This window comes from Bidens hawaiensis, unplaced genomic scaffold, assembly GCF_021521415.1.
Source record: "Bidens hawaiensis isolate Kalapana, Puna unplaced genomic scaffold, B.hawaiensis_p1.1 tig00039717_1, whole genome shotgun sequence".
Classification (NCBI taxonomy): domain Eukaryota; kingdom Viridiplantae; phylum Streptophyta; class Magnoliopsida; order Asterales; family Asteraceae; genus Bidens; species Bidens hawaiensis.
The window spans coordinates 50,978-123,066 of record NW_027497003.1 but is presented as its reverse complement, the minus strand read 5'-3'; the positions used below and the strand labels follow the sequence as shown (position 1 = coordinate 123,066).

Genomic DNA, 72,089 nt, shown 5'->3' with positions numbered 1-72,089 from the left:
ATGCTGATATGCCTGCTTTAGAGGAGGAAGGTGCTGAGGAAAGCAAGATGGAAGAAGTGGATTAATTCTAGAGATCAAGGTTGTTAGCTTGTTTGTCTAAAGTGGGTCGGTCTTCGTTTTGTGTTTTCAACTTGTTATATGGAGTGTCTTTATGGTGTGGTGTTTTGGGTCTTAAGACTTGAGTTGTGCATGTTCCTTCTTTGTAATATGTTGGAAATACATATCTAATGTTTTGAATCAAAGTGCCTGCGTTGGTGACATTTATATTTTTGTATAATAACAAATTTATTAAAGTAGGTGATTAGATACAAAAAACCTTCTACGTATAATATTTTGGACAAGCTAGTGATATGCATGTTCACAATAACCATTTGAAACCAGTCAAACCGTCTAAATTAAAATGATTTGGTAAGTCTAGATTTATATGGTTCGTTTTAATTTAACCAGTGCATTTCTGATCAGCAAGAGATCCGGATGAATGATTCAACCACAAAAGGTGTATTCACCAATTGTCAACTAGTTTTCTGTCCTTTCAATTCTTTCCAAACTAGATATGGTATTTGAAAATTTGAATAACCCGAATTAAATAGAAAACAAGTATAAGGGCGAGTAGGTGTTTGGTTAAGCTTAAGCCTATTTGAAGATCATGCTACTTTTTTTTATTTGGGAAAGAAAAATTCAACATCATCATCATCGTACTCAGTAAATCCCACCAATAGCAAAGCTATGGTAGGGTCTGAGGAGGAAAAAATCAACATACTTATTAAATTCATCTTACAGTCAACTCTAATGGCTTATGACATCCGGTGTTGAAACGAGCAATTTGGTACAAGTATCAGGTTTTTAAGAAAACTTAGGATTGGAAAATTTGGAATTGGTATTGATATTTACCGAATTTTAGCCAATGGTATTAATACCAAACCGAGCAATTTTTGGTTCGATACATGTACCAAGTTTTTATGAAAATTGAGATTAGGAAATTTTGAGATCATTTCTAGTTCGTACCGGTATGATACGAAACTCATCCCTAATGAAAATGACAGGGAAATGTGGTGCATGAGATCGGAAAGGCGACTATTGACTGGAAAAACCATCCACAAAATATAAACATTTCTACACCAAATTCCAAAAAACGTATACCTCATCAATCAATCAATCAGTCATCAAATGGCCACCGTAAGCAGCAGCCACTCCAACCCACCCGCCGGCGAGTCACCAATCTTGATCAACGCAGCCACACTCCACTCCCTCCTCCCATACCAATCCCTGATCACCCACCTCCAATCCACCCTCCCCTCCGCCTCCTCCGTCATCCAATCCCCCACCCGCCACTCCCACCCCACCTCCCACTCCTCCACTCTCCTCCTCATGCCCGCCTGGTCCACCAACCCTTCCACCCTCCCTTACACCGGCGTCAAGCTCGTCACCACCCACCCCACCAACTCCGACTTCAACATCCCCGGCGTCCACGCCAGCTACGCCCTCTTTAACTCCCTCACCGGCCAAACCCTAGCCTCCATCGACGGCACCGAACTCACCGTCCGCCGTACCGCCTCCGTCTCCGCCGTCGCCTCGCTTTATTTATCAAAACCCATGTCCCAGATTTTGCTTATGGTCGGCGCCGGAGCGTTGGCTCCGCATTTGATCAAGGCGCATTTGACGGCTCGCCCGAGTATTAATCATGTTATAATTTGGAACCGAAACCCGCTCAAAGCGAAACATCTGGTGGACGAGTTGAGGAATGAGAGTGGGATGGAGCGTGTGCGGTTTGAAGATTGTGAGAATATTGAGTATGCGGTGGCGATGGCGGATATAGTGAGCTGCGCGACGTGTTCGGAGACGCCGTTGGTGTGTGGGAAGTGGTTGAAGGCGGGGGCGCATTTGGATTTGGTGGGGTCGTATAAGCCGACGATGAGGGAGTGTGATGATGAAGCGGTGAGGAGAGGGAGGGTGTTTGTTGATAATGAGGCGGCGGTTGTGGAGGCAGGGGAGTTGGTTGGGGCATTTGAACGAGGCGTGATGACGAAGGAGGAAATTGAAGGGGATTTGGTGGAGTTGATTAAAGGGGACAAGATTGGGAGGAAAGATGACAAGGAGATAACTGTGTTTGTTTCAGTCGGGTCAGCTGTTGTCGATCTGTTGAGTGCTCAATTAGCGTATGAAAGTTTTCATAAACGAACCTGAATCTGAGAGTGAACCGGTCGCCTCACTGGTACTCTTTTTGCATCCCAATATTAGTATTTGCATGTTAAGTATAAGATGATTTAGATTGTTTGATGGTTTAGGTGATGTTTGGGATTAGCCGATTAGGATTTTTTATCCAACTCAAATAAAACAACTTCTGTAGGCAATGCCAAACACAGCCTTGTAATAAATGTTTAAATCAATCGAATGATTTGTTGGCGACAACGTGGTGTATTATACTACTGTTAAGTATTAATCTTATAAGGAGTGATGAAAACGCATAGAAAAATGGCCTGTTCTGCTCAAATTTATTGCTTGCATTTTATTAGAGTTTGGTTTCATGGGCTTCTTTCGGAAACAGTTAGTTGTTCAACCGTCTCTCTGCACTGCACTCCGAAGAGGCCTGCAAAAAAAACATATAAACTTATCATAAACTTACCATAAAAATGGTTAACACCAAATGATAACCCTAATTATCTTGTTTAATTTAAAAAGAAGCAAAAGCATGAGGCATGCAGAATTTAGGAGAGTTACCCTCTTTTTAAGGCGACATGATTTTGGGAGCCGAATATGCAATAACACCAGGTTTAACCATCCTGATTTGTATCTTCATCATTAGGCAGTCTGCCAGATCATTTGATACAACTGACGAAGAGAAAAAATTTTACCCAAAACAACAAATGTTGTTAAAGATGCATGAATATCAAAGTAAACAGCCTACATTAGTGGAAAGGAAAAAATGGCCAACAAGTCAAGAATCATAATGGGTTCGGTTCAAAACAGACAATTTTGGTGCGGGTCGGGTTGGTTTGGTTTGACTTTTAACGCCTTTTGACCTCTTTTTCATAAAACGATTTACTTTAAAATGTAATTACAAATCAGACATCATTATCATCATCAGTTGTATCCAAGTTTATTATGATCTGGTACTCTGCTATGTCCCACATCAGTTGTGAATCTAGAATTATTAGCAAGTTAGTTGTCTTTTGTGGGCTTGTGGCCATTTGTAGCCTGTAAGACTCGTACCAGTGACCTAGTCACATGACAACAACCTTACCTTGCTCCAAAGTTTTCATTTAAAAAACTATACCATGTCATACGATTATATATGCAATTGTTTCAATGAATGTTATGACTCGGTTTACTAGCTTTTGATAATATAATAAGTTTTTGCATCAAAGATCTACCTACGATGGAACACATTTGCTTTCAAACGAAGTTGCTTATAATTTCAAAGGTCTTAGAGCATTCTCAGCCCATTTTCTATATTTTTGTGAGGAGGATTTGTAAATTATATGGTATGGTTATGAGTGGTTGTGAGTAGAGGAGAGAGAAAATGTTATAGGGAAAAGTTAAATTTGAGGATTCACTGTTCATACCGTATAATTTTTTAATATTTTTTAAAAGTGGTTGTGAGTGGAGGAAAGAGATAAGATAATGATAAAGGTATAAAAAGTATTATTTAATTAAACAGGAGAGAGAAAAAACAGTGATTTTTAGTGTAATTATATGATATATATATATGGATATAGGTAGGGAATGGGTTGGGAATGCTCTTATTTGTCTTGACAAGTCAGATGCTTGTGTTAATTTATTTTATTGATAATGATAATCGACCTAAACACGTCTAAAACTGGGCCCACTTATTAGCTAGTCCGGCCTCTAGCATCTATCTTGCTAGTTCTGTCGTCTTTAATGGCAGTCGCCGTTAATAAAAGAAAATGTTCAGCTGATTCAAATAAAATACCCCTAAACTTTTGGGCCTCCGGTTAAAGAAAACTGTATATTATTATTGGGCCCTTTACTTTCCAGTCCCACACTACAAAGTACAAACAAAGCAGAAGACGAAGCACTGCTGAACAGGTTTGATCTCTTGTATTCTAATATTGATTATTTAACCAAACAAGTTAGCAGCGGAAGTGACGTAGTGAACGGAAGTTGCAGTGTTCTTTTGAATCAAGGGAAAATTCTTTAGATGTCACCTTTTTAGTTATGTCCTCCAATAAAAAGGCATTCTAGTTATGTCGTCTTCAAACTCGTCGCTGGCGATGTGTCTTTTAGGAGTGGCGCCTTTTGTCCAACTAGAAGGCGGCATGTCACCAAAGAAGCTGGCCCGACGTGTTTGCTAAGTATTTGGTTGGGCCACATAAATTTTTGTTCCCATAAATTCAGGTGATTGCTCCATAGTGGCATATTTTGCCTGGCCGCATAAAATTTTTAGATATATGGTTGAGCCGCCCTATTTTGGTGATAAGTATCAACTTCTTGTTGGATGAAGAAACTCGTTGTGCTGACTAAAAGGCACGTGCCTGGCGACGAGATTGTATGGACAATTCTGGAATTCGTTGTTTGTGGGGATAAATCTCAAATCTCTCTCTTAAAAAGAGAGATTTTGAGAATTTTCTCTTGAATTAACCATATAAGGTCTAATAAGAAAGATGATTACTATTCACATAAAACTTTCTCTATGATGATTTTAGACTACAACATATGCAACTCAAATAGATGTAGTGGCCAAGTATCTTGAACTCAAAGTAGAATTTAACTCAAAAGATTCAAATAACTATATTTAAGATGCATTAATGTAAAACTCATTTAAAGTGATATCATAATAAAATATATAATGGATATGTAACTTTGTGTATACGTTTATATCATTTTGAATTACATGCTAATGTTTGCAATTAATTTGCATAAGCACCTTTTATATTATGCTTTAATGAAAAGGATTTGATGTTTACACATGTTGTAGTTTATTATTTATTTAAATATTTGAATAAAAATATCTTATAACTGTTTTATGCACCCCTCTCTTAGAGACTAGTACCGAACTAACTGACATCAAATAGTTGGTTAATTTTCAACTTTTGGTTCACGTAATTAAGATCTAGTTTAGTTATGTACGATTACATAAACCTAGAAAAGCAAGACCGAAGTCCACAATTACAATAAAAACAAGGAAAAAAACAAAAGTGAACATGTAGATGTAACAATCATAGTACAGTTGATATCTTCTGTGGCTCTGTCTCGTCACTTTGTCCTGTTATTGTTGTTATTCTTTAGATTCATTATTCCTGGTAAAGGTTAAAGCAATCATCCTTCCTCTGCCACCACCTTCCTTATACTATACGTACAACTCCTCCTGGATATACCAACTCCTATTTCTTTATTCTGTTTTTTCTTTTTACATTTATATATTATGGTAAATATAACGAACACAAATACAAATTTTGATTTCACGATTCTCCTTGTATTTTATGTGTTATATATACCATACCCATCATTCATCACTTATTTCCATCTCAGTGTCAAGTTATCGCATGTATCCTTTCACCATTCAGCCAATCTTAAACCATCACCCATCGGTTATTCAAAATCCCTTAATTGCAATTAATTTTAATAACTAAAAATAATATTAATAAAAATAAGATATTTAAGATTAAAATTTAATATGATGTAGTATTATTAGCTAATATTAATAAATAAAAACACACATAAGTTTAACTAGAATTTAAAACACCAAATAAAATCATATCTTCACCGTCGGCACAACGTCATGTTTATCTATGTTGTATAATGCTAGATGCTAAGACTCTTTTTGTGGGATGAGAGGGGACGTGGTTCTTACCATGTCACCAGTCATCACACACGCCATCTCATCTCCTGCACTTCAACGCAGATATAACATGGTAAATGTTTAAAAAAAGAATTCAAAAGAGAAATATATAAACTTTCATGGTAGTGACTTAATGATAAAAGCATTTGAGTATTTTTCTTACGGAGATCTTAGATTCTAAACTTCTCTTTGCTTGTTGCATTTACCTTCATATGTTTATTTTTCTTTTCTTTGTTTATTACATTTTTATAGTCCATCTAGTTACACTAAACACTTACATGAGAATTCTTAAGAGATGTATTGATTAACGCATATGAAGGCAAATCTTTAATTTGTAAAGTGTCGAAATAAGTGGGTTAGACGAGACGACTATAAGAGTAAAACTTTTCGTAAGCCCAATTTTAATTGGTTGATAAACAAATAATTTATGAATGGTTTTTAAGATTTTATAAAGAATCTATTAGGCTCTTTTTCTCTAAATATTATCTTTTGAAAATGAAAATAGATGTGTGGCTTTATTATACGGTGGTGTAATTGAGGCGTATGTCTACATCTTTCGTGTGACCATACTTGTATGGGTGAACAGGAGGTCAGCAGACAAAAAGAGTAAAAGGTAAGTCTCAATCAGAGGCAGTAAAAGCACAAATATTCAACGATGCTTTCATAAATATTTTGGCAACAATTTCTATCGTATTATGATTTTGGAGTTTGAGGCCCTGTGACAAACAGAATCTACACTGTCATTTGTTTTCCTTTTTTTTCTTTTCACTGTGGTGATTTCTTGTGCTTTATAAAATATATACATACATTTTATTTTATTTAGGTTGTTGAATATCTAATCAAGAGTATGAATGAAAAGAAGAAAACAAAATGAAGATGAGGCGTGTTAATGAAATCACATACAAGCCCTTGATAAAAATATAAAGTATAGTTTTTGCAGTACCTAGAAATGGGGGCAGAGCTCCGGCCGATACCGCCTTACCTCCTAAACCATGTTGAGCTTCATGTTGCTATAGGTCGAGATTCAATTGCTAACGATAAACAAAGAAAAGACGGAATTGCCTCTAACTTAACGATGAAAGTAGACAAGGTAATCGATTTGAACAACATTGACAACAATTGGGAAATCTAAAAAGTCCAATTGCAATAAAAAAACTTTTTAAACTAAAGTCATGAAAGTGATCAAACCAGAAGAACTCTTTTGACAATTTACTCTTATTGTTTGTTAATAATCAAAAACTAACGATTCATCAAATACTCAACACCAAACAATCCAAATATACCTGGTATTAAACTTAACCAACCCTAAACAACTCGTAGCTCTACTACTCATTAAATCAAATAAATAAAACCCAAACCTATAATAACTCTAATAAATCACCTATACAATTCAAATTCAAACTCCTTAGCCATTTTAACTTCGTCTCAATTTCACCCGTCTCACATATTTGTTTTAACAAGGCTTATATATAAAAAAACAAAAACATTTAAAAAAAGGTACATCTTTACAAAATCTCAGCAAGAAGGTGAGGAACAAGCCCAATAAAGACAGAAATAACTAAACCAAAACATCTAATACATCATTTCATCCAGGTTAAAACCAAACCATAATCTCCACTCCCTTATAGAAGTCTTGGACCGTATAGAGAGCCACAAGAAATCCAATTCTTTTATGTTACCCAATACTTTTTTAAACAAAATAGTCTTGCCGTAAAAAATCTTCTCTTTACAATTATACCATAAACTCCACAATGTCGCGAAGAAGATAGTAATAAGCAATTTCCTTTTTACCTTTATTGGAATTCCAATCTTTCCCAAAACACAAAGTTAACTTGACGTCCAAAAAATTACCCGGGCTAGGAATTTTGACCCACCTACAAAATTACCCGTTTCACATGTAACTATCAGAATTATTCCAACAATTTAAACCTTAGAAAATGGGTTCCACCCTCAAGTTGGCAAATCGGTTTGCAATACCCGATTGTGTAGTGTGAGGGTATGAAAGAAGATGGATGATCCGCTTCATCAACTTCCACACCGCATCATTCGGGTAGTTTTGAAAGTGAAGATGGATGACTAGGTGGCATGTGAATTCGATCGGCATTGCAGCATGCGATTCGAGTACCCCAACTGTTCTTGAACTTACCGTTTGTAACAGTTAAACTAGTTTATCAATAACTAGTTATTTAACTGGCCAGGTTCTATTCCTAACCGTTTATGATTAGGCAACTTAACAATTTTCTTTTTAACACCTCTGGTGTAGACCCTTAGGGGCAGACCTAGCCCTTTATGAGGGCGACCAACCACTTTAAAAAATTTTCTAGTGTTATACTGTATATGTAAAAATCCCGATCACTTTTCTTAAAATTAGTGTCAAATCCCCTAATCATCGCTATGAATAAATTTTCTGGATCTGTTATTGACTGACTACTCCTATCGATGAATTAGTTTGGATTGAGACACTATTTGAAAATAAAAAAAAAAAGAAAAAATCATCAAATTTGGCCAAACTAGTTTCCCACCACAAATTAGCTTGACCTCTAGCATCATGACCACATGCCATTAAATTATTGGTTCACCTTTTAATTTATTTTTTCTTTTCTTTTCATACTAATTAATTTTAACACTAAAAATTTTTTCCTTAATAACTTTTAATAAATAAGTTTTTTAAAAAAATCTAAAAATACAGTATTGTTTAATTTTTTTTTTAAACACACGGGTATAAATTTTATTAAAAAACATAAGATTGCAAAAAATATATATTTTTATAATAAACTAAATATTAATCATTATTGATATACATTATCCGACACTTGTCAACTCCGTATTGGTTCACAAAATTTTTTGGATAAAACTTATTATCTAAACAATCTAACATTATCTGATTATATAATTCATCATCCGACACTTGTCAACTTCGTATTGATTATTTTTAAATAAAGAATTATTTTTTATATTTATAAACACTTTTAATAAAAAAAACAACAATTATTTAATAAAAAATATTGAAGTTTGGGTTGCTAATGAGTGTGAAATGTTTGGGTTTGATTGGGTTGGGTATGTAGAAGAGAAAGAAATTAATTTTATAATAAAGTTTGGGTTGAGGTGGTTTGTGAACGGGAATGGTCAAAGATAGGCGATCTAATATCTTGAATAAAATACTGAATCCAAGTAACAAAATATAGTGGAGAGCTAGGGATGGCAATGAAACCCGAACCCGATGGGAAAACCCGAAACCTGACATAAATGGGGCGGGTAATACCCGACCCGTTAGGGTTTGGGACGGGTTTAGGAATAGTTTTGAAATTTTTCGCGAGTTTGGGATGGGTTTGGGATTTCTAATATACCCGATTACCCGATAACGTAGACCCATTTACCCGATTATATGTCCGATGTACCCGATATAGCTTATTATATTATACATATACTATATTCCAAATATATTATATGTCGAAACTTGTTTATGGTCAATTATTTGAGATATTTTACCTTTATGGTAACCATCTTTGTAATTGATTAGTTATATTTTGTCAAAACCCCGGTAAAACCCGACGGGTTTTGAGCCGGATATACTCGACGAGTATTTTGTCAAAACCCAATAGGAAACCCGATGGGAAAACCTGAAACCCGACGGGTAATTACCCGATTAAAACCCGACGTGTTTGGGACGGGTTTGGGATGGACTTTTATAACCGGGTATGAGTTTGGGAATACCTAAACCTGACCCATTGCCATCCCTAAGGAGAGCATACAAAAACAAAAAGATTTTGTCGTCATTAGGTTTTAATCACATAATTTTGTTGATGTAATCATCACCTTTCACTTTACAAAATACCACCTCATACTTGACTGATTTCCACTTTACTACCCCATACTACTACTATGTGTCTAAACTTTAACACAAATAATATACTATCATCAGCACTAAAACTAAATACATGAATATACTCATTCCCGCCATTTCTTCTTTCCTCAGATACTGCTTCTCTTCAGTTCTTCAATACATATCCAAGACTCTTGATATGGAGCGCTTCCAGATCTTGACAGCACATCACACCCTGAGGGTGAACCGTACGATTTCTTGCAGTGCAGGATGGCGCTTTGGATTCCGTCTTGTTGCAAATCTGAATCCGAACTCCTTGCCGCCGGCGACGGTGTCACTTTTCCGGCGGAAGACGACGACGAGCGGCTTTTCCCCAACCGCTCAAACACTGTTGGTTTACCATCTTTCCTTGGACATAATTTTGATGATTTGGTGGCTGGAGAGTCGTCCGGAAATCTAGCCTTCTCGTTAGACTTCCCGGACACCTTAACATACAATGGCTTAATAAGACTCAAGTACTTATTCACCACGTCCTTAGAGAACCGCTTCGACGGCTCTGATTTTAAAAGAGAGCTAATCGTAACGTGTTCTTGTTCTTGTTCAAGTTCACGTTTGATTTTCTTGTCCGATCTTGATTTATTATTTTGAAAGCCTAGCTTCAACGCTCGAAACGGAGACCTGGTATTGGACGAGTCCAGAGGCGAAGCTTTCCGCTTATTGTTTATAAAAACGGAGGCGTCATCGGTGTTTGTAAATACCAAGTCGAAGAATGAGTTATCGTCGAACTCAAGTTGCTGGGTGTTGATGGGGTGGCCAACGCCGGCATTGCGCCAGAAGTTGAGGAGGCTGAAGACGTCCATGGTGGGGAAAGCCAGAGTGAGTGAGGGTGGTAAGAGTGAATGAAGAGAAAGGGGGTGGGTGGGTGTTGATAAATAAGTAAAGGGAGGAAGCTTTCCCTTCGTTTAATGGCTGCAAAAGTTGCAGGCTGAGGTAAGCTTTTTGCAGGGTCAATAGTGTGTGAGAGAGAGAGAGAGAGAGAGAGAGAGAGGGTGTGTTGGTGTGAAGATGATGGATGGTGTGGTACAGCATTGGCGTCATATTGCAATTTCCAATGATAATTATTATTTTCCTTTAATCATCTCTTGAGTTTAAGTTTAAATAATATAGATTGTTTTTCGTAAAGGGTGTATGGGTTGAGATTCTTTAACCTAAACTCACCCAGATTTTATTTGTGTTATGTCGTGTCGACTAACTTAAATTCATGTTGTGTTTGGTTGAGTATCTAGTCAACTCATTTATATGCTTGTGTTTGTCTTCTCCGGTCTTATTTCCAACGCTTTCATCTTTGGTTTGCTTCACTACACGAATTCATAAATCATATGAGGTAGGTAGATGCCGAACTTTTTAGAACAACTTTTATATTACAGTAATGAAAACAGAAAATAAATATTGAATAGTTTTTTCTTCCAAGTGCGTTATATCGATCTATATGTTTGTTAATGCTAAGACAAAATGTACCTCTAGGCCCAAATAAGTGAAGTTAGTATTGTGTAATTGCTTCCATCTCACACTTTACTTAAATTCGCATTAACGTGCGCTTAAAACCATATCTTGTAAAAATTTGTACCAGCTAAAAATTGTCACTGGTAAATGCTTCTGCATTAAGTTATTTTATCATAAGTACATATAAATGACGGATTAAGTACAAGTTGATTGTTGTCTAAGTAGTGTACGAAGCAATTTAACCCAATAATCAACTCATTTTAGTGATTAAGATTAGTCTAGCCAGACTCAAGATATGAAGCTTAAAGTTAGGTATATTTTTAGACTCGAACTCAAACTCAAGTTTATTTAAGTAGACTGTATTCTAAGTTCTTAATCATAGCATTTGAAGTGGGCGTTTGACTAAAAACTTAATTACTAAAAAGAAAAGAGTCAAAAAGACCTATTAGACATGAGAAAAAGGAAAAGAAATGAGAAATGAGAGGCGTTCTAAAAGATATAAAGGGTGAGAAATAAAGGTGTGTCAAAGTGAAGGGGGTTTTGAGGTGACTTTTGCTTTCCTTTGTTCTCTCTTTGGACACGCTTCTTCTTTCTTTTCTTTTCTTTTCTTTTTTTTTTTCTTTTTTGGTAATATAAAAAACACACTTCTATTTCAAGATTTATCACCGAAAAACAAATAGATATATAATAACTATAAATAAATCAAAAGACACATATTTATGAAAATATTTTGTTTCAATACCTTAGTTCAATCTGTTTGTATACAATTTTAAAACCTTTAATATTTTGAATACAAGTATATTTTAATTTATATTAATGTCTATACAACTTTCAAATGAAATTAAACAAATATGTTCAACCCTAAATACGTCAGGGGGTATTTTTGTCAATTTCAATTAAAAAATTAACCCCTGCCTAAATTTCATATAAGATCAATTAAAAAAATAATCCCGGCTCATTAGAAATTTAGGCTGGGTTAATTTTTTAATTGAAATTGACGAAATACCTCCTGAGGTATTTGGTGTTTAACAGACCTACTTAATACCGTTTAGAAGTTGTATACATGTTGATATAATTAAAATATATTTGTATTCAAAGCTTTAAAAGTTTTGAAATTCTATACAACTAGATGGAACGATCAAACACAGGTATTCAAACAAAAACTTTTTCCATATTTATTATACATAACTTTAACATACAAGAATGTCGCCATTCCGAAAAAATTATGCATAACTTTAACAACTTGAGAATTGTTATCTATACGGGTGTGAAAAAACAAATTAACCCACTCATAACTAAATTAATCGATAAAATTGAAGCGATATAATCAGGCTGTAGCAAAAGCCGGTGTGTAGCTTAATAATTTTCTAAAAACCAGCAATAGTGGGCTAGTTATGGTTTACAAGGTTTCAATAGTGGCCAAAACCGAACTGATTATAGTTTTTTTTAATATTATAGATTATATTTATGTTTATTAATATTATACATTATATATGTGTGTGTGTATATATATATATTGTGTTATATAATCTACCTATACTAATAAACAAAAATAATGATAATGATGTATCATAACCATATTCAATCTTAACTTTAATTTTTCTCTTATTTTTTAATCTCCATTCTCCACGCTCATTAATACATGCTATCCATTGGTCACGAGTTTATTTGGTATGACCCATTAGTTGTAACCCATATGAAAAAGAGTATTTAATGTAATTTAAATAACAATAACTTTTACTAACCCATCGCATCTAATTTTACTATTATATATAGAACATTTGACCATAATTTTTTAAAAAAACATATAAACCATTGAATATTTATAATAAGTTTAAAATCAAACAATGAATTATTAAATTAGTTAAACAATGATTTACGAATCATTATCGTATAATAATTAGTGACCAATGTTTTTAATAGATATTTAGTTATGTGTCTACTTCAAATTTCGTTGAATAAATACAATATTTAAAGTCTTATAATTTGTAAAACACTATTTAACTTACATCCGTGTTTACCATATAAAACATTTTTAATATGTTTAGATACCAATAATTTTTTTAATGTCATCTTAAAGCATTATTTCAACCTTAAGAAAATATAAAATTTAAATATGTAACATTTGAAGTGTGTGTGATTATATTAAAATTAATCTATAAATTCAAAAGAAAATCCTAAATTACATATGATTAAATACCTAAATTTCGATCATTTGACAAATCCCATGTAATACGGGTTCAAAAGCTAGTTTACTGATATAACAATTTATTCTATGTAAAAAAAAATATTCAAGCCCAAACTTTCAGGCCCATATAATGTACACGTATATTGTTTTGAGCTATTTTAGCTAGAGCTAAATTCACGATCAACCAACCCATAACAGATCCGCTATAATCTTTAAAACTGATTAAACGAAGCTACAATAATTGATCGGTCATTGCTATAGTTATCCATTAACTGACTTTACGGTCATGATTATAGTTTTGGGCCAAAACAACCCATTCGGACCCCTAGTTACCTACGAAGCTATTTCATTAAACTAATATAAAAGGCTGACTGTATATTTGATATTTATATTATACGTGGAATGGAATAATACTTTTGAGAAGACGAAAAAATAAAAATAAAATTTAGAAAGAAAAAAAAATCTTTGTTAGAAAAGAATTCAAAAGTTGAGGGTTGTGTTTAAAAGTTTAGTAAAGACAAAAGAGAGGGAGCGGGGTGGGCACGCTTAGTCGTAGTCTTTATGAACCCCAAAACCCAAAGCTTTGTTTGCATTAAAGAGTAAAGAGTAAAGAGCAAAGAGTGTGGGTGTATGGACTAAAAGGTTTGACCTTCTTTTTCAAAGACACTACTATCACTATGGTGGTTCACTTGTTTGGTATGAGGATAACACAATCCTTATATTTGATAACGATAAGATTTTATTGACATGCTTTAATTGCCCTGTATATTCGAGCATTGAAATACTTTGTTCAATGAAAGATGATTTACACCGTTTGTAACTAATAGAAGCTCGTTCTTTGTGGATAGCTTGTTTGTTTTTGTAGAAGTTTAGTACATATGCAGTACTGATGTATTCATGAATTTTGGTTAGAGGGGACACGGATTAAGGTAAAAACAAAGTGGCCAAACATATCGGCTTAAATGAGTCAATCAAAATACTTATTTACTTAATGAACAAAACCGCATGACATAGATTAAATTTATGCAATTATTTACCCTAAGTCCCTAATCAGAAAATAGTTTATTAAACATAATAAATAAAATGTTACAAAAAAACATTCGTAAAATTCAAACCAAGCTATAAGGTTTTATTTGTTACTTTAAATGAAAAAAAGGGTCTCGTGTGAAATTTGGTATCATAATACTCGCCACCATTATCTCCACGATCCACTAATATTACCTTTAGAAATAGTAAGCCTTCCATGGGCACTTGGGCCAATACAAGAAGAAATATAATTACACGTAATATGGACCATTGAGTTGGTTCATTTCGTCTTCTATATATGCAATCATCTGTCTTTGTTCGTGATCATATTGGGTGAAAGTTGTGGAGGAGCAGCCATGGAAGGGCTCTCCCCCCCTTTCCATTGAAGTAGAGAGGGCTTCCTTCCCATCATTCAGGCTTATTATAGGGATTTTACCCATGCTAAAGGTAGCTTGTTTATTAAGAGATTCAGCTGCTAGTGAGGTTATGAGCTTCTTGAGAAGAGTAAGTTGAATGTTGTAAATAGCGTGAATTCTCAACTGAAGACTGTTTAAACAATGAAAGAGCGTTATTGGAATATATATGAGAAGGAAGAAAGTTGAATCAACAAAAATGGCATGATTCAACAACTGATGAATTGTTTGTTGAATCATCCTCGTCTTTTAACATGGATCCCGATAGAAAATTTGATTTTGTATTCATATGTTAGCGTTTTCTAACAATCGAATGTAGAATTAAGAGAACGACTTTCCTAATTCTACTTTAACTAATATTTAGACAATCTAATGAATAACATATTGTTCTATTTCTACGCAATAGATTAAAAAATAAAAAATAAATCAGATACTAGATAAATGATTAAACAAATCAAATAAAAGACGAACAAAACAAAGGAGCCAGATTTTATATTCAGTTAAATAAGATAATTATGAAAACTAAAAAATATATATAAATAATATTATTAAAGGTTGATTTGGATATTTCTTTTGGAGGCTTTCTTTCACAAAAAAAAAAAAAAAGCAAATGCTATATTGGGCTTTGGTTTTAACTTTTAACTATTAATAACGAATATGTTACTTTTGTACGGGCTTAGCCAAGGCCCAAATACCAAGTGGGCCTGTAAATACAAAACAAACCTGAAACCCCACTATAGGGTTGTTCATGAGTCGAGTTGAACCGAGCGAAGGCTTGCTCGTTGCTTGGCTCGTTTACAACCGAAACGGCTGAAATTCGAACAGATCGAAAAAACGAAACGAGACAAAATCGAACCGAGCATTTTACGATTGAACATCCAGCGATTTCGAGCATTTTTTATTTCTTTTTCACTTTAAAAATTCAATAAGAAATAAGTTTGAAGGCTGTCAATAATATATTTTGTAAACAAATTAGTAGTTTTAAGACAAACCTAAAATAGGTTGTAAACTTTTAAAAGAAAGAAGTTTGAAGTGAGATATAATGAACATGCAAACAAACTTTTAACATTATGAAAACTTGAATCAAACTAATAAAAATATAAAATTGACGAAAAAGGAAAAATTTAAAGGGCTTAAAAAATTGTATACTTATATTTTTTGTGTGTTGTCTATATATTTATATATTTGTTCATATATAATTATATATAAAATAAATTAAAAATATTCGAGCCGAACTGAACCGAGTAGACCTTTGCTCGTTGCTTGGCCGTCTACAAACCGAACCGAGCAGAGCGGCTCGTTTATAATCGAGCGAAAGAATGAGCGAGCATTTTCCGAGCAATTTTCGACCGAGCGACGAGCGAGTTCGAGTGTCGAGCGATTTGGACGGCCATGCCCCACTAGATCAGCAAGACCGCACTAACGAAAGGGGATGTGTTTCAGTGTTTCACTAATTCACCATAATATTTATGATTCAACCCATATCCATTTATGAAGGTGAGTTATGTAACAACTTACTAATGACAATGATGTTGTTTAAGAAATTAGGGGTGACACCACGCATTGATATTATCAGAATTTACCAAACCAGACCAAATGGTCCACATAGCGTCACTCAGTTAGGTAGGCATAATCGTACGAAACATGCACTTTAATGAAAGTACTTTAGTGTAAATAGCAAAGCATGATTAATAGTATATTCACCATTTCATTTAAAATATTATTAAAAAAAAATCATCTTACCTGTATGTGGTGTTTTATCAAGGAATATCAGTCTATTTGCAAAAGATGATGTATAGAATAATACAACTAATAATCAACTAAGTCTTGTAATTAAATTGCTCCCGGTTATTTAATCATTTGATAACCAGAGTCATTCTTTGATAAATGATCACTAGGAGTCAGACTTAATAAAGTTTAAGCAATCCTATTATCTGTGGTTAATGTGGAGAACTGAGACAAGAATCTCTTTTTACAACATCAATCGAATCACTATTTGTATCCCATGATTCTATTTTCTCATCAATTTCAGTCCCCGCTATTTTTTATCTGAATTGGGCAAAAATACATAAATTCTCCCATTCTTTGATTGTTTCCGATTAGAAAGATTATAGACGCAATTGGCATTCTGTTCTAATGGCATGGGGTGATGGTTAATACTATTTAGGTCTAAGGTTCAAAACCTGATTTAATGGGGTTTTCCCACATTGGTGGGTTTCCTCCTTGATGACGTTCTTGGATGAGTCAATCCCAAAGCGACAAAATCAATATGAACGGTTGACATTTTATCTCAGGAAGGCTCATTTGGCTAACAAGGGTAGTACGAAATGCTATTTGAAAAAGAAAGGAAGGATTTATAGACCATTTGTAAGTACATATTATTTTACGACAAAATAGTTATCATTTGATTTATTCAATTTTCTGTTTATATAGTCTTTGATTTTTAATATTGATGAAGAAAAGGTATAGAAATAAGGTAATAGTAAAATGGAAGAACGACTCAGCAGCAATTTAGTCCTTTTAAATTTAATCCACCATTGAATCCAAGTGACCTATATTAGGTATTATTAGGTCTCATCAGTCATCACCACTAAAACTTTCATAATCCTATGATCACTAAAACTTTCATCATCCTATAATACCTCATTGGACACTATCTCATTAGAATCTTGAGTGGACTGATATTAATATTAACTAAACATTTAAGGTTTAAAGTTTAAACAATGGTGAGGCTTCTTTAAAATCAGCCCCCCCCCCCCCCCCCCCCCCCGGGTTAGTTTTTTTCGCTAAGTAGTGTAAATTTAACCGTTTTCGTCTGAGAATTTGAGCTCGCCTCCTAGTTTATGAATTTTTATTCGTATTGATTCCTCCTCTCCCCGCGTTTTCATTGAAGCTTCGTCACTATTTTTTACTACAATAACAAAGAAATAAAGGAAAAAACTATGCACAAATAAACTATTTACAAAGTACAAACAAGGTGCTAAGTTAACTTAAAGTTAAGGAAACGTGTAAACCCTATAAACCTGAATTTTGATTAACTAAAAGGTAATTTAGGTGGGTTTATTTTGGTAGCCACAAATAAACCATCAATCAAAATCAAACTCACCACGTAGCATTGTCGAAAGAGAAGGGTCAATTCCACCTTACAATGATCACATTTATGGTACGGTTTTCTCATATAGTCATATTCGGTTATCGTACATAAATACATATTTATCCATTAAGCATCTTATAAATATGATAACATAGACTCGGTTTTATGAATCAAAAGAGCTTGAAATCGCGTACAAATATGTTTATCAACAAGCTATTTATTAGACAGAATTAGGGGTGTGGAAAAAAAATCAAAACCGAAATATTTGAAAATTCAAAAATATTCAGATTTCGGATAACCGAATATTCGGATGTTTAAATTCACTATCCTAAATATTTAGATATTCGAAATTCATATATTTAAGACTCGGATATACGGATTTGAACACCCCTAAGGCCTAGACAGAAGTGCTTAGTATTAGAGAACATAACCATTTACGGTTTCCTTCCAAAGAGTTCATACAAATCTAATATTTAAAATATGTAACTCTCGTTTATATTTAGATAGTTTGAATAAGTTTGATTAGTTTTTATTCTGTCTTTATTATTTCATATTTGTAGCTTGTAACTGATTTCATTTTCTTGTATTTATACCTCACTATTATCAATAACAAAATAAAGTTGGTTTGATAAACTTATTACTTAGATGGCCTAGTTCTCAGTGTTGTTGAAGTGGAAATTGTTGGTGATTGTGTCTGGATTTAGAAAATGCATGATTTTTAGTGTAAATATATTCAGGCAAGTTGGAAATACATAATCTTACCTTTTGTGTGTTGACCGATAATAATCTTACTTTTAAAAATTACTATCAATTGTCAAACCTTTCAACTATTTTTGTCTCAATTGACCTCTGTTAAAAAACACTTAGCGTTGTTAAGTTTTTTTTCGAGTTTCAAACCAATATTTTAGAGCTTTTGATCGGAAGAAAGGAATGACGTGACCGATGTAAAATTTATCTCGACATTGTGATCCAAACAATGAAGCAGTGTTTCAATTCAGGTGTTTGAATTTTCAATTAATAAAAATCAAGTCATTTTAATCATCATTTCGAGATAAGTTTTACATCAGTCGACCCATCCCTTTTTTGATCAAAAGTCCTAAAACATTGGTTTTAGTTGAAATTTAAAACCAAGTAGTTGAAATGTTAGACCGTTGGTGGTGATTTTTAAAGATGAAATTATTATCGATCAATACACAAAAGGTTAAATTATTTATTTCTTATTTTCCATATTTTTGTGACAAATGTTGTCCCTTTACAAACAAATTGAACTATATTGGAAGAAAAAACACATTTTTGTGTCCTAGTATGTGTTCTGTTGATCGATGTGAGCTTCCTTGCTTGCTTCGTATGGGATTTGTATCTCTCGTCCCACATATCATACACCTTTTTGTTCTTAAGAAAAATAATTTGATGCACCGAATAATGCCTCTCATGTGCCTTTGTTTTTATTCATAATATTTTGTTTTAAAGTGAACACATCTGGACTACAGATGGGTTTTGCCTTTTTAATTATTTCTAACAAATACAAATCATAACATATATAAAACATTTTTCTTTTTATGATGATTGATGAAGAGTAAACTAAGATTTCTGTAAATAATGTCTTGTATACGATTTAAATGATCGTTAATAAAACCTTTATATAAAACCACTGATAATTTGTAAATCAGATTAGCTATTGAGTTAACATGGGTTCAATCTTCATTCTTCAATGTGTGTAGTTTTCCTTCTGAACGACCAACAAACATAGAATGCCTAGATACTACGTACGGGGTGACCCAATGACAAAAAGTCACCGCCAGCTGAAAAATGCGTAGTTGATATTTATCAGAATTATGTTCTAACTATATTTTCATGGAAAATGTGCAGTTGATATTTATGAAACAAATTAAGAAAGGTCTAGTGTCCTCCATTCTTTATGTACTTAAAAGGAGGAGGAATAAAAGGATACCACTGAGTCATTGTCAAGTAAAGGTGGTGTTTTTTGGAGTTATTAGACCTCAAAATGAATACTGCCGTTAAAGTCAAAATCTATATGTTGAATTAAACACCGTACTTTAAAGGAAATATGTACACAACCTATTCAACAACAAAAATCAATACTAACCAATTTTCTACTTTCAATTCTTACTTCAACAGTCAACAGTAACTTGTAAGTACAACTAAATTTTCCATACAATATCTCTACTTCACAGTTCAATACCAAGCTAGAACAAAGTATTAAAAAATCTTTTATAAAAAAACATGTAACATATTGTTCATTAATGGATAAAGAAATCACGAACAATATACAACCTTTCATTTCCTATTGTCTTTTGATAACTTTAGCGCATTGGTTGAAATAATCTAGAATGATCGATTCAGATTAGATCCTTTTAGCTAAGAACATTTGATTTTTTTTATCCCTAAAAGCTTTTTATCTCAGTTTCACTTTTTTTTTTATAGAAATAATCAAAATCCAAAAATTCAACTGTAGGTTGATAACTGTGCTCATTAGGCAGATAAGGCTATGTATAGCCAACACAGCACAAAAAATCATGGCCCTAACCAACAACTTAGGCTGAGGGGTGTGGGGCGCTAACCTGGGCGCGTGAGCCCCTCCGCTCGCGCCCCCAGGCGCTAACCCCACACCACCGGGGCGCGAACCGGGGCGCGAACGGGGCGGTGAGCGCGAGCCCCCAGGCAGGCGTGAGTGTGGTCGCGGGAGAAGAGAGAGAAAGAGCCGTTGTGGAGGCATGAAAGAGCCGTTGAGCTACAATATTTAAAAAAAAAAACCTTAAAAACCTCTATATAATACCCCAAATTACTCCCATTTCAACCATATCAAAACACAATTTCACCTTACAAACTCCTATATAATATCCCAAACTCCTATATAATACCCAAAAATGTCTGGAAATTGGTACCCAAACCTAGATTCAGATTATATTGACGACGATTTATGGTCGTCACCAGACCAACCGATGTTTTATTCGGGGCCGCAAGAAACATCCGGCTTTCAACCATCCAACATACAACCGTCTCCTAACTTTGTTGTTCCAGAGACACAAGAATCACACGGTGATGCTACGGGAGCAAGAAGACGCGTCCACCGGAAAAAACAACTTGCAACGGACGGGCCGGGACCGGCTTCGACTCCGAGGACGAAACGGAAAACCACTCCGTGATCATCGGATGAGAAGGAAGCCTTGTGTCGGGCTTGGATAGTCATTTCTGAGGATCGGCGTTGCGGTAATTGTTTTAACGTTTTTAAAAATGATTTTTAATAAAAAAGTTAAATAAAAAAGTTAACTGGAAATCTAATTTAATTATTCATTTTGCAGCCGACTACCAAAAAAGCAAGGTTTTTTTGGACAAAGGTTAGGGAGACGTTCTATACGCTCGTTGGGAGTACAGAGCGAAACGCCGATATGATTTCGGGTCGGTGGTCCGAAATCAGAAAATTTGTCGGCTTGTTTACTAATCTTTTCAACAGGAACGCCGGTCGTATGAGACCAAGTGGCAGTGATGATTTGGCGGTTTACAATTTCACGGTCGAAGAGTGGAGGCAGGAGTGTTTGCGGAGGTATGGGACGGTGAAGACGTGGGACGATTTAAAGTTGTGGGAGAGGTTGAAAAGGTGTTCCAAGTGGGTTGAGCTTGTGGAGCCGGACCATGATGCAGAAGTAGGGCCGAAACGGACTAAAACTAGTTCGTCTGGAGCGTATAGCACTTCAGCCGGGTCGGATTGCCGCGTTGGATTCGACCTAAACATTGCGGGGGAGGAAACGTCTTCACCGCCGAGGAGGCGGCCATTGGGACGGGACGCCAAGGGGAAAAAATCGGCTGAGGGGGGAGCCGTAAACATCGTCGATCTTGTTGAATCCCTCAATAAATTCAACAAAACCATGGAGGTGGTCTCTAATGACAAAAAGGAAAAAAGTCGAATGAGAGATTTGGACTTCCTTACTAGAGACTTCAGTAACCTAAATCCGGTCGATCAAATGCTGATGGAAAAGCAAAAGGAACGTATCCGAAAGAGGTTGATCGAAGAAGACAAAGCCGAAGAATAATAATAATGTTTTTTTTAGTACTTTTATTTTTATTTTATTTTTAGATATTAATGTATTTTTTTTAATGTGTGTTTTTTTTAATAATTTATGAGATTTTTTAATAATACGTTTTTTGAATATATTTATAAAAAAATAAAAAAAAAATCCGCTGGAGCCCCTCCACACCAGGGCCAGGGGCTCCAACGGGGGCTCCAACACCCCCTTATCCAGTTTCTCTCTCTGCCACACGTCACAATATTATTGGCTGGAGCCCCCACTCGCGCCCCCATTAGAGCCCCCCACACCCCTCAGCCTTACATGCTGCTGGAGAGCCAAAAAAATACATTGCCCTACGTGACTCTAATGTAGCCTAAAAGTCGATAAATCGTCGCTCACTTAGTCGTGGCTGAATCGGCTCCTTTGTAGTCTAAAAGCTGGTAATTTGGCTCTCTCTCCTAGTCGTGACGGAGCTTGCTCCTCTGTATCAGATTACGGTGTTTGTCGGCTCTCATGTAGCCGATTTGTCTACGCGTAAGATGTTGGTTAGATATTGTGTGAACTTAGTGCTTTGCAGTGTTACCATATGTCAGCTACATGGGTTACGTCCCTACCGGTTAAGTTTACTTGTTAACCTTCTATTGAGTCTTTTTGAATTTGATAATTTTTGAAAAGCAAAAAGCCATAACCTATTTTGAATATTAAGGGTAAATTTGCTCAACCTAACTATTTTAAATAGTTTCCAAATTTTATTAATAAGAGAGATCAAATTTCATAGTTAATTGCAAATTTGCTCAACTTAAAAACTTTCGCTATTAATATAGTTAAAGTTATGATATCCACGCGCGTATTATAAAACGGTTCTAATACATAAAGCAAACAATTATATCCAGTTTTAGGTAAATCTCTTATTATTTTATTTTCTTCTATACACAAAACACATCTTTTATTCTTGGGTCATAAGAAATTCCCACCTCAAATATCAACAACGTTTTTTGTACCTTTATATTGTGTCAAGGAGAATACCATCTTGTAAAGTTTTCACTAGGCAACTAAAAACAAAACTTGAGCTACTCATGGGCAAAACAAGCAATATTGTTTTGATATGAGAAGTTTGATGTTAGATATGGTATTATGGGCACTCATGTCTTTCTGCTTAGGATGGTTGAACAAATCTCTTTTAGGGATATTGATTCCCATGGTGAGTGTTTGACATCTTAGGTGAATGCCGGATAGTTTTGCTATGCAATTTCCATATAAGGATAATAGGCCATAAGAACCTTGTCACATCAAATTTCACTAATGCGGTTTTAAACGCATTGGTTGTGGAAAAAGAGAACTCTGCGGTTAAGCTTGTTTGAGTGGGACAAGCCATGATGAGTGGTATCGTAGAAAAATTTCACTCATACAACAAAAAAAATATATGTGGGTTTCTCATGAGCAAAGCGAAAACTATCGTTGGTATGCGAGACTAGATGTTACATTAGACAAAAAGTGGATATGATAAAATAAATAAGGAAAGGAGGACCAAGTATTGCGACCTTTAGTTGAATCTATCTAATGACGAAAATTACAACAACTACCATACCCAGTGAAATTCCAACAATAGCAAAACTATAAGTAAGGTATGGGGATGGTGAGATGTACGCAAAACGTACCTCTATCCCAAAGAATAGAAAAAAAGAACATACAAGTTAGGAAGTGCGTAGTGCAAGTTCGTTCAAAACTATATAGATTCCCCGCAGTAAGAAACACGATAGTTCAAGGTGGCAATGCCCCTATCAAGGTCTAAAAGATTAATAGCCTTGGTGGGGGATCTCATTGAAACAACGAGCAAAAGTTTGATTTCCGTAGTTGAAAGCCTTTGGTACTCAAGATATTCATGGTTGAAAGAAAATTGCACAAGAACTAATATGTTAATATGAACTGGTCTAACAACAACTGCCTTGTCAACATTAATTATGTTGTCAACACCAACTTGCGATCAACACTCTGCGGCTAGAAGTAACATGGCAATTAACACTAAATAGGCAATCATTAGTAATTAAACAAAAAGCAGTCATATGTAGTAACCAAGTTTCCGATGACAAGGATTCCGGTAATGATAACTGAATGGAGTGCCAATTGTTTAATCTCCAATTGATACAATTTTTCATGAAACATTATGTCATTTCAACTAATCCTTGTATTTTTTCTTCAACTATAAAACAAAAATGTTTGGTCAATTTCAGCACAAGTGTCACGGCAAAACATACATATTTGTTACTGCCTTTTTTTTACCTTACTTATATTCTATTAAGAATCGAAATTAGCATGAAATACTGTAATTTGAAAACGATTAGAAAGACTTAAAGAGAGATTAATTATTCATACTGTTACAAACTACTCTCTAAAGTAGATATATGCTAAAATAAATAAATAAAAGTAGACCAAACACTATGGTTTCGAATGACGAAAATAAAGTGAATAATACTTAAAAAGTTATTCACGTATTTCATAGTGTTTTTCACTTTCATTTAAAATAACAAGTGCTTAATCATATTCTTTTTGGATATAGAAAAAATAATCTGGAAATAAAGTGACAAGAGTGAGTGCTATATATAGCAGAGCTTCACATTTCAAGAGTGTATAAGCTGTTCTCTCTTGCTCTGTCTCATGCACAGAGCGTTCCTTCTTATTTCTCAAGGTACAGCTCATTTATGCATATTTTACTCATTTATGTTCCTTCTTACATTGCTATAGGATCAAAAACATTGCCTATGCATGAAGATTGTTACATCATAAAAGTTAAACTTTTTATTGATTTCGTTTTAGTAGTAGCTCATCATTTTAATATTTATATATATATATATATTTATTTGCAGAAATAAATCGAGTATAAAAATGGAGAACGGCAAGGATTCCCCTAGAGTAGTTCTATCACCGATCAGATCTGTGGATTCAGACCAAATTCTGGGTTTTGAAGATGGTGTTATGAAGCCAAGTGGCAGCTCAAGCTTTCCGATTATGGTATGCTTGTTTTACTATATATGAGCAACTTGTTTGGTAACTAGTAAACTAATACCAGAGTTGGTAAATATTTTAGGACTGGTCAAAACGGCTTGGTCGGTTTCAAATCTCAAGGACAGATTCAGGTTTTTAAGTTAGGAAAAACATTAAAATAATACGTATTTTTCAGAGGATGCTTCAAAATAATTATTTTTCTTTCTTTTTTTCTTTATAATTTCTTTTACGGTTTGACACCTTGTTACAACATTTTGTTAAGGAGTTGTGGTTTCATACTCTTCTATGAAAAATACATTTATGTGTGTATAATAAAGACATTTTTTTTGGTCTTTTTTTCTCATGTGGGGTGTATGATAACCATGTCTCTTTTTATAATAATATCAAATTATAAAATAGTTCATAGTTCATATTTGCGTTAGATAATTATATATATATTTTTTTAAATTTAAGTTAAATAAAATATTATTCGATTGACAAAGGTCTAACCAGTAAGCTAACTGTATAACAGTTTCAATCATGAAACCATTGGTTTTACAAAATAAAAACTACAGTACAAAATTTCAAAGGACGTCGGGCACGCGGTGTAGACTGTCTAGTTTTTTTTTGTACTTAAATTTCATCTTTACTTTGAACTCGCAAGGACTTGTCCTCATAACCTTACATTTGTGAGGGGAGACAAGCACCATATCCCTAGACCAATAGGCCGTGAGTGTAAACCATCTAATCTAGCAAGCATTTCATACTTTTCAATTTTCATACTTTTGCTTTTATAATTAGAAAATATATACGATTAAAATAATAACCAACTTTTTGAAAAAATAATAATTTACAAGTTAGTTGATAGTGCTTGAGTGGACTTTAGTTTATATGATGTAATTCTTTAGTTTATACCATAAGAAAATTTAATGGACAAACTTTAGATTTAATATAAATCGATTGAAAATGATAGTAATCCAATAGAATATGATTGGACTTTGTCACATTTTGGTTTTTAGAACTTGTTTGAATTTGCCAGGGGCCCAACGGAAACGACCTCGTAAGCCCGATTGATCCTTCCTACCAACAAACAACACAATTTGTTTCAATTAGCATTCCACCATCACCATTGGATGACAAAAGAGTTTTGTTTAAACACAACAATGAAGCAGTTGGAAATGATAGCCGGGCCCGAACCATGAAGCTTGGAGTGTCGGGCTGCGAAATTAATGAAACGGGCCCAGAGAAAAGCCCGGAACGTCTTGTGCTACCTGTGAAAAACCCAAGGATGGATGGGTTGAAGGATAACAGATTCAACTCGTTTAAGACATGGTCGGGTCGACTTGAGAGACAACTATCAGTTTTACGTGGAAAGTCGTTTCAACATAATGATCCTGAGATAAACTCTCCCCAAAATATTCAAGGAGAGAGTTTACCCGCGGATAGATACTTCGATGCTTTAGAAGGACCCGAGTTGGAAACTCTTAGGGTATGTCCATATCCTTTTCTTTTAAAGTTATATTGTTTATAGTTTAGGATCGTAATGTGACGGATATTGATAGTCTCAATCACATACTCGATTATAAAATAAAGTCTCATATCCGGTCCAATACCTATACAATATTTATTTGTCAAGTATCAGTTATACAAGTTAGTTTGTTAAAAATTGCCTGTTGGATTTCCAAATATTTGTTTTACAAGTTATTTTTTTTATATGTATTTTTTTTAATAATTTTATCACCTAAGGAAATTAGATGTATAAGAGTTAAAAGTTATAAGGAGAAGAGTATTCTATTACACAAGAACAAAAGGAAAGAAAACATTATGTGTATAATTTGGGTAAACTAGTGTGTGTATGTGTGTATGCATGTATGTATGAGATAATTGGGCCGACTATCACCTAATACCATATACGTCTCATACCTATGAAAGTTTTTAAAACTGATCCCGTGCATGGTCCCATACTTAAATACTCGTCCCATTACCCTTCTTGATTTTGCAAATTGAGTTTAGGTTCGTTTGCTCCCTATTTGAAGTGATCATTTATTTGGAAATAAAGTAAAATGAAAAGATTTTAAGCTAAAGTTTGTAACATCAAGTGTCTTAATTTATTTTTCATTGTTCTGTTTAACAGCCTTCCGAAGAAATAATGCTTCCTGAAGATAAAAAATGGCCTTTTCTTCTTCGTTTTCCGATCTCATCATTCGGTATATGTCTCGGAGTTAGCAGCCAAGCGATTTTGTGGAAAAATGCCTCAACAGCTTGGACCCATTTTATTCATATAAGCCTTAGAGTGAACTACATATTATGGTGCACGTCAATCCTTCTGTTTGCCATTGTGGCCTCAACATACCTTCTAAAAGTAATCTTTTACTATGAAGCAGTCCGTAGAGAATACTACCACCCGATTCGGGTCAACTTCTTTTTCGCCCCATGGATCGCGCTACTCTTTTTGGCCATTGGGGTTCCGGATGACGTCACAACAAGTTTGCCACATTGGCTATGGTATGTGTTAATGACACCGATATTTATCCTCGAGCTCAAGATTTACGGGCAATGGATGTCGGGTGGGCAGAGGAGGTTGTCAAAGGTGGCAAACCCGTCTAACCATTTATCGGTGGTTGGGAATTTTGTCGGCGCGTTATTAGGGGCGTCAATGGGGTTGAAAGAAGGTCCGATTTTCTTTTTTGCAGTTGGGATGGCACATTATACGGTCTTGTTTGTGACATTGTATCAACGGCTACCGACAAATGATACTCTGCCGAAAGAGCTTCATCCGGTTTTCTTTTTATTTGTTGCGGCGCCTAGCGTTGCTTCGATGGCGTGGGCCAAAATTAATGGATCGTTCGATTATGGGTCACGAATCGCGTATTTCATCGCCATGTTTCTCTATTTTTCATTGGTTAGTTCGGTTCTTTGGATTCAGTTCATTATGCATATACTAAAACGAAAAATCATCAAAATGGCCATTTTGCCAACGAGACAAAATAGCATTGGTTTTAAAATTTCCAATCAACCAGTGTTTGACACGTTTGACACTGTTACTTAGCGCAACATATTTTCATCTGGTGCAACAGATCCATTCTCATGCGTCGAATGAAAATTTGTTACGCCAAATAGAAATCTGTTACACCAAGTCAAAATACGTTGTGATGGTGCAACAGGATGTGCCATGTGAAAGGTTCTGATTGGCCTGAAACTATTTCTTAACTAAGAAAAAGAAAAGTCAAAACAACATTTTTGTAAAAGAAAAATGTCAAAGTTATTTTTCAAACTTATAAGTCAAAATGGTCATTTTTGTGATTTTCTATAGTTAATATTGTGTCTTTTGAGTTTTGATATAGAAATATTAAATATGGTACCCTATTGTTACGTATGCAGGCGGTTCGTGTAAATTTCTTTAGAGGATTCAAATTCTCGTTAGCGTGGTGGGCTTACACTTTCCCAATGACCGGAGCTGCAATAGCGACAATAAGATACTCGAGTGAGGTCCCAAATATAGTAACTAGAGCGTTGTCACTAACCCTTGCAATTGTTGCCACGGTAACAGTGACCGGGTTACTGGTCACGACTATTGTTCATGCTTTCGTGTTACGAGACCTTTTCCCAAATGATATAGGGATTGCTATTAGCGGTCAGAAACCAAAAACACAAAGGAAATGGTATCATCGAAACACATGTGGGTCCGCCAAAGATATCGAACATCATGTAAAGTCCAGCGAGAAAATAGTTGAAGTTCCGGTGATATCTCCGGGATTAGGCGTAAAACCATTATCAGTGCGAGTACTGTAACAAGTGATGAGGGTCTAATGATTAAACAAATGAAGAGCTTGGCTACGGTAGTTCTAGTTAACTTGGTGTATATATTAATTATTAAGGTTGACCTTTATAAGAAAATAACAATGTTGTTATTCTAAACTCTATTTGTTTTACTATTTTTGTCTACTAATTGAAGTTATAATCACATCTTTAATTGATAAAATCGGCTGATGAACAGAAAATAGACATATAAGAAACTGATAATATATTATTGGGAAACCGAAATAATTAAAGACAAATTAGAAATAAATAATGTCACCTTTTGTGTATTGACCGATAATAATCTCACCTTTAAAAATCAATACCAACGATCCAACCTTTCAACTATTTTTGTCTCAGTGGTCCTCCGTTAAAAACACTTAATGGCTGTATGTTTATTTCCGAGTTTCAAACCGATATTTTACGGTTTTTGATCGGAAGAATGATACAAGTCAACTGATGTAAAGATGTATCAAATGAATTGATTTTTGTTAATTGAAATTCAAACACCCGAATTGAAACACTGTTTCGTCGTTTGAATCACCATTTCGAGATAAGTTTTACATCAGTTGACCCGTATCCTTCTTCTGATCAAAAGCCCTAAAGCATCGGTTTGAAACTAGAAAAAAATGTAACGGCGTTAAGGGTTTTTAACGGAGAACCATTGAAACAAAAATAGTTGAAATGTTAGATCGTTGGTAGTGATTTTTAAAGATAGAACTATTATCGGCCAATTAACAAAATATGGAATTATTTATTTCCAATTTACCATAATTAAATGAGTATAATAGTTTGCTTAATATAACAATACTTTAGCTAATGATTAATTAATCAGTATACAATGTGTATTCAATAACCACAAACCATAATAAATTCGGACAATGTTTTTGAAGGATAGGTAAAGAAATACAAAATAAAATGGTTGTATGAGCAAGGTTAAAATAAAAAGTTAGGATTTTCTAAAAAGTGTAGGAAGTGATTAGAATCATAAGATTAAATATAAGACATGGGAAAATATTTCTCTCTCTCTTTTATATCATCACATCCACAGATCTTAAAACTATCCATTAGGGGTGAGCAGAAAACCGAATTAACTAAACCGAATGAAGATTTGAACTAAACTTTCAATGTTTTTTAATTAAGAACTTTATTGAATTTTAAACTCTAATACCCTTGCAAGTTTGTTGTGTTTTGAATATAATGTGCATTTTTATTTTTTTGCAATGTCTACACACACAAAAAAACCGATTATAACCAAACCAAAACCGATCGGTTTGTGAATTTGAAAAGCCTACTTTTCGATTTCGGTTTCACCTAAAAACCGAACCGAACCATAACCATGCTCAGCCCTACTATCCATCATTCTTTTCAAATCCAAATAAAAACCCCACTCCCAACTCTATTTCAATATTCTTTCAATCAACCAGCCACCGTCGCCATCGCCGTTCAACCAGCCACCGCCACCAATCTGGTCTACCATCGCCAACCCACTAACAACCCGATCTGGTACCACCAACAGCCCCCTTGTCGACAATGTCAGGGTTTGAGAAATGAGAGGATAAGGGAGTGGTTGTAGATACGATCCTTGGTTGCCGGAAATGTAGGGTTTGAGGGTGGCGGCGAACGAGCTTGGAGGCAGGGGATTGATGTGTGTGTGTGTAGTTAATGGGTTGGGGGGGATGGTTAGATGCCTTTGTAAGGCTGTTCTTGAAATACTGGTGTTTTTTTTGTTAATAAAAGTGTGTTTTTATTCTTGATGTTGTTGGCGTTTTTGATGTTGTTCTTTAAATTTTGATTAAAATCTGATGTTTTTTTTTAAATTTTGATTATTTCGATTTAAAACACATTGTTATATATCTTGTTTCTATATATAATATAACACACTTGACGATTATACCAATAAAGTGTTATAAAACAGGTATTAAAATAAAACACACCGTCTAAAAAACACACTTTCCATCTAGACCATCAGATCGCTAAATTTAACGCACCATATTACTTATTACACTTTTTAGACACACTTCACTTCTTATTATAACTCCACCCAAGGTTATATATTATTTTAAATAGAGGGTCCATTGTTAAATATAGTTTTATTTGGAATTTTGAGTCTTTGACCATAATTGTTCTCTTGAGATTTTAACATATATAAATTATAATAATTGAGTGTTTAAAATATAATGATTTACAAAGAAAAAAGGTTTATTCACTAGTTAAGTCCAGATTTGTGGAGAGTTTACAAGAATTCTCCAACATGTTCTTGAACCTTTATTTTGAACGTTATATGCATTTGTGACTTGTGGTCTGTGAACAGGCGCACAGCCACAGCCCACAGGCCCACAATCCGTTTCGATTGGACTGAAACTTTCACCAATATAGAGTAACCAAAGCCCAAACTATAAAAAAGCCCATTAATTACTTTGTTGTGTTATAACCCATTAAAGAATACCACCTCATTAACATTATCTACATATAGTGAAGGAGAAAGTTGGTGCCACAAAACTGATATGGGTTTTAAACTTTTTATATTTATATATAAAATACTTGTGCAACTATATCAATTAAGTTACTTCTAGTCCATTGGCTTTGGTGACCTTGTTAAGGCGGTGTTTCCCTGATTTTCCCTGGGTTCGATTCTTGTTGAAGAAGATAAATTTTTGAATTTTTTTTCCCATTTGTATCATTATTGGGCCATCAAACTTTAAAAACATGTTTTGATTATTTTTCAATTTTCTTTTCCCATTTGTATCATTATTGGGCCATCAATCTTTAAAAACATGTTTTGATTAACATAAATTTAAAATATTTATAAAACATATTTTAAAGCATTTTACCAACCAAATTTTCATTTTTTTCTAGATTCTTAACGAATGTCTTGTTTTTTGTTTAACCAAATTCGTGTCGTCTCACCACCACAACGACTGCGCCTGACAATGCTTGGGTTTTACCGACTCACCGCGCAATGTCCAGTATAGACAACGCTCGGGTTTTACCCACGCCCAGGTTTTACCGAACTTCATTTTAGTTCCGGAGCCGTAACAAATGTAAACAAAATTTGCGTTGACCCACCGCCGAGAAGCTCAAATTTTTACTAGCGCCTTGGTTTTACTGACTCACCACCACAACTCCCGAATATGAGTCAACTCGCCGCTGCATTGATCGAGTTTACCAACGAACTGATTTACCGACCGAATAAACATTGTTTTAAATATGTTAACAAGAAAATTATAATATGTCATACGAGTGTCGTTGAGTCACTGCCTCAGCGTCTGGGCCTGACCGACATCACCCCAGTGGCTCATCTTAATTTTTATTTATTTATTTTTTTCATTTTGTTTTAGTTCCAGTACCATAACGAACGTAGTCATTACAGACTAAATTTGTGTTGACTCGCTGTTGTCGTCCGGGACCAACCGACGCTACCCCATTGGTCTACCTCAATTTTTATTTTTTGTTTCCAATTTGTTTTAGTTCCAATATCGTAACGAGCATACCCAATACTGACTAAATTCGCGTTGATTCACCATTGGATACCCGAGTTTATCGATCAATTTTACCGCGCAACGCGCGTGTAATTCACTAGATTAATAGTAAAAAAGAATCTATAGCATTGTCGTTTTTGGTTTTTGAGATAGTTAACCAAGTTTTGTCTACAAGTATATCATAGACTTATTCTCTTCTCTCTTAAAAGTATCTAACTACGCTTCTTTGTTTTCTATTTTGATGAGTGATCCCATAGCTAGAAAACAACTCTAAAGAACGCATTTTATTCATTAATCAACCATAGCACGTTACGATGTGATTTCTGTCCTTGGTTGTTCCTTGTGATCTCACTTTGTCATTGTCGAATTCAATTTTGTGCTTCCTCAAATGGTTTCTCTCGAAATGGGAAGTGTTTCTTATTATACAATTCCACGTGATGTGCTTGGGGCCCTATCCAACCCTGGCTTAGTTGTTTGTTTTGGTGGGACAAGAAAATTATACAATACTAAAAGTAACGCCCCAAACTCAAAGTAATGGTTTGATTCAATAATATATATATGAACCACTTATGACCAGGTCTTAAAGAGACTAGCTACTATGGTTAATACTTACTAAGAATGGTGTGTACTTGGGTGAAAAGGTTTTATAATTGGGAATATTTTCAAAATGGTTATATACATTTGTATTTGTGGTAGAATCTTAACAATTGCATACAAGATATTTTTTTTCTTTTCTATTTTTCCTTTTCCTTTTTTTTGGTTGGATAAAATCATTGTCCAACATAAGAACAAGATAAAACATTTGACGGGTTTATAAGTACTAACTGGCAATCTTCTTTGGTTGTTACTTTCGTAATCAATGGACGAGCAACTAGTGTAAAATGTGTGAATACATGGGTCAATATACATAACGTGGCGTTTTGATGAAACATTTTCGATAATTTAAAAGGAACTTTTCATGATGTTTGTCGGACTAATTATAAGGTCTTGCCGGTTCGGTCCAAGAAACTGTTGGCATATGGTTGATGTTGAGATGATGGCTGCTTGTGATGGTTTAAAGGGTCGTGACTGTTCACGAACCGTAACTAGCATTTAGCGATGTAATAGTTAACACGGACCTGCCATTCAGGGCCGGCTTAAGGGTGGCGCCGGTTGGACCGTCGGCCGGGTCACGTAATTTTTAGGGGCCAAAATTTTTCGTATCTATATTTTTTATATATACAATTAAAAATTTAAAACTTATAAAATATGAATTGCTCTTTATCATCTTATAATTATTGGGCACGAAATTATTTTTTTATCTATAATCCATTTAATTAAGTTTAAATTATTGGGCCCAAACTAAAACTAAAAACTAAAAAAAATTAAAAAAAAAACTCGATACAAAATAAAAGAAATAGCGGTCGATTGAAATTTCTCTTTGGTTCCTTCCTTCTTTGCGAATGCTGAACAACGACCAACCCAGCCGACCACCACTGTTGGTTCGTTGTTAACCACCAGGCTCCTCCACGGTTGACCAAGCTAGCCACCAAGGACCAAGCTATTCTTTTTTCCAATGTTAGGACTTAGGACAGTTTCACGAATCACTGGTTAATCGTTAATTATTACGGTATTTGATTTTAATAATATATTTTTCTATGTTTATTATTATAACATTAAGCCTCGTGTAAAAAATTTAGCTTATATATTTTGTTACTCGTTAAGGCTATGGGCCCTTTTCTTTTCGGCTCGGCCGAGGTATTTAAATCCTCAGAGACGGCTCTGCTGCCATTAATTAATTTGTCAACAACAAATTAAATTTTCACTGTAAGACTGGTTGCTATGTATGTCGCGTGAAAATCATTTGATAAAGGCTTCTTTATATACTAACTGATAAGAGCCAAATATGATTTTTGGCTATTGAAAGTTTTTGATAGCTTAGCACTTAGCAGTTTAGCTGGTTTATCACTATGGGTGAAGAAACACTAAGTGACCCGGTACAGATTATAGATAATCTGGGGGTTAAGTAATGTTTCCCACGAGAATGAGGTCCAACAGAGACAGTTGTTCTTCAGGGGACCTGCAAAACAAACACCGTAAGCTCGTCACTGAGAAGGGGGGGGTTCCTCCTTGTGACCACCCTCCGGCGTGAGAATCAGACTAGATTGCTCTGAATATAAGTGTATATTAAGAGATTGCTAGATAACAGGATAGCAGATGATCTTACCATTCCAAGATGTTGGAGTATTTATAGCCGAAGGTAGGTTTCCTAGAAGGTACAGCCGGCTGAATAGTATTCCTGTTCTACCAACAGTGGACTATGCACAGGCCATACTGGTTGGTGGGTAGGTTACGGCCAACAGTAACAAAGTCGGCTGCACTATTCCACCAACTGTAGATTATGCACGTCCCACCTACTGTGGATTGTACGCAGGCCATGCTGGTTGGTGAATAGGTTACGGCCAACAGTAACACTATTCCACCAACTGTAGGCTGCGCATGCCCCACAGTAAGGGTTGGTGAGTAGGCAGCGGCTAATAGTGACAAACAGTACTAGAGGGTGCTCCTCCTCGCACTGTTGTCGGTGAGCTGTCACCCTGTGATTGGCTCATGGGCTGTTCTGGTCAGATCGTCTGTCCTATCCATACCTTGGTAGGTATAGTACAAAAGATCTTTCAGAATCATACAGACTGGCTCATTTAGGCGGGATTGTTCCCGCCTTGCTCATTCCTTCATGTGACTACTGAAGTAGCTAGTGTCTTGTGCGTGTAGCCCTGCTGTCTGCGGGTAGCCTTCCCTGATGGCTTGTATCCGCAACTGCGGGAACAGGCGGGGTACTTCACCATTGGGAGGCTTTCCCTGCGTGTACAGCTTGCGTACTGCGCGTAAGGTTCTCTGAGCATGGTGGGTCCTGCGGGAGCAGATGGCCTTTGCGCAGACGTCCCTGTTCAAGGTGAGTTCTGCGGGACCAACTGGGCTCTGCTGGGACCTACCTCTTCAAGTCCCCCCAGTCCAATGTTCTTCTCATGAATGTTTAATAAAGTGAGGTGAACATTTGGACTTTAAGCAAGGGGTTTTGAAAAGGGGTTTTTAGTTTTAAGGTTCTCCGTGGGGATTCTTTCCGCGGGTTTCCTAATGTCACTTGCAAAAATTCCCGATTTTTTTGCTTGATCTTTGGGTATGATGCGGGTAGGTATGTAACCTTCTCGCAAGTCAGGAGCGTTGAGTTTCACTTGTATATATTCCCCATGGGGTTCTGGTGGTTTTCAACATAGTGATCAATTATGTTAAGACCACCAATTCCATCACGGAGTTTCAAACAATATAATTCTCGACGTTCCCGTTATGCGGGGATGTTATTCCTCTATCCGCAAGCATTGCTCAGAAGATCCTTCTTGGTTTCAATTCTCTGCGGGGCGCAAGGTATGTGAAGGGTTTTGCCTTAACACTACCCGCGCTCGTCTTACGGTTATTTTACTTCCAAGGTACTGGGGTCCATTCCCTGCGGGTGCTAGGTATGTGAAGGCTTTTGCCTTAACACTGTACCCGCACCTGTCTTATAGTTACTTGGTTGCCCAGGTATTCTTGACTTCAATTCCCTGCGGGTGCTAGGTATGTGAAGGGTTTTGCCTTAACACTGTACCCGCACCCGGCTTATGGTTACTTGTTTGCCAAGGTAAGGGGTATTTTCCCGCTTACTTTTTTGAATCTTTTTGAATTTTTTGAAATTCGAAAGGTTGGTGGAAAGATAAGAACAGTCCAAACCTCTGAAACGTCGTGCGACGGTTTCTTCTGACTGTGTCAGGATGTGCAGGAAGTTATGGTGACGTGACAGTACATGGTCATTCCAGACGCTTTTTCAGGCGCGTGGGCGCGATTTTTCGGGCGCGTGGCCGCCAAATTACTGGCACGCGTCCTTTTGACAGCTGTTGTCAGCTTGCTTTTTGCCACGCGTCATAGTTTCATTGCACCTTCGATTTCTCTCTCCTCCGCATTAAATTCACCGCATTAATTGCGATTAGTATATAAAGGGGGTGGAGGATCCTTTCTAATTCACACTTTCACATTTTCTCTTCATCTTTACAGCGATTTCCGGTGAATACTCTATTCAGTCGAGCATTCCCTTGAAATCGTTTTCTTCTTCCTTCTGCAAGATGTCTTCACATGATTTCGAGTCTACGACCGATGATAGGAGTACTGCTGGCGAGTGCCAGTGTGCTCTGCCCGGCGATCAGTACCGGTATGTTGTTAGGAAGTTCATGCTCGATCCTCTCGAGCCTGAGTTTCCTGAACCCCATCAGACCGTGTACGATGCCCCCAGAGGCAAGATCGGGGTTTATGCAGCATTCTTTGTCTATGGGAATCTTAGGTTCCCATTGACAAAGTTTGTTTACCGTGTCATTGAGAGGCACGGTGTTCATTTGACCGAGCTGCACCCTATGGCGGTCGCCAAGATTCGCCACTTCGAGTGGGTGTGCCGGATTTTGGGCATCGAGCCCCATGTGGACCGCCTGATGACCTTCTATACTTGGAGGTGCATCCAGGGGTGGTACACCCTGACAACCCGTATTAAGGGTTTAAAGATTTGCGCGACCGAGCGTAGTCTCCGATCGTGGAAGCGGGAGTTCTTCTACATATCCGCCCGCGCCGTCCCCCTTGCCATGAAGTTTAAAAATGGCCAAGCAATTCCGAGCCTTCACGCCCCCAACTACCAGGAGGCGGAATGGTTCTCGAAGATATCCCTGGTCCAATCTCCGGTTTACCGGTTTGCGGAGTCCGGGATGGTGATGTTGGGGATGAGCCGGGTGTGGAAGGAGGCGTCTCAGGTTCCCATCCTTCTCGAATACGGTTTGAACTCTATTCCTTATGGTATGTCTTGTCTTTTTTACTGATACGAGTTTGTCTTCTAACTGTTTCTTTTCTTTCAGAGGGGAACGATTTGGAGTCGCTCCTGTACCCGCGGGAAGCTGACGGTCCCGCGCGGATGGGTACTCGTGCTCTAGACGAGGGCGAGTTGCCCATCCTGGAACAAACGGCGGATCGGTTTGTGGAGGTCTATCCGCTGGGCCACGAGATCCTGAGCCACCGGCGGCCAGGTAAGGCGATATTCTACCCTCAATCCCTCAATGCTGTACCCGCTGCCGGAATTCATGACATCCCTTCTTCTGAGAAATCCGCAGATGGTCCTTCGCTGGTGCGGAAGAGGAAAGCTGCCGGCGGAAAGGGGAAGGAGAAGGTGGCCTCCACAGCCGATCCAGTGCTCCTATCTGACACTGAGTCAGATAGTGAAGAGGTGGCGGGGAACCCCGGTGGTGAGAGGACCACTGCTCCGGAGGCTACGACTGTTGCCTCCGGAGAACCAACGACGACAACGGTGACCGGCATCAAGAGACCGGCTCCATCGGGCTCGTCCCCGCCCGTCCGTACGTTCAGGCTCAAGAAAACCCGTAAGTACAAACATCCTTTGTAGATTTATCACTATAAATTTATTGAAACTTATCTTCTTGTGCAGGCGTGGATGTTGACGCATTCCAGGGTGGAGCGCAGGGGAGTACCTCTCCGCCAATGACGGTAGGCTCGGTCAGCCTACCTGAGGCGTCGACCCAGGCGCCTGCGCCTGCATCCGCTGGTCCAGTTGCTCACTCCTTTGAGCAGACTGTTCCAGCCGAGATGACGTCACCGCCGGCCGTGAGTGCGATTTTTACAGCATCCTTCACGGAGCCGGCGGTTACTGTAGCTACTGCCTCCACGGCGGCGACCGCGGCGGATACCATGCCTCCGCCATCTACTGCGGCGGAAACCGTGCCGCCTCCGCCATCGGCCTCAACGGCCGAACCTTCAGGTACGCGCGAGGCTTCTCGCCAATCTTTGTTACCTTCCCATCTGCCTGACCTTTTGGATGGATTTCCCTTAGGTTCAGGTGATGGGTTCGGTGGCTATCGGCCTGTGATCGACCCTACAGGTGCGTAGGGTTCTTTTGGCCTTTATACATTTTTTTTTTTTTTTTTTACTAACTGCTTTGTTTCTTTTGCAGTGTCGGATTCCAATGAAGTGTATGTTCCAAGATGGAACATTCGCCGAGGAACAACCCTTCGCACACCTGTGGAGTGCGTGGACTGGGCTCGCCACGCTGCTCCCCATGGTGCGTTGGGGGAAGCCATGGTTAGCTACCAGGAGGGTAGGCTAACCAACGAGCTTCGGGTTCTCCTGGCCCGGATGCAGCCACGCGTCGAGCTGCTTTGTCGTGAAAACGACAAGTTGAAAGCAGCTCGCGTTAAAGAAGTATCTCAGGCGCGTGCTCTCCGGGAGGAGAACCAAAAACTAACCGCAGTGGCTGCGGAGAAGGATAAGGCCTTCAAGGCCCTCGAGGTTGAGGTTCAAGCGCGACTCGAGGCCCGCTCCAAGGCTGCCCAAGCTGTTAACGAACAGCTTCGGCTAGCTAAGGAGACTGCGAAGAACGCGACCGAGAGGGCCACCAAGGCTGAAGCTGTTGCTGAGCCTCTCCGCCTGGAGAATGAAGAACTTAAAGCCAAATTAGAGGCTCTTCAACAGGCTCATGATGCCTTGGCTATGGAGGATGCAAATAAGCTTCAAGAGATCTTGGACCAGAGGGGCGTGCTTGCGCACACCGAGCGGAAGCTTAAGGGCGTTGAAGAGGCCGCTGCAAAGGATGTGCTTCTTGCCAATCTTAATAAGAGCGAAGCCGAACGCGCCTGCACCCAAGCTCAAGCCGCCCTTCAAGAAGCTCTGGTTGCCAAGGAATGGCTTCTTCGAGAAGCGTTGCCTCAGGTATTTTAGCTTTGTCTTCACGCTTTCCTTTGCGACAGAAGTTTCTTACACTTGTACATTTTCTTTGTAGGTTGTGCATCGGGTCTTTTCAGAGACATCTTACGACGATGCTATGAGCGCAGCCCTCAACGCTTCTCATGAGGATGGGGAGCGGACCGGCTTCCTGCTTGGTCTAGGGTTTGCTGAGAAAGGCGTCCCGCCTTCCAACTTCCCTTTGTATAATGGGGATACTGAAACTATTTACGACCAAGCAGTGAACCAGTATGCTGCCTTCCCGCATCCGGTGGTGGAGAAGGTGAATGAAATTGCTGCTGCTGATGATGGGCTTGCTGTCCTTAGAGCTTTCCTTGAACCGTCACACTCTGCTGATGGTGCGGGTCCAAGTGGAAGTGGTCCTGAAGCATGATCCAGAAGATCCCTTTCCACCACTAGCGTAGATATTTGCTTTTGTATTTCTTTTGTATGCGGGTATATACCCAGCAATGTTTGTAATATTCGAGTTTCGATGGAATAAAGAATGTGTTTGTCCTTTTCTTTGTTTATTTTACGCATGTTTACACTTAGCAATTTCTTTAGTACTTAGATAAGTTAACTTTTTGACGTGGTAAATTATAAGTTTATTTTGCTTCCTCTTTCATGATTGTGCGGGTAGGACCGTCACTTGCACTTAGTAGGATGGCTAAACTTACATTTAACCTGCGTGGAAGTTTACCTCATCTTTTCCTTTGAAATTTTCTAAGTGTTCAGAATAAGTTAACCTTTGAACGTGGTAGATGATAGGTTGAAGTTTTGCTTCTTTGTTCGTGATTGTGCGGGTAAGACCGTCACTTGCACTTACAAGGATGGCTAAACTTTACTTACATCTGACCTGCGTGTAGGTTTTCCTTAGAACTTTTTAACATTTTTAGCGTTGTGTTTATGCGGGTTTTGCCGCCTTCCACACGCAACTACTTACTTCTTCACACATTGATGCGGTGAATACCGGCACATGGGAAGTTCATAAGTTAAGGTAAGGCTATCAACACATTGTGAAAGGAGAATCATTTCCATTAGAAGTGGCTCTTAGGCCTTTTCTTTACAAGTTTGGAATTGATCTACATATAACATTTGCGTAATTGAGCTCCATTCCATGTTCTTTGGATGGGAGTGCCATCGAGCCTTTCGAGCCGGTATGCGCCCTTTCCCAGAACTTGTTTGATAACGTATGGCCCTTCCCAGACCGGGGCCAGCTTTCCTGGGCCCTCTTGGTTCGAAGCCTCGTTGTTACGCAGTATGTAGTCTCCTTCATTGAAGTTGCAGAGTTTTACCCGCGTGTTGTAGTACTTTTGCATTTGTCGTTTGTAATTCTCTTCACGCACTGCGGCTAAGTCTCTGCGTTCCTCGGTTAGCATAAGGTCTAACCGTCTTTCCGCATCATTGTCTTCTGGCTGGATCAAGACCCTTGGTGAGGGTAAACCAATTTCGACTGGGACCATGGCTTCAGTGCCATAAGTGAGACTGAACGGGGTTTCTCCCGTACTGGCCTTCTTCAGCGTTCTGTTTGCCCAAAGGACGTGCGGAAGCTCATCCACCCAGCCGGATCTGTGTTTCAAGAGTCTTTTCTTTATGCCTTCGACGATGCTTTTATTTGCTCTTTCCACCTCACCATTACCTTGCGGGTGTGCCACCGAGGTAAAGGTGTGGGTGATTTGAAGTTCTTTCAGCCACTGTTGTAGCTTCTTGTCAGCAAAGTTGGTGCCATTATCGCTCACCAAATTCTGTGGAAGTCCAAAACGACAAATAATAAATTCCCAAATAAATTTTTTGATATGTTTTGCGGTTGTTTGGGCTAAAGGTTTTGCTTCTATCCACTTGGTGAAGTAGTCGATGGCTACCACTAGGAACTGAACATTTCCTGCTGCTGTGGGAAATGGGCCTGTCACATCGATGGCCCACTTCTGAAATGGCCACGAAGAAGTGACTGGAACCAGTTCGTTCTTCGGGCGATGCGTGTTGGGTGCGTAGAGCTGGCAAGACCTGCATTTCTGATGTATGCCAGCGCATCCGTATGCATCCCCGGCCAAAAGTATCCCGCGTTGTTTAGCTTAGCTACAACAGCGCGTGGACCTGCGTGTACTCCACAGATGCCTTCGTGTACCTCCCTTAGGAGGTAGTCAGCATCCTGGTTGTCCACGCATCTTAAGAGTGGGCCAAGAAAGTTACGTCTGTAAAGGGTGTCATCGATGAGTTGATAATTCAGTGCTTTACAGCGTAGTTTTCTTGCCTGTGTTTTTGACTCTGGTAGTGTTCCTGCTGCAAGGTAATTTATTATTGGTGTCATCCACGTTTCTGTACCGGTTTGGATGACACAAATTTCCTTGTGCGGGACTGATGGTGCTTCGAGGAGTTCAATGCGGATGTCCTTTCCCAAGTGGGTGAAGGCTAGTGATGCAAGCTTGCTTAACGCATCCGCAGATTTGTTTTCGCTGCGCTTGACGTGTATGACTTTACAATCGTTAAAATCACGCATAAGGGTTTTTGCCTGGGCGAGGTACAGGGCCATTGTGTCGTTTACAGTCGTGTACGTCCCATTTATTTGGTTGGCCACCAGCATGGAATCCACGTGGGCTTCCAAGTTTTTTACTCCCATCTTACGCGCAATTCTCAATCCGGCCAAGAATGCTTCATATTCGGCTTCGTTATTCGTACTTGGAAAATCCAACCGAATAGCGTAAGTATATTCTTGGCCTGCTGGGTTGGATAATTTTAACCCTGCGCCTGAACCCTCGCTACTAGCTGCTCCATCAGTGTAGAGTCGCCAGACATCATTGATGTCCTGTGCTGGGGAGGGTTGAGCCTCCTCCTGGCACTCTTTCTCCCGCGAAGCGGGGACTTCTGCAATAAAATCGGCCAGGACCTGGCCTTTTATGGCTGGTCTTGGCTTGTACTTAATTGCATATTCTCCCAATTCAATTGCCCATTTGGCTAGACGTCCCGATAATTCGGGTTTGCCTAGAACGTTTGAGAGTTTGAAGTTGGTGAGAATGGTGATTGGGTGGCCATGGAAATATCGTCTTAACCTGCGTGAAGCGTGTATAAGTGCTAAGACTAATTTTTCGAGGGTAGAGTACCGGGTTTCTACGTCTGTTAGTACACGGCTAACATAATAGATTGGCATCTGGATGCCTTTTCGTTCTACTAGCAGGACTGCCCCGGTTGCTCTATCTGTTGCGGAAAGGTATAGGATTAACTCCTCTCCCGCTTGTGGTGCTGTAAGTGTTGGGAGTTCGATCAGGCGTGACCGAATCTCCTGAAAAGCTGCTTCCGCTTCTGGTGTCCAGCGGAAGTGCGTTTTCTTTAAGCAGTTTCTCAATGTTGACACGAAAGGAAACGACTTATCCGCATGGTTTGCCAAAAAGCGATTAAGTGCGACTAGTCGTCCATTCAGTGTCTGAGCCTGTTTGATGGTGGTAGGTGATTCCATTTTAACAATGGCTTCGACCTTTTCAGGGTTCGCTCTGAAGCCATCTTTGGTAACAATGACTCCCAAGAACTTCCCTTCTTCCATCCCAAATGAACACTTGCTCGGGTTGAGCTTCATGTTTATCTTTCGGAGCGTGTTAAAAGTTTCTTCAATGTCTTTCAACATCGCTTCTGGCTCGGGGCTTTTGATGACCAAATCATCCATATAGACTTCCAAGTTTCTCCCGATTTGGGCATGAAACTCTTTGTCCATCAGTCGTTGGTACGTGGACCCTGCATTCTTAAGTCCGAATGGCATCATTTTATAACAAAATGTACCATCGGGCGTCCGAAATGCGGTTTTGTCCTGGTCATCTACGGCCATGTGGATTTGATGGTACCCCTTATACGCATCCAAGAAGCATTTAAGGCGAAATGGTGCCAACGAATCCACCTTAAGATCAATTTCTGGTAACGGATAACAATCTTTGGGGCATGCTTTGTTCAAATCTTTGAAATCTATGCACATGCGCCATTGTTTGTCATTCTTCGGTACCATTACGGGATTTGCAACCCATGTTTGATATCTACTAACGCGTACGATGCCTGCGTCAAGGAGTTCCTTGACTTGGGTTCTACACGCGTTAGTTTGTTCAGGCCCCATTACTCTGCGCTTTTGTACGACTGGCGTAACAGCCGGATCGCACTTGAGCTTATGCTCCGCCTTACTTCGGGGTACACCAGTCATGTGAGCTGGTGCCCACGCAAAGATGTCAGCGTTTTTCTGCAGTAAGCGTTTGAGTAAGGTGCGGGTGGGATCAACGATTGTTGGTCCAATGGTAACGGCCTGGTCGGGGTATTTGCCATTGAAGGCCCATTTTTCCGGTTCGGTGATGGTTGGTTTAGCCATTTTCGATTTGGGTTTAGATGAGACAGATGCGATGCATACCTGGGGAATGCCAGTGATCATCGCTACACCCTCAGCTGTTGGCCATCCCATCATGCCGTGGACTGAAGATACCACGGCGTTGAATCTTGCCATCCCGTCTCTTCCGAATAGGATGTCGTACGTGTGGTGTGGCTTTCTCATCACGACAAAATCCACGTCTTCTGTGCGTGAATGATTCCCATCGGTAAGAGTAACGGGGAAAGATAGGATACCCAGGGGGGTTTCTGTACTGCCATCAAACCCTTCCATTGAAGCGTAGACCGTTTCCAAGCGTTCTTTGTCTTCATCATCCAGCTTGTCGAAGAACTGCCTGTACATCACTGTAGACGAAGCGCCGTTGTCAGCAAGAGTGCGGGAAGTGATGTAATGCCCCAGCTGGCTTTTGATGACGATGGGGCCTTCTTTGCTGGGGCCTCCTGGCACTCGCGGGAAGCGCACCTCAGCTTCCTTCCACGCGCATGGTTCTGTCACTCGTCTTTTTCTTCCTCTGACCTTGCCATGAACCATGTTGATGCTGATGTCGACGGGCTTTCGTCCGTTACCTCTGTACCGGTTGTCATTCCTTCCTCCCTTCTTGATTGATGCCACGAGATGTGCAAGTCTTCCATCCTTGACAAATGTCTCAACAATATCCTTCAGGGTTGTGCACTCTTCAGTACCATGACCCTTTGTCCCGTGGAAATCACAGGATTTGCTTTGATCCGCATTAGGTTTCTGCCGGATCAATGGGGCTTTTGGCCATGGCAATTTTTCCGTGGCAAATATCTCCGTGACGCTCTTGGTGAGTGGCGTCCACCGGTGTTTTCGGTTTGAAGGGTGTGTATTGTCCCTTCCGCCAACAAGAGGGCGGGAGCTGGATGAGGTGTCAAAGTTTACCCTTGACTGCCAAATACCTAGCCGCCTCTTTTTATTCTGCCGGGCGATCCTTACGTTGTTCTCCCTTGTCCTCTGCGTGTAGAGGTGTGTGCTCTGAGGAAGATCTCTTCCCAGCTGCTTCTCCGTCTCGGCAAAGCGCTTGGCTGCCGTCATGATGGCATCCCATGTGGATGGCATGCCGTCCTTACCCGTCAATGTGCGGATAAGCTCTGGGTACTCGGCGCCCTGGATGAAAGCGGCGCGAACAAGATCTTCACTTATGTTGCCCAGACTCAGCTTCTTGGAGTTGAAGCGGGTGATGAAGTCTAGTAAAGATTCATCCTCCTCTCTAACGCAGTTTAGGATCGTCCACTGCTCTTCCGTATACTTCCTCTGGTGGCTGAAGTGCTGGCTGAAGTTGTTCTGAAAGTCCGCCCAGTCATATATGTGGTGGACCGGTAAACGATCGAACCATGCCCTGGCTGCTCCGACCAGAGTCATCTGGAACATGTAACACCACGTGGGTTCCGTCCAGTTGCTGACGGTAGCCCCCGCAATGAACCTGTTCAAATGGTCGTCTGGGTCGGATAGACCATCATAAGTGCCAATGTTGGACAGTTGTTTGGCACTTCTCGGGGCGATTGCTTCCGCAATATCCCTTGCAAATTTTGACTTTCCTGCATTCGTAGCAGTTGGTCTAAAGGTTTTGGAGAAGTCACGCGGGTTTCTCTCCGCATTTGTTGGCTTAAAGGCTTCCCCAAAATTCCTTTTTGGCTGGGAGTCCGTTTCTTTACGCTTCCCTTTCGCCTTATGGCGAGGGTTTGCGTCGGTATCGGACTCCTCCCTCTCGTCGTCTGAGTACTCGCCCTCGCTGTTCATAATGAGGTGTTGGCGAGTACTGCCGAATTCGTCAGCCTGTTGAACCGAACGCAAGCGTTCGTCCAATTCAGCTTGGAACTCTTTCTGACGTGCTTCGGCCCACGCCTTCACTTGATCTAGTGTTTGGCGAGGGACCCTCGTTCGTTTTTCCAGCTGGGTATCGGTGAACCCCAGTGGAATATTTACTGCACTTGCCCCGGCTTGGGTAGTCGGGGTAGTGTTCGTAAGGACTGTATAACCGCCGGTGTTCCCCCCAGTTGCTGGGGTTGTTACCGGGGTTTCTTGGTCGGTTACTGGCCTTTGGACCGGAGTAACGTTAACCATTTCTTCAGAAAATTTGAAAAAACTAAATTAGTTCTAGCTTTTATGCACGGATGGCGCCAATGAAGAAACACTAAGTGACCCGGTACAGATTATAGATAATCTGGGGGTTAAGTAATGTTTCCCACGAGAATGAGGTCCAACAGAGACAGTTGTTCTTCAGGGGACCTGCAAAACAAACACCGTAAGCTCGTCACTGAGAAGGGGGGGGGGGGTTCCTCCTTGTGACCACCCTCCGGCGTGAGAATCAGACTAGATTGCTCTGAATATAAGTGTATATTAAGAGATTGCTAGATAACAGGATAGCAGATGATCTTACCATTCCAAGATGTTGGAGTATTTATAGCCGAAGGTAGGTTTCCTAGAAGGTACAGCCGGCTGAATAGTATTCCTGTTCTACCAACAGTGGACTATGCACAGGCCATACTGGTTGGTGGGTAGGTTACGGCCAACAGTAACAAAGTCGGCTGCACTATTCCACCAACTGTAGATTATGCACGTCCCACCTACTGTGGATTGTACGCAGGCCATGCTGGTTGGTGAATAGGTTACGGCCAACAGTAACACTATTCCACCAACTGTAGGCTGCGCATGCCCCACAGTAAGGGTTGGTGAGTAGGCAGCGGCTAATAGTGACAAACAGTACTAGAGGGTGCTCCTCCTCGCACTGTTGTCGGTGAGCTGTCACCCTGTGATTGGCTCATGGGCTGTTCTGGTCAGATCGTCTGTCCTATCCATACCTTGGTAGGTATAGTACAAAAGATCTTTCAGAATCATACAGACTGGCTCATTTATGCGGGATTGTTCCCGCCTTGCTCATTCCTTCATGTGACTACTGAAGTAGCTAGTGTCTTGTGCGTGTAGCCCTGCTGTCTGCGGGTAGCCTTCCCTGATGGCTTGTATCCGCAACTGCGGGAACAGGCGGGGTACTTCACCATTGGGAGGCTTTCCCTGCGTGTACAGCTTGCGTACTGCGCGTAAGGTTCTCTGAGCATGGTGGGTACTGCGGGAGCAGATGGCCTTTGCGCAGACGTCCCTGTTCAAGGTGAGTTCTGCGGGACCAACTGGGCTCTGCTGGGACCTACCTCTTCAATGGGGTATCGTGACGATAAATGATTCTAAGCACGTTGATTCACTATATCTTGTTAATTAATTCTGTTAAAATACTCAACTTGATTTACGCAAAATTTTTTTGTTTGCTTGTTTTTTTTAAACTACTAGGCTCCAAAAGATTTGAATGATGGGATCTTTATGCTCACGGGTTGTTGCTGTGTAATAAATAATTATTGAAGGGCTAAGAAGCGGTTGGACAAAGTAGAAGGGCTTCTGGAGATCAGTGTTGGGCTTTAGGGACTAGTAGTGAAACTTTGCTTTAATCCAAGTATAATGGGGATGGAACCCAAATCACCATTCAAAGGTTAATGCATTTACATCTCTTTCCTGTTTTTAAACATAAAAGCCAAATTGAAAATAAATAATTTTATCCTTCGTGTATTGGCTGATAATAATCTTAATTTTAAAAATCGATGCCAACGATCCAACTTTTTTACTATTTTTCTCTCAATAGACCCCCGTTAAAAAACACTTATCGACGTTAAATGTTTTTCCGAATTTCAAACCGATGTTTTAAGGCTTTTGATCGGAATGATGCTACTCGACTAATGTAAAACTTTAAATCTCGAAAATGTGATCTAAACGACCAAAAGTGTTTCAATTCGGGTGAATGAATTTTAGATTAACAAAAATCAAGCCATTTTAATCACCGTTTCGAGATAAGTTTTAAATCATTCGACTCACGTTTTTCTTTTGATCAAAATCCCTAAAACATCGATTTGAAATTCAGAAATACACTTAACGAAGTTAAGTGTTTTTTAACGCATGTCCATTGAGAGAAAAATAGTAGAAATGTTGGATCGTTGGCATGGATTTTTAAATATGAGATTATTATCGGTCAATACACAAAAGACGTGATTATTTATTTCCAATTTGTCAACATAAAATTACACTAAAAATTATTATATTCTCTCTCTTTTTTTTCAACTAAATAACATTTTTTTATACTTCTATCAATGCATTTTCTTTTTTTCTTCATTTACAACAACTTTCAAAATATACAAAAATTATAAAGAGTGAATAGTAGCTTTTAAAATATTCAGAAAAATCACTACATTTTCTTTCTTCTTTATTCACAGCATCCTAAACCGCTTCTTACATTACAAAAACTGACTCGCAAAATTTGATGAAAGGAGTGTGAATGCTCTCAATAATTTTTTGTTTTGGGGATTATTTTGGTATCATAGGCTATATCACTTTGACCAAACACCATCAGTGGATATAAAGCAAGATTTCATTTTTGTGTTACACGACTATATATTTTGGGTTACATTAGATAACTTGACAACTTTTGTGTATTGAGACCATTGCAAATAAACTTTTTTTTTCGTAAATTATACCAACAACCAGTAGAGTAGTGAACAAGGTTCTGTTCATAATAATGTATTATATATTCTGTGTCGTACTATACCAATTGTCGATACTGTAACGTAATGAAAGGAACTTAACTGAATGGATATCGACATAACAACGTCAGTACTTGTATCCGTATTATCGAAACCAGCGTCAATACTGGTATTTTATGGTTTTCGATTGATGTGAAATAATTTGTTTCTATTAAAATATAATGTTACATAAATTTCCGGATATACAGTCATAACACACTTATTTTTATCTATGTTTCAATATAAATTTTATTCGAAATTGAGCTACCGCATCGTACGGGCAACACCCACTCGTTAATATTAAAGCTCTCAACCAATAAAATACATGTAACCAAATATGTTTTGCAACCATACATGAGGCATGGATTCTTTTTTGGAATAAACCCGGATTATGAAAACAACTTGATAACATGAATGGCAAGGAACTGGTCAAAGAGTTTACAAACTCTTGTTTGGATCAGGTGGTAAAGGAGAAAGATAATGGAAAAGACCAAACTTCAAATGAATATAGCTTGGTCTACAAGTGGAGTTCGTCTAAGTTGTTTACGTTTTCGCTTTGCGTCAATTTAAATACGAATTTGTAGTCTTTGGTCTCGTTGTTGATTCTCGCAAACCGCCCAAACTTGCATCAAGTATAAAAATCAAACCAACATCTAATAATATATGATGTGATTGCATAGTACAAGGAACATGGCTCTTTTTTTTTTTTTAACTTGAAGGTTGATGAAGTGGTTGATTATTGATGTATTTTAAGCCTCCTCACTGAAATACCCTCCTCCTCATCTCCTTCTAGCTAGCACACGTTTACTACTAACTCAAAAGCATAAAACAAGTAAGTAAAAACAGACTCCACTAGCACTGGCACTTACAGCCAGAATAGTTATAAGAAGGCTAATTATAATTTCATATTTTATGCAACCCACGGTTGCACTGATTATATATATGTATCAAGAAGTTTACAAAATATATATGTAACTAGTAACTACGTACACAGAGAACCATTTCAACAAAGTCTATCTAATCCATGCCAATGGTTTTCTTGCAACGTACAACTGCCTCGTGAATTGACCTCTCAGAATCACAACATCTTGCACCCCAACACACTCCACTTGTCCTAGAACCTGGACCCCGGTTCTCTACGCCTTGTACTCTACTACTACTGGACCTTCCGCGTCTAATTCTGTACCAAAGTGGTCTAACCAAATCCATATACTTTTGAATAATTGTTTTCTGTAGCTTATTACATTTACTTAATGACACGGACCGGCTTTTACGAAAACGCCCCTCCTCTCGACTGGAAGAAGAGAGAGGTGGAACTGGAATACTCAAGTTGGAATATGACTTCAAAGGTACCAGGATACCGTTTGATATGAGCTTATCGGCATGGACAAGGGTCACATGGGGTTGGGATTTTGGCACGTTGAAATCGAAATCTTTATTAACGAGGAACCTTTTGGAGGGTGTAAGGTTAGGATCCATCTCGATGAACGAAGCACCATCAAACGAGAGTCGAAAGGAGCGGTTTGGGCCATCGAGAGGCGGGTGGTTTTGGTTCACTAACCAAGTGTATGAAAAGCTTTCAACGGAGAGTGGTTGTGAATCTTCCATGGAGGATTCAAATATTAGAGTCTGCGTGTTATGTTTATCAGATATCCTAGACTATAGGTGTATATATATAACAATAAAGACAATTATTAGGTGGTCCTTGTTACAATAGACTAAAGGAATATTAATGACATATGTGAACCCTACACATGATGTAATGTCTCATGTTATGATTTTTAGTATTAGGAATTGGTCCCATACCTTTAATATACTTATTCAACCCTGGTACAAGGAAATTCTTGAAATTATGAAGTTGAACTAAATTAAGAAAATTTCTAAAATTTTAATCTCAACCTAACCTAAAGAAACAAAAACACCAGACACTGGTCCCCTTTGCTGTCGGAGAAAGAAAGGGACATCAAGTATGGTAGGAAGAAGCAGAAAGAGACTTGAAACCAAATTGTCTTTTGAGGACAAAAGGGAATTTATAACTAGATTCAATTTCCGGACAAATGTTATGTCTAGATTCGTTTAGGACAAATGTTCGTAGCTAGATTCATATTCCAGACAAATGTTCCTTAATGTACAGAAAATGACTGCCTTAACTCTATGCCGAATTTGTGTGGTCAAGGTCTTGCAAATTGTCCTCTAGTTGTAAAGTAGCGTGGATTTATTTCTAACGTACAAATGAATTATCTACAACAGTCTTGCTAGCTTAGTTGGGACCAAACCACAGATGCAAATGAATGTCCTAGCTCGAGCATTTGTTGAAAGATAAGAATAACAAGTCAGGTTCAAGCTTAAAAAAACTGTAGGTAATATCAAATTAATTACGGATATGACTTATCCATGGAATGTGATGAAACAAATGAGATAACAAGTAATAGGAAGGTTAAACGATGGTAATTAGTATCGAATAACTTAGTGGTTGATTACACTAGGAATGAAGTTTATAAATACAAGTACAGAAGAAACATTGGTTTAACCAGAGTCTAAACGGGTATTTCCACAGAGCGTGGTCAACCGAGAATCCTGAATTCAAGTATGAGTATGCTGTGATTTGCAAAACTAAGTTGTGAGTATAATGAGAGAGTTGAGAGAGTGAGATCGGAATGCCTTTATCGTGTGATGGAGTGTTTTATTTATAGCTATGTGTATGGAATGTTTATTGAGCCACGTGTCATAGGAATATCCAATTTGTCCCTTATACAGCAGTCATAGTGAAGATCGTGGACGACATTTTGTGCGGAGCTCATTGCTTAGTACTGTTGTCTTCTTTGTGTGGCTGTCGCATTGGCGTCGCGCGTACATGTTGTACGAGTAGCGCTTCCTGTTGGGTTCGTAGGCCTTGTTTGGCCCGATTTATTATTTTAAGTCAAAAGAGGAGACGTGTGCAGGCGGCCGGGCCCAAGCCTAGCCCAGTTTAGATTTCTTATTTAATAAGATACAAACCCTAGATTTTCTTTCAACCCGGTAATTCTTTACTGGAGGTTTGATTGCGTGACTAAGCACGCCTTTCTGAATCATCTCTTCGCGTTAATTGCAGTCTATAAAAGCGATAATTTCTTACTTTTATGCTTTTTACTCCTTTCTCATCATATCTTGCTGTTAAGTTTTTGCATGCCTTTTCTTTCATCACCAGGTGTTTCTTGACTAGAATACAAGAAACTACTCTAAAATTGGATTCAAGTAAATTAAAAATGCTCTATAATGAAAAGATAATTCTGGTAACTCTATTACTAATAGCATATATTTTGAATCACAATACTCTTCACAGTTCACAATAGTCGAGTCTGTATCTAAGGTGTTCAATGAAATGCTTAAAAGGTTTTGTGACGAGTAAATAACCACCTCATAATCTTGAATCATTTTTCTTTCTATATAACCTTGATTTTTAGAAGAAATCATTTGTCTAACTTTGATTTGTGTGGGCCGAATCTTCTTACGGCCACCACCGTGGTGATCAGTGTTGGTGATCGTGAAATGGGGACGATGACAGCGGGAGAAGGCGACGATGGTGCGAAGAGAGAAACGCTAGGGACACAAAATGTTGAGTGAGTAAAAGTATGTGGATACAAATGATAAATTAAGCAGTATAAAAGTAAAAAGTTGATCTTGCCCATAAAACTAACACAGTTAACCATTAAGTAACGGTTCATTCTGGTCATTAACTTTCATTTTTTTTTCTCCTTACTTAGGTGGTGTTTGGGATTTCTTATTTAACTCTTTGTAACTTTTCATTAAGTTAATAAGTTACAATATTGTAACTTATGAAACTTTTTATCTCAAAATATAAGCAATTTCAAACACGTTGTTCCTTTTTAAAAGGCTAATAAGTTATAATATGCAATCCGAAACACCCCCTTAGTTTTGCTCTCCCCCCTGCGTTATTGTTCCGACGACCATCTGCTCTTCCGGTTCCTCCAAAATCAATGGATTACGATTTCAGAAACAGGTTGAATCATCCACCACCTTACAATTCACAATCACAATCTTCCTCTATGTACAACAGGCCACAACCGCCATCTTCATCTCCGGTTTACGGACAGTCCTCACTCTACCCTAATGTCGGCATCCCTCAATAACCCCACCTCCTCTTCCTGTAAACCCTATAGCCGTCAATTTAATTATCCTTCTCTCCCTTAGATCGGATCAATTGCTTTTATTATTATTGTTATTTTCTGAATTTATTTATCATCTGTTGCACTGATTAATTTATTTGGACAATTTTATTAGCAGGAATGGGGATTAGGGTTACTTTAAAGCCCGAATTTCGGATTACACCACCGGTATCATTCTCTACTTTATGCCTTTCACTATTCTTTCTATCCATCAGTATAGTTTAACATGAAATATTCAATTCATACTATAGCATTATCTATTTTCGGTTTTACATTCATGTAACTACCAGTATATTTTTTGCATTCTTATGGCTATTAGCCTTATTATTTCAAAATTTCCAAGTTATGATTTATGGTTCGTTTATTGTGAGGGGATAAGGACGTCTAAAGTTACGCTAAAGGTGGCTTGTCAGTTCATTTGTCTCTCATTGAGGCTTGTTTTGCAACTCTGCGACTAACATAGTAATAGTATCACTTCTTGTTTGTGATTGAGTTAGATGTTGTGGTTCTGAAATTGAATTGATTTCGTTCTTTATCAGTGTTTTGTTGTTATGAACTCACTCGAGAACTAAGCTGATGGTGCTTCGGTGCATTGTCTTGTCACTGCATCGTGCTTTGCTTCGATATTCTGCTTTTTCTAAAACTTGTTAAGGTGAAGGCTTTCGTGTGTCAACCCTTCACACTTTTAATCTTTTGATTTATAGAGTTTAAACTCGGTAAAAAGGTTGCGATATGAGTTCAAAGCTTGTAAAAGACTATAAATCAAAACATTAACAAAGAATGGACCTAGTTCAACTTTCGAATCAAAACATCTAACTCAATTACAAACTACAAGCTTTATTGTGCAAGTTGCGGAGAGTAAACCGAGCCTGAACGAGAGGTTGGAGGGGTGGCGATCATCTATAGAGAGCAAATGTTTAAAGATGCATTGCTTTGATACGGAGTATTTGCACGATAACTTCAGTGATGTAAAAGATATTGAAGGCCAAGTTGATACGTCGCATTAATGCCTAGTATTTGTACTATAACTTTAGTGATGCAAAAGATGCTGAAGACACCTACATCGCTATTGAAGGTGAAGTTGCTTCGCAAAAAACCAGATTCACGTATTTATGGTCGTTTGTTCAAAGTAAGGGGGCATTCACTGCGATGTAGCTGACCACATTTAGGGGGTTGTTGCTAGTGGAAAGCAGCCACCAGAACATTATGTGACATGAGGTTTCCAATAAGACTGGAGGGGATATTTCACAAGGTTGCAGTTTGACGGCTATCTTTACTTGGAAGTCAGAACTGGTAGCTGGTCTTCTAAAAGACAGAAGGGCGAAAGGTGGAGGGAGCAAAGAGTAGGCTGCTGTGGTGGATGTGTGGACACACACGGCTGGATCATATAAAAGTTGATGTTTTTCGAGACTTTTGGCAGACCCAAGCTAACATGGGATGAACGGGTTAGGCAGGATTTGCTAGACTTGTACCTCTCTGAGGACCTGATCAGGAATAGGAGTTTTTGAATACGTGGGTTAAAAGTTCTGAAGAGTGTATAGGTTTGAGTGTAGATTTGTATTGTGCTTTGATTCTTTTAGGGAGTTTAGTTTATCTTTAGCCTTAGTTTTGCCTTTGTGCTTTGATTCTTTTAGGGAGCACGTATGTATTTAATGGGGGGCTTGAATGAAAAAAGCGCACCTCAGCTGCGAGGCGACTTCACGTGCAGTGACTATTTTTTTACTTACCTAAGGCTAGAGCTGTACAAAAGGTACTCGCTTGACGTGAGATGACCTTAGGTGCAAATTGTATACTTGTGTACCTAATGCGAGAGCTGTAATGTTATATTAGTTCATTAATTGTTAGGGCACAAGGACATCAACTTCTGGGTCAGAAAATGTTAGTAACTAATGGATTATCTAACAACCTAACCAACATAGCGATACTGTCTAGCAATTTGTGAGTTTGAGGCTTTGAGCAATCACTGATGGTAGATTTTTCATCTATTGCCTCATTAAGTGTTGGATGAATTTTTCATGATTACACAATGACTTCTCCATAAACTGATTGTGTAGATTAGAAAAGTATTCACGTTTTTCCTATCGTTCCTTGATGTCCTTTTCTTCGTTGCTTACTGGTTTGTGAATAGCTGCGTGTCCTGCTTTGATATTCTATTAATGACTATTCCAGACCTAATTATACGATCTTGCATCTTTGTATGTGGTTTAAAGCATTGCATTACATGAGCCTCTTTATCGTATTGCTACTAAATTTCAGCATTTTTTTGGTATTATCTTATGTTTTGATTTAAATACTCATATTGTAGCCTCAAATGTCTCCACACATTGGAGAGATTCCTCGCAGCACGTTTCAGTTTGACTTTGACCTGGAGAGGAAGATACTTGCTGAAGCAGAGAAGGAAAACCCAAATTGGAGCGCACTTGGGCTGGAAAACCTTCCCCAAAAAACTGCAAAACCAATATTTCGTGCGGTATGTCATATTTCCGACTCATAATTGTTATATCCAGATTCTTGAATCATCATTTATCTTTGCAGAACTCTGGTGTTAGTATAGATCCAGTGGTGGGCAAATACATAGCAACAGGTCTTAACAGAGATGCGGTGGTTGTTGCAGTTGCCAAATATGGAGATGATCCGATTAAGGTTACTGTTTTTTCAGCATTCATACTAGGAAATTCGTTTTTTTACGTGAGTTGAGGAGGAAACATTTGTTTTGATTTTGCAGGTGAGGGAATTTGTGAATGGGTACATGGTGTTGAGAGAAATGGGGTTTGAAGCTAATAGAGTGGCTGAAGCATTATTCACTCATGATAATGATAAGGAGGCCGCAGCACATTTTCTCAGCGCTTCATCCTGAGACTGATATTGTAAGCTGTTTAAAACCTGTTTTAAGAGACTGATCTTGTAAACTGTTTAAATCCTTCATTGTTCCTGTTTAAAACCTGTAAAATATTAAGAGATTGATCTTGTTATTATAATAATACTAATAACTCAAACTAAAATATCGTTTCAAATTAAGTAGTGTTATTTAGAGAAGAATTCAAATAAACATTGTTACCTTGTATTTGTTCCGATTCCAACTATGTTGTGACTACTAACATGAGGACAAAAAGGAAATATAAAATGTAATTTATAGACAAATATTTTTATAGAATGGAGGCAATCAGGTGCTACAAGTAATGAAATAATTGAATCATGATAATAATTACGTAACTTAGTTTTAATAATGTAGGTGCATGTTACAGTTTGTCCACTCAAGAATATTTTATCTTACGTATACCATCACTGGGATTCGGTAGGCGCATTATGTCACTCCAATAATTTTTATCATTGACAATACATATATTCATTTTTTTTTCAATTAGATAAATTGTTATTTCATCTGTTGGTCTCATATCTCTAGTGGTTATTTATGGTCTTGTAATAGAGGGTTTGTTATAATGTTTGGGTTGCTTGAAGTTCCATCTAAAACTACAAGATAACACTTGTCTTTTTAAACCGACTCCGAGAATGTCTAAAGAGAGTATTAGAGGGGTGTTTGGGATTGTTTATTTTCATCAACTTATAACTTATTAACTTTTTGAAAAGTAATAAGGTGTTAGGATTACTTATATTTTGAGGGGAAAAGTTTCATAAGTAACACTTTTGTAACTTATTAACTTATTGATAAGTTATAAGGAGGTAAAATAAGGAATCCGAAACACCCCCAAGGTATATTTACTATTACTAGAGCAATGAAATAGAAGTTTAGACTACACTTAAGGTTGCTTTTGAGAGTTGACTATCAGGCGCGGCATGCTTGAATTCCTTCTTTTCATCTTTTAGAATTTTGTGCTATCTAAGTGCCATCTTAATAAGTAGTAACTACCACTCTCCGGCTTTCGCCCCATTTTTCAACCTATGACTTACTCATGTAACTCATCTTCATTTTCATCCGTTTTTAAATTTTTATAATATAAAATAAAATGATATTGTAGAATGAAAGTGGGATTCTCACACGTCGTCACAATGGGGTTGGGAAGTCACGATTCTACATGGTGCAATGCTGTGTTCTTGCTCGGCCCCTTCGTGCGACATCAACACCCCCACATGGTGCTGGACGACAAGTATAAGACTATCTGCAATGCTATGGACGCCCTTAAAAGCCCTTAGGTACCACATCATCTACCACATCATATTTTTACAAATCCTTAAAAACACTCATTTCATCTCCAACCTTACAAATACCCTTACCATTCTTATTATTCACCTCATCACCTACACATTACACACAACATTTAAATAAAACATTTTCTTTTACTTAGCTAGACCCACTCATATGCAAAAAGCAACAAAAACCAAGGTCTTTGTGAACGGGCTTGGTTGCTTCAAACACCCTAAGGACATAATTCTCCAATGGTAAGGGCATGTGACTTAAGCAAGCATTAGAGATAGGGGCTGTTTGTTTACATCTGAATAGAACCATTCAGATGGAAACATCTGTTTCATTCAGACTTCAGACTGTTTGGTTCCAGACAAAAAGACATCTGAAAAGTTAAAATTGGGTCTGAATCATTCAGACTCATGTTGTTGCTGGATGGGATAGAGGTTTATTCAGATCTGGCTCATTCAGATCTGAATGAACCAAACAGCCCCATAGTCTAACACCGATCCAGTTGAAATGCAATTGATGATATTGAAGAGATGGTTTATAGTTTCTTTATAAGTTCGGGCCAACAATGGTTTGAATGAGAGCAAACGTACAAAAATAATTATTATCACTGAAATAATATTATATGCTAACAGAGTATTATTATTGTTGTTGTTATTAATATTATTTTAATAGTGTTTTGTGTAATGTACCTTTTTACGTGCTGTCGAAATTCAAAAAGTTAGTTTATTCTAGTAATATTCCAAAATTGCTATGTACTTATCGATGGCCTCTATTTGGTCATTAATAAGAAATTGATATTCGTATTGTGTTGATATAATTTAAGTGTAGAGTTAATGAACTAAAAGATCAATAAGCATTATAAATAAACTAACTAATATGACTTAATATGCATGCCATCAATGGAAAGTGAATTACCTTTTTTGGTTCATTTATCATACCACTTCGCGAGTAGGAGGTCCTTGGTTTTAGCCCAGGCAATGGATGTAAATGTATAGGAGTAGTGGGGGATGTTAGCAGTTCAAAGAAAATAAAAAAATTATCATACTCATGAAAACTGAAAATAAATAATTGTTTACATGTGGGTTTAAGGTCATGCAAGAAACTTGAACAAGCATACTTTGCTTACGGGCTGCGGCAAGTCATTTTACTTGTAGTCTTATCGTAGCCTTATGATGGTTGTCATGGATTTTCACCTATCCTAAGATGGTCAGTTGATCATACAACGAAAATACGTTAAAAGAGACATTGTAGATGGATGTAGACAAAGTGTACATCTATCACTTGTTGCTCGCTTGCCTTCTGTTTCGATGTAATCCAAAAGACGTTGTTAATTGATAATAAAGATAAATACATTGAAATGAAAAAAAAAAATCTATCACATGTTATTAAGTCATCAAAGTATGAAACACACAAGTGCATTAAAAAATATATATATATTATCTAAAATAGAACCTAGAAAAACCAATACTATTGGTACCATCTCGTTACCAACATTGATATAAATACAAAACTCACGAGAGGAAGGTTACATGTGTCGGTGATTACCTCTTCCTGAAATGACGGATTCAAGCTAGGCTGAACCACCGTTACAATTTATACAAGTAAACAAACTAAACTAGTGTGTTACTAACTTGTTCATGTTCACCAGTCCACCACGTGCATGTCCCGATTATCTCTCCAATCTCATTGATTGCTCATACCGTACCCCATCACATTTATTATTCTCCCACCACCTAGCTTACCTCCATTAATTACGACCCCTACCCATTTCTCTCTTTCATTTCATCCTGGCGTAACGTTTTTTTTTTCACTCACCTCATTTTGCTTGTAGATTCTTACCAACTTCAGCTACAGCTGTATATGCTGATTTAGCTTATCTTCACTTGTAACTGGAATTTGTGTTAGTTTTTATCTAATTTGGTAACGATTCCTTCCTTTTCGATTGCAATTTTGTTATATCATTATTCCTACCACTTTGTATGTAGTGTAAATTGATTTTTTTTTCCTTTTCACAACAAATTGTGTCGCTATATATGTCCTTTTGAATTGCAAAACCAAGGTTTTTTTAAAATAACTACATTAAGAAATCTTGAAACCATAACATTACATTACTAATGATTTAGCCAATCTATTCTAGATTCTGTTTTGAGTTGAAATTTGTCAACGTTGTTTTGTAATTTTGTGTTAGTATTTATCTAATTTGGTAAATATTCCTTCCTTTTCGATTACAATTTTGTCTTATCGTTGTACCTGCTACTTTGTCTGTAGAATGATTTAGCTGATTGCTTCTTGATTCTGATTAACTTCATCAAGAGTATTTTTATTTTTATTGTAACAAACCACTAGGAGGTTACTTTATATCAATATAATACCCAAACCTTGCCACAGAAGTCAGTAAAATACGGTAGAATTAATATATGATTATGGTTTAATTATGAATAATAATTAAAGAAATTCACCAATGGAAGATGTAATTCATTAATTTACGTTTCTTGTTTGACTGAATCATTTGCTGTCATAAAAGTTAGCTGTACTCAATTAATTAAATTCAACGTTCGTCTCATAATAGCTGCTGCAGTTATTAATATTATTATTATGTTTTGACCTGCACACCACCAAATCCTTAATTTCCAACTTGTTCTTATTCAGATGAGCACAAATTAAGGCTTTGTAGCTTTTGGAGTTTATGACAAATTCCAGACTGAAGATGATGGACAAGAACAAGTTCATATTATTTGCAATGTTCTTGTTTGGAACAACAACTATATTATTAGCAACCGCAGAGCCAGTTGAAGATAAGCAGATTTTAATCAATTTCATTCAAAGCATTCCGCATAATCGTGCAATTAATTGGAACATGAGCTCTTCAGCGTGTGAAAGCTGGACTGGAGTAACATGTAACAATGATGGTTCACGAGTTATAGCTCTCCGGTTACCAGCATTTAGTCTTAAAGGTCCTATTCCACCGAACACTCTTAGCCAGTTATCTGGTCTTCAAATCTTGAGTCTGAGATCCAACGAGTTAACGGGTCGGTTTCCGTCGGATTTTTCCAACCTTAGAAACTTAACTGCTCTTTACCTTCAATCGAATAGATTTTACGGTCCGTTGCCTTTGAATTTCACTAATTGGAACAATCTTTCGATAGTTGATCTGTCGAATAATAGTTTCAATGGAAGTGTTCCATTTTCTATTTCAAGTTTGAGTCATCTTACGGCTTTAAACCTCGCTAACAACTCGTTTTCTGGTGAAATACCGGAGCTTAATATCCCGAGCTTGCAAGCGCTTGATTTGTCAAACAATAACCTCACCGGGCCGGTACCAAAGTCTCTGGAAAGATTTCCGAGTTCGGCTTTCGTTGGAAACAATATTTCGCCTTTAAGTTATTCAATGCCACCTGTTCCGTCTCCCATTAGTCAACCGCATAAAAAAAGTCTAAAACTAGGCGAGCCTGCGATTCTTGGAATCGCAATAGGTGGTTGTGCATTAGCATTTGTAGTACTTGCATTAATAATGTTACTGCGGTATTCGAAAGATAAAGAGGAGATTCCAGAGAGACCACCAAAAGACGAGAAGGTAACAAAACTGAGATCGGGAAGTCAAAATGTGAACGGGAATGGAAGCCTTGTGTTCTTTGAAGGAAGCAGCCTTGCGTTTGATTTAGAGGATCTGTATAGAGCATCTGCAGAGGTGCTGGGTAAGGGAACGTTTGGTACGACTTATAAAGCTGCATTGGAGGATGCAAGTGTTGTGGTGGTTAAGAGATTGAAGGAAGTTGCTGCAGCAAAGCATGATTTTGAGCTCCAGATGGAACTCGTTGGAAACATTCGACACGAGAATGTTGTTACTCTAAGGGCGTATTATTACTCGAAAGACGAGAAGTTGATGGTGTATGATTATTTTGATCAAGGGAGTGTTTCTTCATTGTTACATGGTATGTTTCCATCAAAATTCTTTTTTTGGGACAGGGGACGGTAGAGGTGCACATAAAAATAGGGTTGGGGCAGGTTTGGATCGAAACCTGATTTTGAAACCGGTTTGAACCAGGTCAAACCCGATCAATTCCCCCCACAAAAAGGGTTGGAACCCGAATCAGTTTCACCAAAATCCTGCTTGACTTCTTTGACCAGCACGGCCTGGCTTCAACCGAAATCTCTTTGGGCCAAAAACCCGATTTATGCACCTCTAGAGAATTATGCCCGTTAAATTTTATTAATAAAAGGTTATATGAACACTAACCCATCCCAAGACACACCTAAAAAAATTGCCTTTTCTGCGACGACATAATTTGTCGGAAAAGGGTTGTTTTAAGTCGTGGGAAAGTTATTGGAAACGTTTGTAGCAAAAGTAGTGGCATACCCCTAAAGATAGACCAGGTCCATTCGTCCCGAATTAAAACCTAAGGGCCCTGTATGCAATTTGGATTGATAATCTGGCCCAAGTCCTATAATCTTTCTAGAACACAAAGGGCCCAAAAAGATATACCATATCAGGCCCAAAATGTTTCTATCCAATTTCATGCAACACTTTGGCAATTTTGTTTTATTTAATTCAACATGAGGGGGTTGAATAATGGGTATATTTGTAGCTAACATATGATTTACTGACGCAAACAAGCATATGGTATAAATGAAATTAACCTGTTAAACATACAAATAACTAAAGTAATTATTATTCTATATCTTTGAACTAGAAATTACTTTAGTTCATAAGTTGTAGTGTAACTATAATTACTCTAATGTTATCATAATTACTCTAGTTATTTGTTTATCTTTCATGTTAAAAGCTTTTTGTATTTGATCCCAACACTTCACAGCAAAAAGAGATGAAAACCGGACTCCATTAGATTGGGACAGTCGCTTGCGAATAGCCGTTGGAGCCGCAAGAGGGATCGCTTATATCCACTCGCAATCCGGAGGAAAACTTGTTCATGGCAACATCAAAGCCTCCAACATCTTTCTAAACACGCAAAAATACGGTTGCGTGAGTGATGTTGGTCTGGCGACGTTAATGACACCATTAACACCGCCAGTTATGCGGATAGGCGGCTACCGCGCACCAGAGGTAGCCGACACCCGCAAAGTCTACCAAGCATCAGATGTCTACTCATTTGGAGTTGTGTTATTAGAACTTCTAACCGGAAAATCACCCACCCATGCGACGGGTGGTGAGGAGGTGGTGCATTTAGTGAGATGGGTTGACTCGGTGGTTCGGGAGGAGTGGACCGCGGAGGTGTTTGATGTGGAGCTGTTGAAGTATCCTAACATAGAAGAGGAGATGGTGGAGATGTTGCAGATTGGGATGCAATGTGTGGCCCGGTCGCCCGAGCAGAGGCCGAAGATGGCGGAGGTGGTGAAGTTGGTGGAGGATATTCGGAGGACGACGAATGCGGGTGCGTCTGGGATGTCGACGCCGGCAACGGAGGTGGCGGTGTCTCCGGTGGTGGCGCAACAGATAGGGTCGTCTGTTGTTGCTATGTAATATTAATGTGTTTTCAAAGAATTCATCGTGGAAATTTATGTAATATTATTAAAAAACAAGATATTAGATGTGGATTTGTTATTTTTTAAATGGAGTTGTCATTGACTAGATATCAGGGGGTGGTCTAACCTTTCTTGACAAATTTGCATATGAGGTTGACTTGGAAAGGGACATCAAATTATTTGATTTTCTATCTATCGGTATCAAGCTGTGTAAAATTGTATTTTCTTGCGACAATTTCCCGTAATATACATTCATTCATTCATGTAGAATTATAAAACGTTGGAATTCAATTCATGTGATACAAAGTTATTTCGAACGTTCATCTTACTTTGCTACATTGACAGATTCGCAAGTTCAACTAGTTCTTTCCATTTCATTAGATCCAAACATCGTTTACGAATAAAATGACAAATATTAAATGGTTCTTGAAGGCATATATATGTGGGAGCTGGTTTGTAATTTCATTTCGATTGCTCAATTCATGTGAAAAATGATTAATATTGCAAATATATGGGAAGGTGTTACAATTGAAACATGGAACGATCGACCATATCCTCTCTACGCAAATTTCAACAATTGTCAACGGCACGATATATCTAGTGTCAAAAATAAATGCCATTCTCTCATAAGTTCTATTACATCAAAATGAGATTTTATAACTTTCCTCAAGTAAAACTCTAAAAGACATTCAACTAGCTAACCGAGTTACATTGCTATTTTTTTTATTGTTACACAAGTTAACAAAAGAACGAATGCCCTACATTCCTTTCTTTTCAGAATAACCTAAAGATTCCACTAGTTGACAGTAAAAGTAATGGCACTCTTGACATTTACTTTCATTCAATGTTGTAAAAGTCGTTAGGCGGTCCTAGACGGTCGACTGGGGAGTTGCGAGTACTCGGGAGTAGTCGAGGATTACTCGAAAAATACCTAAGGAGTACTCGGCCGAGACGGGGAGTAATCGGAGAGTACTCGGCCGCCTACTCGGGAGTTTTACAACACAGCTTTCATTATCGGCGACAATCTCAATAACATAATTGGATATGAAAATTAGCTAGCATTTAGGCTAACACTAAATTTGATTTTTTTAAGAATAAATTTTTGCACTCATTAGGGTTTGTACCCAAAACTAAATTTGAATTTAGACATGATATTTAGTAGCATTTGGTGATTACAAGTATTGGCGTACCCAATTTATTGAGAAGGACGGTAAAATTTTGCAATCGCACCCTCAAAACTTTTGAAACTAATCTCATGAAATTTAAAAACTAACTCCTAAAAAAACCTATTTTATAATTATAATATTTAAATATAAATTAACAATTTAATCTTATATTCATATGCGGATACACCTTTTTGTTTGATCGATGGGGCCAAGTTTCTTTAGAGTTGTCCTCCATTCATACATAAATTTTTTTAATTATTATTTCTTTTAGACAATTTCTTAATTTGTGTGAAAAGCTTGAATTAATTATACTTATTTATATTTAATTTAGGTATTACCAAGTAGATATGCAGAATTATCTAATCAATATAACAATTTTTCAAAATAATTATCGTTCTATTTATTAATTTATCAATTAACAACTTCCAATTGATCTGCACTTGTAACATCCAACTTTTGTTAAATAAACAACAGAAAGTTTTGTTAATAGTGTGTGTCGTTAAAATAGTCTTGTGTTAAGTGTTTGGGAAGTAGGAATTAGGAATGGGTGGTGGGACCCATGAAACCCCTATATATATAACCCAACCATTTCTTCCTTTCTTTTTCTTTCTCATCCAAACATACACACACACACTTTCTCTCTACACTCCGGATCCAAATCCGTGTAAAAAAAGAGGAAGAATCTCGTGTGTAGACATCATCAAATAGCAAGAGATCGTCGTCCAGATCTACGTATTGTCCGGATCTGAACTCGAACCCGAAGCAAAGGTAGGTTTCGGTTTAAATGGTTAAGTTTTATGGTTAGAATCGTTATGCAAACAGTTATAATGATAGATCGGGTTGTAAAATGTAAGAAAAATATAAACTTGGTAAGTTATAACCTCTTGGGTGCACTTTGTGATAAAAAGGTGGTGTTTGGACTTTGAGAGATGGGTTCAGGATCAGGTGCATGGGGTCAGAATGTGTCAAAAGTTGGGAAAGAGTAAAAATCAGGTCCTGAGGAAGAGCCACGAAGTAAAATGACTTAAAAATGGTAAAAGCGAAGAAAGGCAGGCATTTCGCTTCGCTCAGCCATGAGAAGCGAAACAGGCATTTCGCTTCGCTTAGCCATGCGAAGCGAAATTATTCCATGCAAAAATTTTATAAAATTCATTTTCTGATGCATTTTTGTTAAAGGATTGTTAATAAAAATAAAATTTTTCATTTTCACAGCTCAACCCCAGCTAGGGGCGCTTCCCCCTGGACCCTGCTAGGGGCTGCCGCCCCTAGACCCCGCTACCAGGGGTGCTGCCCCCGGACCCCCGTGAGTTGAGGGTGTCGTTGACTTATATATAAGTAGTAATAATGGATATTTGACACTCGTAATGCGTTATACAGTTAGCCGTGCACAGCTAAAGAAGAGCATTACTATTAACGGCGAGAGAAACCGACTTCAAGTGAGATTCTAGCCCCTTTATCCGTTATGTTTTTGGGGCTGCATGCATACTCCATTGTGATAGTTGTTAATACACTTAACTTAAGTGGTAAGTGTATGATATGTGTATGTTATATGTATGACTAAGTATTGATTGTTAGTATGGATTGTTTATACGAATGATTATGTACATATACGTATGTGCATGACCAGAAGATATGTAAAGTGTGCATAAATGAAAATGAATGTATGATCGAGTGACGTGACAGGTACGGTTATTGGAGACAAAGGGACCAGACCCTAATAATATCTGAGACAGAAGGGACCAGACCCTGATAATATCTGAGACAGAAGGGACCAGACCCTGATAATATCTGAGACAGAAGGGACCAGACCCTAATAATATCTGTGATGGTAGAGATAGAATAGCTTATGGTAATTTACAAGGCCTTATGAAAGAAAGTTTGTAAGCGCGTGTGCATGTATATAAAGTTGGTATGAAAGAAGTAAGAGTAAATAAGGTACGAATACGTATCTTCGGATGCGTATGAGTAAGGGTATGAATTTATTGTATGTTAAATGATTAACTAGAACTCATTCAGCGTAGCTGACTTTTAGTATGCATGCAGGAAAATAGATTGAGGCAGCTGGCTTAAGGAGGGATACATGGCATGGACTGAAGAGACTGGCATCCATGATGAAGTGTTATGATTGTTTTAATTAATTACTTATAAAAAGACAATTTGTATGTGAAGACAACAATGAATGTTGTGGAATGTAATGTTTGAAGTTTTTAATTATTCCGCGAAGTTTTCAATTAACTCTGATTTTAGAATTTTGTTTATGAGTAAATCTAACACCAAAGTAGGGTTACCAGGAACGGGGCCTTACAGTACTTGGTTGATGTTAATAGAAAATTTTCAATTGTGAAGCCTTGAAAAATTTAAGAGAAAAAAGTTTATGGCTTAATTGGATCTAAGTTTTTTGACAATGAAATTCTTTACAAAAAAAGGATTTGATTTCTATGAGTGACTCATGGTCATATAATCAACTATAGTAGTGGGGTGTGTTTATGTTTTCTTTTCTTGAATTATTAAATTAGAATTATATTTGTAAAGTCCATGATTGTAGAAAAGCATATTGAAGTTTGATGTTAATGAATCAAACTAATAAGTTATTGTTGTAGTGTGAGCCAAGGTTTTATTATATTGATTTATTTTTGAATAAGAGCGATTGCTGGTAGGGCTTTAAAGTCAATTTTTCAAGGCATCCTACTTTATTTTGAGGGGTAAATGAGTAATTTTATTTTTCGCACATAATATTTTATCTATGTATATGCGAAGACATAAGTTGTAATTTGTTATGATTGGTTTGATGTATATTTGCGGGAGAAAAGCTTAATTATGTTGTCGCTATTGCATTGGAGCATTGATTCATCTAGGCATTGCTTTTGATTAATTCAACTATGGCTTATACAACTAAGTTGACCATCTCTAACCACATTGATATTATTTTTTTCATCATCCGTTTCATAGTTCACGGGTCATTGGCCAAAATAGATATTTCATAGTTCACGGGTCAAAATAAGTCTAGTATGTTTGATTCAGCAAGTAATGTATTTATAAAATCAAAACAAGTTGGGTATGCTTGATTGAACGACTAACGTATTTACAAAGATAATTAATTTATTTATTATATCTGTGAACTGTGGTATAAAAAAGTTGAATCTACATGGGGTGTTATGGTGAATTGATAAATTGTTATTTAGTTTATTTTAGACAGATAAAATGTCACTCAAAGTACAAATATAACTTTTGTTTTAACTTGCTTTGTTATTGTTTTTGAGTTGGAGCATACACAAGTTCTTAAATATATTTTATGTTTTTATTAGTATTATCAACCTTCATGGCTGAGGAGAAACCGGAGTCTGTTATGTATCAGAGATTGTTTTAAAGAAAAGAAAAACAAGAACTAGGCAAATTAGAAGAGGCACAATTGGAACAGCGGGTCAATAAGTAAAAAGGTGATAATTTTGTTTTTAAGAACCCTAATAATATATGAATTTTTAAATTTTCTTACTCATGTAATACACGGGTTTTTAACCTAATACTCTCCATATAAAAATTAAAAAGTAAAAAATAAAAAATAAAAATTAAAAACAATTTTTAAGAAATGTCCAAGAAAGAAGTACTACAGACTAGAGGTGCACACAGAAACCGGTTAACCGGTTTCTTACCGAAACTAACCTGTCGGATCCTAACCGGTTACTAACCGATCCTAACCGTCGGTCAGTAACCGGTTTATACTGTTGATTTCAAAACCGGTTACTAACCGGTTAACCAATTTTTTAATTATTATTTTATTAAAAACTGGTTTTAACTGGATTTACCTGACCGGTTAACCGATTTTTTTTATTAATTTATCAAAACCGGTTAGTACCCGGCCCGATTAACCGGTCTAACCGGTTATTTCCTGCCAAAAAAACCGGTTAGAAAATTAACCGGTTAACCAAACTTTGCACCTCTACAGACAAGAGTACAAGCCCATCCAAGAAATAAGTACTACAGAGTACAAACCCAATTTATTAATTGTAGTTCATAAAAAAGCTTCATTAAGGCCCGGCAACGCTTTCTGCTTTCATTTGATTGGACTTTTGATTACTTTCTAACCGGCCCATTGTTGTTTTTATCACAACAAGAAAAAGAGCCCAACAAAATGAAGCTTCAGGTTTTGTCGGAAACTATATATCAAAATCATTTTTTTAGACTGGTAAAATCCAAACCGGTCTAGAACCGGACCAATTCCTTTTTCACTCGGCAACCGGTTTGGGCAAAAACCGCTTTTGACTTTTGTGAGTCAAAACTGGAACTACTTAGCCAACTTGAGAAATTGTTCCTTGATAACCAACACGTGTTTATTCCTTTTGTATTTGATACTTTTTGTTTCCTCGCTCATAAGGTTGTGGGGCTACTTAGCCAAGTCCAACAGGTTATGCATAGTAATGCTATAACTCCAATATCAAATTTAACCACATGCATTTAGTTTCCCGTATCAGTTTCTAGTAATTTACATTCGGTTTCCTTGTACGTGGTTTTTATAGATTTTGTTAAGAAATATGCGAGTAATTAGATCTCTGAAATACATAAACGTATCACAAATAGTTTTACCCTCTTTGTTTCATGCATCTCGAATTTTTAGTTAGCCTATATATTAATTTTTAAAAATCATTATAAATGAGAATTAGCAAATTTACATGGTGCTTTTTAGAACGTTTTTCATATGATTTTAGATTTTTATGGCAAATATCATTTGGATTACCTTTTTTTTCCTACTATTCTATTAATTTTAAAGAAGTAAAAATGAAAATAGAGAAGCAATTTGGTAAATTCTTGGTTAATAAGACGAAATAAAACAGAAAGCACATAACAAGGAAGAAGCATTGCTAATAAAGAGGTTAAACCGTCATTAGTGACATCACTAGGAAATATAAAACTATTTAGTTATTAAAAATTATGCAAGTAACATATATTGGTTATCGAGAATTTCACAAAGCACTATGTGATCTTATATTAATTCTTAGTTATTAAATATTTAAGGAAATTTAAATAATGCTATGTAAATCTATTTAAAATCATATTTCATGATGCTCATGTCTAATGCAATAAATGAGAAATTGGTCACAGAAAAAAATATCCCAGCATCAGCTGTAGGTTTAAATCATGCAGAGTAGATAGATATTTGGTGAATTAGAGTAGAAGTACAGTAAAAAAATGTACGTGTTCGGTAATTAAAAGTTAATTACTATTAACAAAGTTTTTTCTTTGTTTATTTTTGAAGGATTTTATTCATATATATATATATATATATATATATATATATATTTCAGTGATGGACGAGGTTTTTAATTAATTTTTTTTTTCATCCTTTAACTAAGATATTTCTTTATGTTTAACCATACAAGTAATTAAAAACAAGAAAATCATAAAAGACCTCACGTGTCCTCCCTTGGCCACCATTTTACTACTATTTGGAATTTTAAACTAAAAGTATGCATTGACCATATACTCAACTGTATAGTCGTGTTCATGTCCCTGTCGTCGCATTACAAGAAAAATAGATAGATTAGTTTCTTACATACTTTTCAAAATTTTATAGTTGGTGATTATATGCATTTCTTGTAACATCAAAATTTTAAAATTAAATATTTTATGATAGAGCAATTGAATTCAGCAATGTAGGGCCTCTATAATTATAAATAAGCTAAATAGGTTATTCAATTCAAACTTTCTAAATGAAATTGCAAAGTCTTCTTAAGGTTAAAAGAGGCTTCCATGGGTTAAGCTATAAATCTTGTTTACGCCCCAAACAGAACTTCAGGATTGACGCTATTCATTTTCCATCCTATTGAAGAAGTTGGTAGTTAACTAGTTATATATGCTACTTGATTTATGTTTACGCCCCAAACAGAACTTCGGGATTGACGCTATTCATTTTCCATCCTATTGAAGAAGTTGGTCGTTAACTAGTTATATATGCTACTTGATGACGAATAACTTACATTTTTTATTGTTATATTTAGCTTTATATTTTATTAGAAAGTAATATATAGAAAGCAGCAGGACAACAAATTGCATCATATCCTCTTTTGAATAGCAAAATTAAGCCGTTTAAAAATAACATTCATAGATTGTGAGATCATAAGATTACTATTCGTGTCCGTTAGACACAATTAAATAGCTCTACAGCCTTAGACGTTAGGAAAAACCAAAAGTATCAAGTGCGAATGATATAAATAAGTGTTGGTTGTTAAAACATGCATTCTTATGTTTGGTCACCTTGCATGAAACAGCTTTTAATGCAGCTTGATCCACAATGAAAACACTACTACCCTAGGCCGCAAAAGGGGAATAAGATCTACACATGCTTGTTTCCCTTCTATCCATCAAAAGACCAAAACGACAGCTGGTTTAAGAATTAACCTTCCATCCAACACGTCGGTCAAAAATTTATCGTTTTTTTTTCTTAATAGAAATCCTAGCATGCCTAAATATGCCAAAGAATTGGATGATACTTTGGGATGTATATTTAACTCATTTCTTTTATAGATTTGGTAATTTATTACCATTCTTCTTTTACAAATCAAATGCATCTCATAGTCCACCTTTCACTTTTTCTCATCTCAATCTGTCGATCCAACATCTCTCTGTCACTAACATAATGTGACCGCTGACCACCACTTCTCTCCACTAAACCTGCCTCATCGATTTGCATTTGATATGCGGCATGCATTAGTGTTCATATGTATACATTTTGGCCCATTTTCATGTGCTTATGTTTATGTTTGTGTGTGCCTGTGGTTATCAATTAGCATTTGAATAGTAAACTATAGGGCTTTGTTATGTTGTCGTGTTTGCTCACATGTGCCTCAATCCTCTATGTGTGTGCCTTTTTCTTTGGTTTTCTTTGTGGTGAGTAATTAGGACTTTAACTACTACAATAACGTTATGGCACGTCATTGGTGAACTGGGTAAGACACCACCGGGCCCAACCCATTAGATCGAGCTGGGAACGCTACCCCCTTGAATACATCATTGAAGTCGTAAACAAAACTAGTATGAAATGATTGTGCACTTTGTACATTATCACTCGTAATGATGCTTATTTGGGTTTCTGTCTAGTTTTAAGTCGATATTAATCAACTAAAACGATTTGATTACACAAATATCACCATTCACCAATGGTAAACAAGTTCAAATAAATATAAAGTACCAAACAACTTTTTTTTGGTTATAGGGGAGAAAAATAATGTAACGCTATAAAGTAGCAAACATGAATTCTTAAAATATACATATGCATGCTCGCCATTATACGTAGATTTTGACTATATGCACAAGCTAAAGGCCATAGATCGATACATCTTTATATTAAACATATGGTATAATCTGGTCAATAAGCATTTATTACAAATTCATATAAAAATATGTCTCTATCACCCTTGGAAAAGACAAAAACATTTTTTGCATTCATTTAAAATAAGTTATCGATTAAATAAAACAAGAATAGAAATCACATTGTTCAAAGATCTTCCGAGAATTTATTTTGTCCTGCCTCTGGATCATTCATTGTTTTCTACCGTAGTAATTTCACCTTCATAATTTTACTAAATCTATAAATAAATACTAAAGTTACATGTTAATTATAATTTTTTATTACGCTTTACAACATTCAAATAAATATTGCTTTGATTTTATTTTTCTTTTTCTAATTTCTCTCTACAATTTTCAAATAAATATTGCTTTGGGTTTATTGTTCTTCATTTAAATTTTGGCAGTTTATTATTATTATTATTATTATTATTATTATTATTATTATTATTATTATTATTAATTCACTTTAAATTACCATTGATTTTGAACTTCCCGCAACAAACAAAAGTGAAAAACAGAAGATAGTGTTGAAGGTTGAATTAATTATATGATACTTATTAAGTAGACTAGGCGGATGCCCGCGCGATGCAGCAGGAAACGCGGACTTATGTGTGTTCATTGTTCGGTTTGAAATCGTGAAACCGTTCAAACCGGTCATTGGTTTGATTTCATGATTTTTTTTCTTTAAAATTTTCAACGGGGTGGTTTCGGTTGTCGACGACAAAAAATCCATTACTAACCGTTTGTTTGGCTCACGATTTAATTTAAAAACTATAAAAAAAACCGCAAACACCCATACGTAAAATGTAGTTTTTTTTTAAATGAAAAAATTATAGCAATATGATACTCAAATTAAAGATAATAAAATGCTCGTTTTTATGGTGCAATGTTTTATAAAAAATTTTAACGTACAAAAAAGTTATGATCGTTCAAATTTCGTTGGGGAAATTGGTTAAAAGTGAAAATAAAAAGAGTATATAGGTAAAAGATTAAGGATCATAGTTGTAAATATTGTTTAAATTTACAAAAGATGATTGAAGTTAAGGGATTAAATTGTATCTATATTTAATGAATTAAAAGTGCATCTTTATCATTCAAAAGACTATATTGTCATTTTCTATATGCTTTGTTAGGTTGTAACTTATGTATTGCATTTTGTATTTTACTTAAAACCATACGTCTTAATTTGTCCATCTCTCACTCACTATATATAGTATAGATATAGATATACATTTATTCATTTTAATAATTAGCACATATGATGTACTGTTTGCAAGCAATTTTATCTCATCTACGATTTTTTGTGAAGAATGAAAGTAAAAATTATTTAATAATTAATATAAACCTGTCTATAGGGGTGTCTGAAGTCAGATATCTAGAGTTTCGGATATCTGAAGTTCGGATATTCGAACATTTCGGATAGTGGATTTCACTATCCGAATCCGAAAATTCTGATATCCGAACTTTGGGTATCCGAAATTTCGGATATCCGAACTTCAAATATCTGGAATATAAAAAAAACAATTATAAAAAAATTTAAAGTACTACTTTTCAAAATATTTTGGATATTAGAAATATACAAAAAAATATCTAAAATATCCGAAAAATTATCTGAAGTATCCGAAAATTATCCGAATTATTGGAAAATTTATCAAAAACATTCAAACATTATCCGAAATTTATAAATAATATTTATTATTTAATAATTATAAAAAATCCGAACTATCCGAAAATTTTCAAAATCACTATCCGAATCGGAAAATTCGGATATCCGAGATTTAGATATCCAAAATTTCAGATATCCGAATTTTCGAATAATCAACAGACCCGGGTTAGAACCCGGGTCATTGCACTAATTTTTACTTTTGACACTTTTGGTTTCCTCGCGCCTGAAGCTGTTGAGCTACTTATCCGTGTTCAACGGGTCATGCATA

The 72,089-nt window shown here is 37.1% G+C and overlaps 6 protein-coding genes and 1 pseudogene across 6 annotated transcripts in view; 5 read left to right on the top strand and 2 right to left on the bottom strand.

Annotated features, from left to right (window-relative positions):
- The window catches only part of LOC143591488 (heat shock protein 83), a 3,082-nt gene extending 2,843 nt beyond the window's left edge, over positions 1-239 (top strand). The window contains exon 3 of the mRNA XM_077071677.1: positions 1-239. This exon is cut by the window's left edge and continues 1,486 nt beyond it. Within this exon, the coding sequence (XP_076927792.1) occupies positions 1-65 (65 nt within the window). The 3' untranslated portion in view covers positions 66-239.
- Positions 240-1,167: 928 nt separating this feature from the next.
- Positions 1,168-2,196, top strand: LOC143591489 (protein SAR DEFICIENT 4 pseudogene; annotated as a pseudogene).
- Positions 2,197-9,772: 7,576 nt separating this feature from the next.
- LOC143591497 (uncharacterized) lies at positions 9,773-10,585 on the bottom strand. Its single transcript, XM_077071687.1, has one exon. It carries the CDS (start codon positions 10,481-10,483, stop codon positions 9,773-9,775), a length of 711 nt encoding a protein of 236 aa, XP_076927802.1. The 5' UTR covers positions 10,484-10,585.
- Positions 10,586-24,758: 14,173 nt separating this feature from the next.
- LOC143591496 (S-type anion channel SLAH2-like) lies at positions 24,759-28,695 on the top strand. The gene is made up of 4 exons (XM_077071686.1): positions 24,759-24,884; positions 25,897-26,346; positions 26,992-27,759; positions 28,239-28,695. The coding sequence occupies exons 1-4, from the start codon at positions 24,759-24,761 to the stop codon at positions 28,647-28,649; spliced, it is 1,755 nt and encodes a 584-aa protein (XP_076927801.1). The 3' UTR covers positions 28,650-28,695.
- A 20,170-nt stretch (positions 28,696-48,865) lies between these two features.
- Positions 48,866-49,607, bottom strand: LOC143591495 (putative membrane-associated kinase regulator 6). The gene has a single exon (XM_077071684.1). The coding sequence runs from the start codon at positions 49,454-49,456 to the stop codon at positions 48,866-48,868; it is 591 nt and encodes a 196-aa protein (XP_076927799.1). The 5' UTR covers positions 49,457-49,607.
- A 2,367-nt stretch (positions 49,608-51,974) lies between these two features.
- Positions 51,975-54,917, top strand: LOC143591494 (uncharacterized). Its single transcript, XM_077071683.1, has 5 exons — positions 51,975-51,995; positions 52,130-52,182; positions 54,320-54,484; positions 54,550-54,657; positions 54,740-54,917. The coding sequence occupies exons 2-5, from the start codon at positions 52,135-52,137 to the stop codon at positions 54,869-54,871; spliced, it is 453 nt and encodes a 150-aa protein (XP_076927798.1). The 5' UTR covers positions 51,975-51,995; positions 52,130-52,134; the 3' UTR covers positions 54,872-54,917.
- Positions 54,918-58,853: 3,936 nt separating this feature from the next.
- Positions 58,854-61,654, top strand: LOC143591493 (putative inactive receptor kinase At4g23740). The gene is made up of 2 exons (XM_077071682.1): positions 58,854-60,099; positions 60,982-61,654. Exons 1-2 carry the CDS (start codon positions 58,854-58,856, stop codon positions 61,644-61,646), a joined length of 1,911 nt encoding a protein of 636 aa, XP_076927797.1. The 3' UTR covers positions 61,647-61,654.
- Positions 61,655-72,089: the final 10,435 nt, after the last annotated feature.

What these genes read in the sequence shown, in the direction of transcription:
- LOC143591493 (XM_077071682.1), top strand. Translation starts at nt 58,854, where the DNA reads ATGACAAATTCCAGACTGAAGATGATGGACAAGAACAAGTTCATATTA. An exon ending in TGTTTCTTCATTGTTACATG is followed by an intron (nt 60,100 to 60,981) that starts GTATGTTTCCAT and finishes AACACTTCACAG; the next exon opens with CAAAAAGAGATGAAAACCGG.
- LOC143591496 (XM_077071686.1), top strand. Translation starts at nt 24,759, where the DNA reads ATGGAGAACGGCAAGGATTCCCCTAGAGTAGTTCTATCACCGATCAGA. An exon ending in GCTCAAGCTTTCCGATTATG is followed by an intron (nt 24,885 to 25,896) that starts GTATGCTTGTTT and finishes TGAATTTGCCAG; the next exon opens with GGGCCCAACGGAAACGACCT. An exon ending in CCGAGTTGGAAACTCTTAGG is followed by an intron (nt 26,347 to 26,991) that starts GTATGTCCATAT and finishes TCTGTTTAACAG; the next exon opens with CCTTCCGAAGAAATAATGCT.
- LOC143591497 (XM_077071687.1), bottom strand. Translation starts at nt 10,483, where the DNA reads ATGGACGTCTTCAGCCTCCTCAACTTCTGGCGCAATGCCGGCGTTGGC.
- LOC143591495 (XM_077071684.1), bottom strand. Translation starts at nt 49,456, where the DNA reads ATGGAAGATTCACAACCACTCTCCGTTGAAAGCTTTTCATACACTTGG.
- LOC143591494 (XM_077071683.1), top strand. Translation starts at nt 52,135, where the DNA reads ATGGGGATTAGGGTTACTTTAAAGCCCGAATTTCGGATTACACCACCG. An exon ending in AATTTCGGATTACACCACCG is followed by an intron (nt 52,183 to 54,319) that starts GTATCATTCTCT and finishes CTCATATTGTAG; the next exon opens with CCTCAAATGTCTCCACACAT. An exon ending in CAAAACCAATATTTCGTGCG is followed by an intron (nt 54,485 to 54,549) that starts GTATGTCATATT and finishes TTATCTTTGCAG; the next exon opens with AACTCTGGTGTTAGTATAGA.